The sequence below is a fragment of the Canis lupus genome, chromosome 7, assembly GCF_011100685.1.
Source record: "Canis lupus familiaris isolate Mischka breed German Shepherd chromosome 7, alternate assembly UU_Cfam_GSD_1.0, whole genome shotgun sequence".
Classification (NCBI taxonomy): Eukaryota; Metazoa; Chordata; class Mammalia; order Carnivora; family Canidae; genus Canis; species Canis lupus.
This window is the reverse complement of record NC_049228.1, coordinates 29,780,731-29,852,819: the sequence shown is the minus strand read 5'-3', so window position 1 is coordinate 29,852,819 and position 72,089 is coordinate 29,780,731. Positions and strand designations below refer to the sequence as shown.

The window sequence follows — 72,089 nt, the reverse complement described above, 5'->3', positions numbered from 1 at the left end:
CATGGGTGCTGGATGGCTTAATTGGTTAAGTGTCTGACTCTTGGTTTTAGCTCAGATCATGGTATCAGGGTCCTAGGATTGAGCCCCACATCAGGCTTGAGCTCAGCAGGGAGTCTGCTTCTCTTCTCTCTCCCTCTGTGCACTCCACCCTCAATGCTTGAGCTCTGTCACTCTAAAATAAATAAGTATATATATTTTTAATTTTAAAGTTGTCTTTTTTTTTTAAAGATTTTATTTATTCATGAGAGACACACACACACACACAAGAGAGAGAGAGAGAGAGAGAGAGAGAGGTAGAGACACAGGCAGAGGGAGAAGCAGGCTCCATGCAGGGAGCCCGACGTGGGACTTGATCCCGGGACTCCAGAATCACACCCTGGGCCGAAGGCAGGCACTCAACTGCTGAGCCACCCAGGGATCCCCTAAATAAATATTTTTTTAAAAAGCATTATCTGGAAGCATCATAAAACTTGGTTCTTAGGCATTTTCTAGATGATACCTATAGCAAGGATTTTTGATCTCAAGAATGACACTCATTTATTATTTTGCTATTATATGTGATGCCCCCATATTTCTTTCTCACAAATACTGTGTGGAAAAACTCTATTATTTAATGTGGGTGAATTAAAATGAAACTTACCATTGCCCTTTAGGGATTTTCATAAATGCACTGAGAATTTGCAAAACCAGTGATCTGTTGATTTTAGATCTATAATCTGTAACACTGTTTGCTGACAGCTTTCCAAGGTAGATAGGTGATCAATATAAAGTTGGTGGAAGTTTGGTTAATAAAACTGAGAGCAACATTTAACTTATGTTCAATAAGGATCTGTCTTGATATCTTTAGTGCAAACTTGATATGAAATGCAGACAAATAATTTAGATATGTTATTATTAAACATAAATCTCTTTGGGGGTTTTGCTTGCTTTCATCATCATGTAAGGGCAATCAGCTGAGTTTCATGGGCTGTAACAAATTCTAAACTTCTCAGCATGCTGGGAATAGGATGCCAGGCTGTGGTAGTGAGAGCTAGATGGCACTAGTGTAACTCTGCCAGCTACCCAATTATTAACAGTCATCTGACTGTGAGGAAAGAGGTTTCTAGAATAAGAAAGTCAGTGCAGGCTGCTTGTATTTTCTCTAAGTGCAACATAATGCGAGACAAAACAGAGAACATTCTCTTCTCTCTTCCTCTCTAATGTTTGTCCTTGCTTTCTTTCCTATACACCCATACGTAGGAGGCTGTGCACACATGTACACAACCTTGTTGAAATTTTCCTTAGGATAAACATTTGGGAATCACTAGTCTTGGGCTTTCCTATGTTCTAGATTCTGCAGTTGCTTTTCTGTGGACAGAGGTGCTAAAGTTTTTACAGGTCATACGTGAGCTAAGGTCAGAGTCTGCTGCATGAACAGCTTGTAATCTGGCAGGAAGGACAATGGTATCCTAGAGTTGAAGGAGACACTGGATGTTTTTCAGTTCAACTTCTCATTTGGGAATGTTTTGAATTCATTTTTTATTTTTGAAAGCTATTTTACTGACAGAGACTATTAGCAAAGGCTAAGGAGCACCAGGAGAAAGTTTCTGGTGTAGGGAGGCTGGAGATGGTGTCCGTGACTGGGTGCTCTTATGATATTGCAGGAGGGACAGATGAACAAAATGGTACTCCCCAAGTGTGTGCTGACATGCCACATGGCATCCTGTAGGGGTAGCTTAGTCTTTCAACAGCTTCAGCAGCTACATTTAAGGTCCTTAGACTTTGTTTCCCATAAATCATTTTTCTTTACCCCTCTCCCTACAGCTTTCCAATTGTCATAAATGTCATACATCTGATATGATATATCACCCTCTCTTGATACAAGAAGAACACACTACACAGAGCACGAGAAGGAGAAAGACAGTGATGGAGAACATGATGTGTACATGCTTGCTGGCCTCTGGATGATACCTAGGAAGGAAATCTTTTCCTTCCCTGATTTTTCCTTTCAGCCTGCCTCAGAGTCACACACTCATCTCAGAGATGAGATTTATTTCTGAATTGAGGCCACTTTTACTCCACAGGAACTTGCAAAACTGTACTTCTTTGGGGAGGTAGTGTGTCCTGGATTCCTGAAAATAGCTTAAAAGGAGGTGGGAATAACAAAACAAAACAAAACAAAACAAAACAGTGATAAGATTGCTTAGAATAAACCCCTAAAAAATAGGTGGGTGTCTAGGTTACTTTTGACAGAAGGAGAAATAGTGGCTTTAAGATGTAGATGAGGCCTGGCTCTAGGCATAGAAGTCTGAAGGAGGTATTTTGGGGGATCCCCGCAACTGGCAATTAGCTCAGGGCAGAGCATCTGGAGCTGGAATGAGGGTCATCTGCGACAGCAGTGAAGGGGGAGCAAATAAAAAACTCAATTTACTTGGATTCACATTCTCCTGAGATTTTGTCTTGATACCTGAGATTCTCTAAATGGAAATTTAACTTTTCAGTACTTAGGAAGCATTCCATGTACCACACTGCTGGATTTAGCATCCTTTTTTTCTTCCCACCCTTACTTCCCAACAGACTTGATTTTGTTATATGAAAGCTTCTTGGGAGAGTCATGTGTCTAGGGAAGTCTGGTCCCAGGGCTTTTCCAGGGTGAAGGATGAGGGGGTTCATAAAAAAAAGCCAATCAAAGCAGTTCCCTCCTCTAGGAGTCTTTGGTTTGGACACAGACAAAAGACAAACCTGGCCACTGAAACATGAGGAAACATCTGTGGGGGGCCACTAAGAGGAGTTAACTTATTTTTTAAAAGATTACACAGGAGACAGGTTTTCTCTTCCTCTGAATGTTTTAATGTTTGGATGATGTCACATGAGCAACTACTGTAGAATTTTCTAACCACGAGAGGAATCACTTTGAGGACAAACTGCAAAACTCAAAATGGCAGAACAGAGAGAGAAAGAACTTGGATCCTTAATGCTGAGTAATTAAATCAACTGAACTTGCAATCTCTTACCTCTAGAGCTCTTGCTTTGTGGCATAACAAACTATCTTATTTTTTAAACCTCTTCAAGATTTTGTTCTTAATGTTTATTGAAGTAAATTTACATACATTAAAAAATATCCTTTTTTGCATAGAATTCTGAGTTTTTTTATAATAAATTTATTTTTTATAGGTGTTCAATTCGCCAACATACAGAACAACACCCAGTGCTCATCCCGTCAAGTGCTCCCCTCAGTGCCCGTCACCCATTCACCCCCACCCCACACCCTCCTCCCCTTCCACCACCCCCAGTTCATTTCCCGGAGTTAGGAGTCTTTATGTTCTGTCTCCCTTTCTGACACCCCCCACACACTTCCTCTCCCTTCACCTATATTCCCCCCCACCGAAGGCAAAAGAAACAATAGCAAAAATGAACTATTGGGACTTCATCAAGATAAGAAGTTTTTGCACAGCAAAGGATACAGTCAACAAAACTCAAAGACAACCTACAGAATGGGAGAAGATATTTGCAAATGACATATCAGATAAAGGGCTAGTTTCCAAGATCTATAAAGAACTTATTAAACTCAACACCAAAGAAACAAACAATCCAATCATGAAATGGGCAAAAGACATGAACAGAAATTTCACCAAAGAAGACACAGACATGGCCAACAAGCACATGAGAAAATGCTCCGCATCACTTGCCATCAGGGAAATACAAATCAAAACCACAATGAGATACCACCTCACCCCATTGAGAATGGGGAAAATTAACAAGGCAGGAAACCACAAATGTTGGAGAGGATGCAGAGAAAAGGGAACCCTCTTACACTGTTGGTGGGAATGTGAACTGGTGCAGCCACTCTGGAAAACTGTGTGGAGGTTCCTCAAAGAGTTAAAAATAGACCTGCCCTATGACCCAGCAATTGCACTGTTGGGGATTTACCCCAAAGATACAGATGCAGTGAAACGCTGGGACACCTGCACTCCGATGTTTCTAGCAGCAATGTCCACAATAGCCAAACTGTGGAAGGAGCCTCAGTGTCCATTGAAAGATGAATGGATAAAGAAGATGTGGCTTATGTATACAATGGAATATGGATAATGGTGGGGGAGAATTCTATGAGTTTTGATAAATGTATTAGAGTTATTTATCTACTGTGCATTGTTAAAGTATGCTTTCTGATTAACTCATTTTATTCAGAAAATTCTATTATGCATTAACTGTACCACCCAGATTCTGTGAAGAGTATAAAATGAACCATGGTATGTATGGCCTTTTGCCTCAAGGAAGTATTCATTTATTTCATATGAAATATACAAATAAAGGATGATTCTAGAATAGCATTACTTGAAGAGGAAACGTGCCAGAATCCTTGGTTTCGCTCATTCCTTCATTTCATCCCTTCAGTAAATATTTGTTGAACACTTATTACATGCCTGATCTTGTAGATCTGTAAATGGATAAAACCCACCATTCCCTCAAGGGAAATCCAAAATATAAATGAGAACCTAAAATACAATGAAATGTTTCCTACTCAGAGTTCTAATAACTTTTTATTGGCACATTAGTTATGACATATATAAATTTCTACTTTGAAATAGTCTACTTGCACAGACTTTTTCTGTTCTTCTAGTTTATGAGACTCTGAAGGAGTTAATAATCCCATATCAGACCCATCCTCAGAATAATTAACACATTGTCTAATCTATCGGAGGGGCTCAAAATAAGTATTTGCTTAATGAATTAAATGTTTTTGGGTAAATGAGCCAAATAACCTTTGAAAACCATACCACATTTGCTTCAAATGCCTAGATCCGGGATCCCTGGGTGGTCCAGCGGTTTAGCACCTGCCTTCAGCCCAGGGCGTGATCTTGGAGTCCCGGGATCGAGTCTCGCATAGAGCTCCCTGCATGGAGCCTGCTTCTCCCTCTGCCTGTGTCTCTGCCTTTCTCTCTCTCTCTGTGTCTCTCATGAATAAATAAATAAAATCTTAAAAAAAAAAGCCTAGATCTTCTGACTAAAGAAATGTAACTGAGAAAAGAATCAAAGGCAAAAATATTTATGATAAAAAGCCTTTTAAAATAAAAGTTATAATTAATAACTATCTTTATATTGACCTTTCTAACCAACACTTTAAATAAATTAAGTGTTCCATCTCTAACTTTTGATAAAGACAAATTAAGTGTTCTATCACATTGACAGTTGGCTAAATAATAGTTTAGTGAAATTCCTTTGACTTCCATCAAAGCATGATTTCTCATATCAATGGAAGTGAGTCTTGACAAAGAGTGATATATAATTTTTCTTAATTCACCATATTTTTAGAACTCCTTTCTTTTACATTCTTTATGATCTCCAAATATGCCCTTTGGATCTATCTGTTTTTTTTTTTTAAGTTTTTATTTTAACTCCAGTTAGGTAACATACAGTATTATATTAGTTTCAGGTGTAGGATATAGTGATTCAGCACTTCCATACATCACCCAGTGCTCATCACAAGTGCCCTCCCGAATCCCCATCATCTATTTCACCCATCACCCTATCACCTCCCCTCTCAGATCTCTTTCATATTATCTCCATCTCTCTCTGTTTATTGGTCTGCTCAAATTTTCTATTTATTCCTCTTTCATTTTTGGTAGTGTATATAAATATATATGTTTCTGGAATTTATTTCTTCTAGATTGTCTAATTTGTTGGCATATAGGTTTCACAGTATTTTCTTATAATTTCTTTTTGTATTTTTGTGGTGTTGGTTGTTATTTCTCTTTCATTAGTGATTTTATTTGTGTCCCTTCTCCTTTTTTCTTGGTAAGTCTGGCTAGAGGTTTATCAATTTTATTGATTTTTTTTTTTTTCAAAGAACTAGCTCCTGGTTTCATCTCTTTTATTGGGTTTCGGTGTTTTTTGTTTTGCTGTTGTTTCTTTGTTTTAGTTTCTGTATCATTTATTTTTGCTCTAATCTTTATTATTTCCTTTCTTCTGCTGGTTTCAGGTTTTGTTATTTGTTCTTTTTCTAGCTCCTTAAGGTATAAAGTTAAGTTATTTCTTTGAGATTTTTCTTGCATCCTGAGGTAGGCCTGTATTGTTATAGATTTCCCTCTTAGAATTGCTTTTGTTGCAACCCAAAAGCTTTGGACCATAGTGTTTTCATTTTCATTTGTTTCCATGTACTTTTTATTTCTTCTTTTATTTCCCGGTCGACCTATTCATTATTTAGTAGCATGTTATTTAACCTTCATGTATTTATTGTCTGTCCATATTTTTTTTTTCTTTTGGTTGACTTCTAATTTCATAGTTTTGTGGTGAGAGAAGATGCACAGTGTGATTTCAATCTTCTTGAATCTCTTGAGGCTTGTTTTGTGAGGTAATATGTGATCTTTTCTGGAGAATGTTTCATGTGCACTTAAAAAGAATGTGTGTTCTGCTGTTTTAGGAAGGCATGTTCTTTTTTTTTTTTTATTTGGAAGGCATGTTCTGATTATATATGTTAAGTCCATCTGGTCCAGCATGTCACCCAAAGCCATTGTTTACTTATTGATTTTCTATTAGATGATCTGTCCTTTCATGTACGTGGGGTGTTAAAGTCTCCTACTGTTATTTTGTTATTATCGATTACTTCCTTTATATTTGTCATTAATGGTTTTATGTATTTAGGCACTCCCATATTGAGTACATACATATTTACAATTGTTATATCTTCTTGTTGGATTGTCCCTTTTATTATTATAACTATATAATAATGTTATGTGTTACAGTCTTTGTTTTAAAGTCTAGCTTGTCTGACATAAGTATTACTAGTCCAGCTTTATTTTGACGTCCATTTGCATGACAGATGTTTCTCTATCTCCTCACTTTTAATCTGCAGGTGGCTTCAGGTTTAAATGATCTCTTGTAGGCAGTTGGGTCTTGCTTTTTAATCCATTATTTCACCATATGTTTTTTGATTGGAACATTTAGCCCATTATTTTAAAGTAATTATTGATAGATATATATTTATTACCATTTTATTACCTGTTTTGTGGTTGTTTCTGAAAATTTTTCTGATCCTTTTTTGTCTTTCTCTTTTTCATGGTTTGCTGGTTTCCTTTACTTGGGTTTATTTCACTCTTGTCTTTACATATTAGTGGTTTTTGATTTGTGGTTACCATTAGGTTTCATATAACCTCTTCTGCATATAGTAGTCTATATTAAGTTGATGATCATTTATGTTTGAACCCATTCTTTACTCCTTTCCCTGCTCCTCCCAACATTTTGGCATATAGTGTCATATTTTGCATCCTTTTATGTTGTGAGTTCCTTTCTTTCCACCTCCATATTTCATGCAGGGCTGGTTTAGTGTTCATGAACTCCTTTAGTTTTTGTTTGTCTGGGAAACTATCTCTCCTTATATTCTGAATGATAGTCTTGCTGGATAGAATATTCTTGACTGCAGATTTTTCTCCTTCAGCATTTTGAATATATCATGCCACATTCTTCTGGTTTAAAAGTTTCTGCTGAGAAATCCCCTGTTGTCCTTATGGGTTTCCTCTTGTATGTAACTGTCTTCTTTTATATTGCTGCTTTTAAAATTTTTTCTCTATCACCCTTTCTGCCATTTTACTTACAAATTGTCTTGGTGTGGATCTGCTTTTGTTGATTTTGTTGATGGTTCTCTTTGTCTCCTGGATCTGGATATCTGTTTCCTTCCCCAGATTAGGGAAGTTTTCAGTTATTATCTCTTCAAATAAATTTTATGTCCCCTTTACCCTCTCTTCTTCTTCTGGATTCCTATAATGCAAATGTTATTACATTTGATAGAGTCACTGAGTTCCTTTTTTTTTTTTATGTGGCCTCTTTTTTTACCTTTAGTTGTGAAGTTTGTTCTGCCAATCTTCAGCCTAATCTCTGGGGTATATAGGATGATTTGATAGTTTTCATGGGAGGTGGTGAGCCTATGGTCCTCCAACTCTACCACCATCTTCCCTTCTTTAGATCTACCTGGTTTTAACATCTGGTTTTTGAGGACTAGTACATGCTAGAACATATATAATCTAATTTAGTTCTCACAACAACCTTGTGAAATGTTTAATATCTCCAAAACACTGACTTTAAATGCTAATAATGTAAGTACTTCTTTCTAAATGGTAGGTGTACTCTTGTCCAAGGCTGCATTTTTACATAGACATTTGGAGTGAAACAAGGGGATCTGGTTCATTCAATTTGGGTGTTAATTTAAATCCTCTTGTTCTTATAGTGCTTAATCATCTGTTTGAATTCATCTGCTTTAGCTTTTGTATAGTTATGTTTCATGTACTTCTGAAGAATGGGGCATCTCCAGAGGCTGGAAGACCTCTTATATACACTTACAAAGGGAGAAGAGGAGGTGAAGTGAAATTGAAAGGGTATTGGCCCTGGCGCTGTGCTACCAGCAATATCTAGGGGATGATTTCTCAAAGTGTATACATTAGGAAGCTTTGTGGATAGAAATAGTCTTATGTTTGAAAACATTTGGGAGGTGTCTTTTATTGTATCATAATTACATAAGTAAAGGCTCTAAGCTGTCCTGCAACAAAAATTTTATTTAATCAATTTTTTTTCAAACTTTTTACCAAAAAATACTGGTAGGTATATGTGTGTGCATGTAACATTCATTCGTTTATTTATGTGACAGTTTTGATTGAGTACTTGAGCCAGGCATTGTTCTAGGCACTGGGCATTACAGCAGTCCTTATGAAGCTTGCTAAATATGGGTATTTCATGGAACATTTCGGGAAACACTGGCTAAAGAGTTCTTGTGTCTACTTTTCTTAAGGAGGGAAAATTCACAGATAAATAGTTCTTAGATTTGTAAGTATGCAGAATGATGACTAGTCACAAGAGTAATGGGATCCCATCATGTTTTGACTTCTAGAATATTCTCCAGAAATAGAGGAGTTATGAGAACCATAGAATTTGAGGGCTTGGAAGGATGCTTTTCTTCTCATTCTGCAATCCAATCTGACCCACCTGCACACTCATATTTGTTGGCCTAAGTATGGGTCTGTCACCAGCTGGTCATGCAGCCACCTCCCTAGACCTGTCCTTGTTTCTTCCTGACCTGCTTTTGTTATAATTCTCATTTCCACTTAGCTAGGAGTTTTTTAAAAAATATCCTAAACTTCAGCCTCATCCTTGACCCATTTAGCCTTTATATTTATATCCATTTTTCTCGCTTTTTTTCTACAGACTGAAGGGGGAAAAAAGGAATTTCATAGTTAGGTCACTGGACCTTCAAGGTGGGTTTTTGAATAGCAGCAGAATCTGAAGTGAAACTGAAAAGGATTGAGTGTTGAGTGGAATCAGAAAAGAAGGAAGTTAGTGATAAATGTGAGAATTTGGGGGTGAAATGAAGAGAGATATAGGAAGGTCACTAATTACTTTAGCAGGAAGATTTTCATGAAAGTTTACTGATGTAGGGAATATATAGGTGTAGCTGTAGGATGAAGTCAAGGATCCTGAGAAAAGAGATTTATTTTCTAACTGAAGGAGGAGTCAGATTGGCAAGAGAGATTAGCCATGGAAAGAGGAAATCTATCTTTAGCTTAAGTGGGAATGCAGAAAGGATGGACATAGGGACACAGAAACATGAAAATGGACAAATGCACTGACTACCTGATTCACTCAAGTCCACATGCTTTATATGTGAGCAGACACTGAGTGAACTTTTCTGTAGTGTGAATTGGTACTAAAGCCCAAAAGTGAAGAAAAAGATTCTAAGTGCCCGATACTCTAAATTTAAGGATCTCTCAGATCATTTTCTAGGGACCAGTTCAGATCCCAGCTCTCCTACCAAACTCTTTTCCCTCCTTTGCCAGTATAATAGGGTCAGAGAAAGTGAAGAAGAGTCGCCTTAGGGTGCACAATTCATGGAGAGAGACTTTGCCCTTCCCGCCCATGGGAGGTGCATCCCCCCCGAAGTGAAGGTAAATGAAGACTATACAAGAATTGTAAAGATTGGTAGTTTCTGCAATGAAAGGAAGTTATTGATATTTCATTCTTCAGCTGGTTTCTGCATATCCAGCTGACTCTTAACATGCCCTGTAGCACCTGAATAGCAAAGACAGAATTGCAAAAGAAATGGTATGTGGGATGGTTTTCCCAAGGAGCCAACATGCTCCCTTCAAGTGCCCAGTTTCCAGAAAATATGGAGACACATCCTGTACATGCCCTCAAGCCCTAGAATTGACTCTGACAGAAAGATTATATTGGGGTATCTAAACCTGCCAATAGGTTTTAGGTGCTAGAGTTAGGCAAAGGAGTACATACATTAGTGGGCAGTGGTATAAAGCTGGGGATCGAACTGATAAAGAAGTCAGGTTTAGTAGGGGATCACTACTGCATGTAGAAGGTCTATACAGGAGCAAGCCTTGCCAGTGGGGCCCACTGTAGCTCTCACAAACCGTAATGTGTCCTGTCAATAACGAGTTAGAGCAACTAACCCATGAGTGGGGAGCAGCTTCAACTTCTTAAGGCAGTGTTTGGTGAAACAAAGACAGTTCTAGAAAGCACTGAAGTTTATGGGAGGAGGAGATGAGTTTTTAATTTGACATAAAAGATTCATAAATAAAATGACTTAAACCTTAAATGCTAAACTGAAGCTGTCCTAATAATCACAGAATTCAAGAAGTTAGGGGATTAAGCCATGATGCTGTCCAGGGATCCACTATTCAATCAGATAGGAAGACTTAATAGAAGTTTCAGGTTTGTATTCCCAATGGATTGATACTCTGCAAACAATCAGTTACAAATTAACCAAACTTGGGCTTTTTTTTTAATAAATTAATTTTCTATTGGTGTTCAATTTACCAACATACAGAATAACACCCAGTGCTCATCCCGTCAAGTGTCCCCCTCAGTGCCTGTCACCCATTCACCCCCACCCCCCGCCCTCCTCCCCTTCCTCCACCCCTAGTTCGTTTCCCAGAGCTAGGAGTCTTTATGTTCTGTCTCCCTTTGTGATATTTCCCACACATTTCTTCTCCCTTCCTTTATATTCCCTTTCACTATTATTTATATTCCCCAAATGAATGAGAACATACACTGTTTGTCCTTCTCCGATTGACTTACTTCACTCAGCATAATACCCTCCAGTTTCATCCACATTGAAGCAAATGGTGGGTATTTGTCATTTCTAATGGCTGAGTAATATTCCATTGTATACATAAACCACATCTTCTTTATCCATTCATCTTTCGATGGACACCGAGGCTCCTTCCACAGTTTGGCTATTGTGGCCATTGCTGCTATAAACATCGGGGTGCAGGTGTCCCGGCGTTTCATTGCATCTGTATCTTTGGGGTAAATCCCCAACAGTGCAATTGCTGGGTCATAGGGCAGGTCTATTTTTAACTCTTTGAGGAACCTCCACACAGTTTTCCAGAGTGGCTGCACCAGTTCACATTCCCACCAACAGTGTGAGAGGGTTCCCTTTTCTCCGCATCCTCTCCAACATTTGTGGTTTCCTGCCTTGTTAATTTTCCCCATTCTCACTGGGGTGAGGTGGTATCTCATTGTGGTTTTGATTTGTATTTCCCTGATGGCAAGTGATGCAGAGCATTTTCTCATGTGCATGTTGGCCATGTCTATGTCTTCCTCTGTGAGATTTCTGTTCATGTCTTTTGCCCATTTCATGATTGGATTGTTTGTTTCTTTGGTGTTGAGTTTAATAAGTTCTTTATAGATCTTGGATACTAGCCCTTTATCTGATAGGTCATTTGCAAATATCTTCTCCCATTCTGTAGGTTGTCTTTTAGTTTTGTTGACTGTATCCTTTGCTGTGCAAAACTTTATGGTCACTAATATTCGATAAAGGAGGAAAGACTATCCATTGGAAGAAAGACTGTCTCTTCAATAAATGGTGCTGGGAAAATTGGACATCCACATGCAGAAGAATGAAACTAGACCACTCTCTTTCACAATACACAAAGATAAACTCAAAATGGATGAAAGATCTAAATGTGAGACAAGATTCCATCAAAATCCTAGAGGAGAACACAGGCAACACCCTTTTTGAACTTGGCCACGGTAACTTCTTGCAAGATACATCCACGAAGGCAAAAGAAACAAAAGCAAAAAAAAAAAAAAAAAATGAACTATTGGGATTTCATCAAGACAAACTTGGGCTTAAAGCTCATACACTGTAACCTGAGCTCCTTGAGAACAGGGCCATGTTTATATTAACACTTTCTCTATAATCCCTTACAGGACTTAGATTGCTATTGAATACCTAATCAGTGCTAAACACCTATTGATGCATGAATTAATTGTTCAAATCATTTTCTTCCTAGAGGTTTGCAGAATAAGTTTTACCTCTGCTGGCTTATAGAAGTGGAACAGTGGAGAGCCGGATCCCCATTAACTGAGTGGATACCACAAGGGAACACCATGGGAATGTGTCACCATGGGAATGAAAGTTTGACCAGGTTCAAGGCCAACCCTTACTCTTTGTCCTCAGACTCTCAGACAGACCTCCATTTGTCCCTGACCTACAGAGTTCTGTCCATTTCCTATGACCAATTAAAACCTCTTTCTTTGGAAAATAAACTCTCATTTGGCAATCTGGTTTCATTCATTTATTCAACAAATATTTTTGAACTTCTCCTATCATCAAGCACTGTGCTAAGGGCAAAACCCTACTGCTTTCATGGTCTGGTAAAGGGAGGACACTGAATTAATGACAGGATCTCATATAGGTGCATAAACACAAGGAGGGTCATGTGTTATGGAAGAAAGGAATCTGATACCATGAGAGTGAAGATCAGAAAAGCACTCCACACATGGGCTCCAGAAAGTCTGGGGCTGAGAGCTGATGGATGAATGGGAGAGAACTGGTAAGGGGATGGGAACTTGAATGAGATTTGGGGACAGTTGTGTTCCTAAGGTGTGTTCAACCATCCTGTGGTAGGAGCGGCATCTTTGGGGAAGTTTATAAGGCAGTTTAGGTATAAATTAGAATGAACTCTTTCCTGATTTGACTATAATGGGAAAAATGCCTGTTCTTTTATCCCTCCTCTCCATTTCCTCAAATACAAACCAGGAAATATTTTTTACTCACCTGATTTTGAAAACCTCTCACAGGTACCCCATGACATAGTTAAAGGGCCTGAACAAAGTCAGGGAATCCACACCAATTCAGTTGGCCAGAAGAGGAGGGGAAGAAGGGACCAGAAGAATGGAGGGGAAAGGGATCCCTGGGTGGCGCAGCGGTTTAGCGCCTGCCTTTGGCCCAGGGCGCGATCCTGGAGACCCGGGATCGAATCCCACGTCGGGCTCCCGGTGCATGGAGCCTGCTTCTCCCTCTGCCTGTGTCTCTGCCCCTCTCTCTCTCTCTGTGTGACTATCATAAATAAATGAAAAAAAAAAATTTAAAAAAAAAAAAAAAAAAAAAAAAGAATGGAGGGGAAATATCTTCCAGGCCAGATTGTGCCTGTTAATGGACTAAACAGTCATCTGATTCCAACATTCATTGCCACTGTCTTCACTAGGAATTTGAGGGAAGTGTCCCAAAACACATTCTTCCAGAAACCAAAGTTAAGATGTCTTTTTGATCCTAGTTCCTTAGAGGTACTGATTACTAAGAAGCTCAGGAGTATGATGTAGGGAGAGCAAACAGGGGATCTGGTTCCTGAGTTTTTAAAAAAATTTTTATTTAAATTCAATTAATTAACATATAATGTATTACCGGTTTCAGAGGTAGAGGTCAGTGATTCATCAGTTTTATATAACACCCAATGCTCATTACATTACATGCATTCCTTAATGTCCATCACCCAGTTACCCCATTGCCCTACCCCCTTCTCCTCCAGTGACCCTCAGTTTGTTCCCTATGATTAAGAGTCTCTAATGGTTTGTCTCCCTCTCTGATTTCATCTTGTTTTATTTTTTCCTCTTTCCCTATAATCCTCTGTTTTGTTTCTAAAATTCCACATATGAGTGAGATCATATGATAATTCTTTCTCTGATTGACTTATTTCACTTAGCATAATATCCTCTAGTTCCATCCATGTCGTTGCAAATGGTAAGATTCCATTTTTTTGATGGCTGAGTAGTATTCCATTGTATATATATATACCATATATTTATCCATTCATGTGTCGATGGATATTTGGGCTGTTTTCATAGTTTGGCTATTGTGGATTTTGCTGGTATAAACATTGGGGTGCAGATGCCCCTTAGAATTACTACATTTGTATCTTTGGGGTAAATGCCTAGTAACATCCAATGGAAAAAAGACAGTCTCTTCAACAAATGGTGTTGTGAAAATTGGACAGCCATGTGCAGAAGAATGAAACTAGACCATTATTTTGCACCATACACAAAAATAAACTCAAAATGGATGAAACATGTAAATGTGAGACTAGTTCTGATTTTAAAGCAAAACAAAGTTTCCTTCAATAAAGACTTAGTGAAGAGAAGGAGAACAGGAGGAAAGGGAAATTGATGGGCAGATGTGGACGCTAACTCCCTATTGGCCACCCAACTGATCCATCACAATGCCATGCCCTGTGGAACCAGCCCAGTGAGTATGCTGACTCTCCTGAGGACACAGGTAATTTCTGTGTCTAGCAGAGGACGGATTTTACTGATGGAAAGAAATACTTTAAGGGCAATGATGGTTTTGTTGCAAAGCAAATCAAAAGATCATGGGAAGCTTTTTATTTGAAAGATTATTTATTTATTTATTTGAGAGAGAGGGAGAGAGAGAGAAAGAGAGAACATGAGGGGGGACGGGCATAGGGAGAGGGAGAAGAAGACTCCCCGCTGAGCAAGGAGCCTGATTTGGGGCTTAATCTCAGGACCCCAGAATCATGACCTGAGCTGAAGGCAGCTGCTTAATTAACTGAGCCACTCGGGTGCCCCCAAAACTTTTTTTTAGAAGGATTTTATTTATTTATTTATTTATTTTAGAGAGAGAACAAGTCGGGGGAGGAGCTGAGGGAGAGGGATGAGCAAACTCTGAACTGAGCACAGAGCCAGATGCAGGGCTTGATCATACAACCTTGGGATCAGAATCCTGAGGTTGCAACCTGATCCAAAACCAAGAGTTTAAGGCTTAACCTACTGAACCACCCAGGCATCCCAATCATGGGAAACTTTAAAATCACCTTTTGCAAGACTGAAATTAAAGCGTGTAGATTCAGTGTTTATGGGACTCTGAGTTGCTCCCACTGCCATGATCCCTTTAGGTGCCATGCTTTCCTCCCTTTATGCTTTCCTCCCTGTGTTCTTGTCTTTCACTTGCATTTATCCCATAGCTCTGGAAGCAGGTAGACCTGCAGACAAATCTTGGGCAGTCTTTGATCACCCTGCACCTGTGTCTTTGTGAAATTAGATAATCTGATAGTACATATCATAGGGCTGGGGTGAGGCTCAACTAGTTAATACCTGTAAAGTACTTAGTATCTGGCATTCAAATTTCAAGTGTAAGTTCCATGGCTACGGGCATTTTTTTTTTTTTTTGCGTGTGCATTTTTGTTCACTGCTGCCTACTCAGTGCCTAGAATAGTGCCAGACACCAAAGTAGGTAATCAGTAAATATCTGCCAATGAATGTATGGCATGAGGTTCACATTAAGTACTACTTATTGTTATATCCTTCCTTTAGAGTTCAAGTTCCTGAGAAAAAAGCCTCTTTTCTATAACTTTGTACAATATCTAAGGCAGACCATAGCTCCCTGAGTCCACTCTTGCCCTTCCTCCAAGCATATATTTGCTCTTTCCCTAAACCCTTTATATACTTCCTTATGTCTGTAGCATAAAGTCCGGTATCCTTTTTTATTTTTTTAAAGATTTTATTTATTCATGAGAGATACAGAGAGAGAGAGGCAGAGACACAGGCAGAGGGAGAAACAGGCTCACTGCAAGGAGCCTGATGTGGGACTCGATCCGGGATCCAGGGATCATGCCCTGAGCTGAAGGCAGACGCTCAACTGCTAAGTCACTCAGGCATCCCAAAGTCCTGTATCCTTATGGTGGTTGACATGTACATCATGATTTGGCCCTTGTCTACTTACTCTTCATCCTTGGCTCCCTGATAGCAATTTGTCCCCAGCCAGTGTCTGTAATAGAGCAGTTCTGTGCTCCAGTTTTACTGGACCTCATGGTTCCTCCAATGAGCTATCATTTTGCTTCCAGGCCTTCAAACATGCTTATTACTTTTGCCCCAATATTCTTTCATTCTCCTTTCTCTGGCTGTCTCATACTCATTTTTCAAGCTTCAAACTAAATGTTTCTTTCACAGTTTTATTTTTTCTTTCTAAATATTTTATTTATTTATTTATTTATTTATTTATTTATTTATTTATTTATTAGAGAGAGAGAGAGAGAGAGAGAGAGAGGCACAGACATAGGCAGAGGGAGAAGCAGGCTCCATGCAGGAAGCCCCACGTGGGACTCAATCCCGGGTATCCAGGATCATGCCCTGGGGTGAAGGTGGCGCTAAACCGCTGAGCCACTTGGGCTGCCCCACAGTACATTTTTCATAGACTCTCTAAAGTAGTTTAGGTATTTCTTTCCATATGCCTCTTTTGCATCATTTCGCATACATTAATATTTGTCATATTGGTTTTGTACCTGATTGAAGAAATGATGAAGGCTGACATCTAATTGGTATTGTTCAGTATAGTATCTCTGTAGCCTGTCCTAATGTGTGACACTCAGTAGGTGCTCACAGAGATATGTACAAATAAATATCAAGTGAAGAACATATAAAGAGCAAAGGCTTTGGACTCAGGCACATCTGGGTTCTGATTCTACCTTCACTATCTGCTTCTCCTGTGATTTTGGCCAAGATACTTACCTGTATAGAGTCCTATGTTTACTTATGTAAAATAGGGATAATACAACTGATCTCATAGGGTTTTTCTTAAAGGTTAAATAGGATACAGTATGCAAAACATTTCAAACTGAAACTAGCACATACATGTATGCTTAATAAAGTTAATTATTATAATTATTATCACTAGTAATCTGACTAAGCCTGGACATTAAGATAAGCTACTTATTTACTCATTGAGAACAAGTAAAACTTAACAAATAATTAGGAACACCTGTTTATTGTATTCCTTAATTAGTCTCTGACATCAAGCTAAGCTAAATATATTCTTGACTTAAGGATGGAAAAAAACAACATATGAGTGTCCCTTCCCTAAACTAAGTGACTACTTTATTTATCTTCATATAGCATTTGGGGCTTCATGTTTCTCTTCTTACATCTGGCTCGCATATATTATCATTATTGTAAGACTGAAAGGGAATCCAAGTATTTATGGTGAGCAGGTGAGCAGAAAATAGAAGTATTCATGAGCTTTGTATTGTGCAAGGCCCTTCATTTACAATCTCTCATGTATTGTTAGTAAATAAATAGAGAAAGTATATGGTGGTTCAAAGCATGGCCTTTTTAGAGTCAGAGATTGAGGTTCAAACCTCAGCTCAACATTTTACAAAGTGGAACAACTTGGGCAAGCTTGTAAGGCAGGGCCTGGAACACAAGTATCCAATGAGTGATTATTATGATTATGTTGTGAAATGGTAATGGGTAGACATTTATCAGGCTAATGATTTATTTATTTATTTTAAGAAAAATTGCCTTAGTCTAGACATATTGTTTCGCAGAGACAACACACTATTCCAGGGAAGTTCTCATCACTTTGTCACTGGAGAATGTTGATCCTCACTGTGAGCTGTTAAATAGGTGTGTTTCTTGGAGCAGAAACAGAAGCTGAATGGGAGAGCCTAACAGGTAACTGATGTTTGAAACTAGGACAGGTTTCATTTAAGATAGTTTGATGGCCCTTGTAAGTAAAATTGTTCAAGTATATTACTGCCTGGTTGAAGGAAAACAAATGGATTCTAGTGGTCACAAGGGCAACAAGCAGGGAATAGAAAATAAATCAGGAGAGTTCTTGAAATGTGGTTGTGGTTGTTGTATTGCTGGAATACGGCAAGTCAGCAACTTCTTTACTACTTATTAAAGGAACCTGTACTTCAGCAACTTGCCTGTATTGATTCCATTTACTTTGGTTGTATCCTCTAGTGATTTAGCAAAGAAATGCCTACCTGGCTCAATGTGCCAAGAAAAAGAACAACAGGAAAGAGGAGGATCAAATGCAATGACTATGATGAGAAGCAGGGGTAGGGGCAGTGGTCCTAAGAGGCAAGTATAATCTCCTCAGGTGGATAAAGGGGTCTTCCAGGCTCTTGGGTACAGAATTCTTTTCAGTTAATCTCTTGTGTATTGTCGAAAAAAAGAATTGGTTTTTGTTCTCTATTTAAGAGAAAAGAGGGAAGGGGGGGAAGGGAGAAAATTATGTACAGAAACCATGTTAATATAGACAGAGGAGGAAAAAAATGTCCCATCATTGTCATTATTCATACACAGATTTGCAGAAAGAAAGCCTTTGAAAGACCAAAGCTTCATCTTACTTGCTCCCCTCTTCTTCAAGTATAGATGGTTCTAAAATGTCCTTGGCCTTTTCTTTTGTAAGGACTTGATCTTTGCCTACTGCTATTTTCAGGCTAGGCATTCAGTACAATGTAGGTTAGTGAAAGCCAGAGAGTGCCTGGAATACCTATGATCAATGCATGTCCCAATATCTCCTGATTGATCACACATGAAAACCCAAATCTACTTTTATTGATCAGCTTTTAGAAAGGAAAGAATGTGAACAAACACTCTAAATTGGATTACAGGCATTCAATATTTATTTTTTTTAAGATTTTAAAAATTTATTTATTCATGAGAGACACAGAGAGAGAGAGAGAGGCAGAGACATAGACAGAGGGAGAAGCAGGCTCTATGCAGGGAGCCTGGCATCACGTTCTGAGCCAAAGGCAGAAGCTCAACCTCTGAACCACCCATCTTCCCAGCATTTAATATTTAATGAGCTTTTCATTATTGCTAGCCACCTGACATTTATATGAACCATTCTTTTCTTAAAGAGAGTATTCATATGGATTTTCCTTTCATGAATGAGGATGAGTAAATGAGTCTGTTGTTGAAAGTTTTCAACACTGAGTGGCCACTGAGGTCACTATCTATGCTGGCGGTCACTATGGTTTTGAGTTGCTAGGATTTTTAAGTTACTTTTTTACGAATGTGCAATTAAGACAGTGCTGTTACATGCTTTGATGATTTAACACCTTACACTGATGGTGGTCATTTCTTTACTGGACCTTCTTTTTTGCACATTTTCCCCCACAGGATCCTTTATAATGTGTATATTTTAACCATTTTACAGCTGAAGAACATGGACTTTCAGCAGGACTCAGGAGTATTAATTTTTCTTTGCTATGGTACCTCTGAATTTGATAGGTATAATACACAATAGATTGGTGTAGCTCGGCATCAACAGACAACGACTTTGCTGGAGACATGTATGTTTTCAACCTATGCCAAAGGAGAAAAAAGTTGAATACAATTTAAAAGCAAGAAATAACCTAAGTGGTTTCCATTGGGAGAAAATACAGAAGAAATATAATGAATATCGTAGTATACACCCAAATTAACCCCTCCTCATCCCCTTTAGGACTGAAGCCCTTGTCTTTCAGCTCCTGGGAGGGTTCGTAGCTAACCACCCTCAGATGGAGCTATCTCCGATGGTTTTCTTCAAAAAGCTGAAGGGAGCTTCCTTGTCCAACTGTCCCTTTTCCAGGCACTCAATGACTGGTGGATATGGGAGATGAAATTTTGACCTCTGGCCCTAGTTTGAGGGAGCTCTGAAAGGCCACCCAACTCCAGAGCTCCTGTAGGACTGGCGGGGACTTTTGTTGTTACCATGTCATGGTTCTCTGTCTCCTGTTTCTGACAGCCCTCAAGGATACTGATGCAGAGAACACTCCCCAGTAAATTGCTGTTCATCAAACTTGAGATGAAGGGAATAATGATAGCAAACCTTAGTGAGTTCTTAACACATGCCAGATCCTGTTCTGAGTACTTTACATGAAACACTCACTCACTATACCAGCTGAGCTAGAGCTCAGGAAAAGGAGACATAATAAGATTAAGAAATTTGTCTGTAGTTACACAATGAGGGGTGGAAGTGTCAGGATTCAAATCCAGGCAGCCTGGAAGGGCAGCAAAGGAATAAGCAATATCAGCAGAGAGGGGGGAGAAAGGAGAGAACAGTTAGAGAAGTAGGGGGGACACATGGTACAACATTGGGGGGGGGAGCGGAAAAAAAACGCAGTAGGAAGGGGTAATGGAGGGAGGGTCTGAGAAGGATTAAGCGGAGGCCTTTAGGTTTCCTCATATGTGGAGCTAGTGAAGTCAAATTATTAAACTTTCTTTTTTTACAAAAGGTATACCTTACTTTTATCAAAATCTTGAAGAAGGGGCAGCCCCAGGGGCCCAGTGGTTTAGCACCACTTTCAGCCCAGGGCATGATCCTGGAGACCTGGGATCGAGTCTCACATCAGGCTCCCTGCATGGAGCCTGTTTGTCCCTCTGCTGGTGTCTCTGTCTCTCTCATGAATAAATAAATAAAATCCTAAAAAAAAAATATTGAACCAGAGTGTTTCTCTAAGCTTCAAAAATGAATGCATTAAAATTCTAGAGTCTGATAAAACCAATAGTGGTGCAGATGTGAAACAACAGAAGTCTATGGCCGGGCCCTGGTACCACTGCTGTGACTCCACCTTGTAAAATTGAACACCCTCATCACCTATGACCCAGCAACTGCACCACTAGACACACACCCCAGAGAAGAGTCTGCATGCCTCCTAGATGATGTGTAGAAGGATGTTCATAGTAGTATTGTAAAAGTAAAGAACTGGAGACAGTGACAATAATCCATTAAGGAGAGAATGGGTAAGTAAGTTGTGGTCTAGTTACTAGCACAGTGACACTTAGAGCAACTCTACATGAATGAATCACAGTGCTAGGCAAAGCATGTGAATCCTACATGCATAAGGCCAGCTGAAATAAGCAAATTTCAAAATAAAAATAGTCAGATGGACAGAGCACTTACTCTGTGTAGGACACTATTCTAAGTACTTTACATATATTAATTCATTTACTTCTACCAAGACCCTAAAAGGTTAGGTATTATTGTCACTCTTTTTTATAGAAGGGGAAACCAAATCATGCAGACATTAAGTAAATTACCGAAGGTCCCACAGATACTAAATGACAGAGCTAGAATTTGAACACAGGCTGCTTAACACCAGAGATCATCCTCTTATCACTCTAACCTTTGCCAGGTACTATGGTTCAATTCTTAAATGAAGTTTAAAAATAGGCAAAACTAAATATATATTGTGTATCAATGTGTTTGTCTGTAAATATATTACATAATTTATCTCACACATACTATATATAGTATGTGAATATTATATATTATTATATGAATATTATATATAAATATGATACACACAGGGAATCATGAACTCCCAATTCAGTGTTGTCTTTTTAGTGGAGAGACAGTGGAAGGGGACAGGGAGGGAGAGTATAGATAGATAAGGTATTGGTAATTTCTAGTTCTTAAGATGATAGTGGGTGTTTTGTGGCCTCTTCTGCTTCACAACCATATAATACATAAATGTAGCATGTAAGTCATGCATCCAATATTATTACATTAAAAAGGAACCATCTGGGGAACCTGCTGAAATGTAAATTCATAGGCCCAACTTGAGAATTTTAATTCAGGGCCAGGAATATGCATTTTTAAAAAATATATTTTTTTAGTTATTTGAAACAGAGAGAGAGAGCACAAGTGGGGAGGAGGATCAGAGGGAGAGGGAGAAGTGACTTCCCACTGAGCAGGGAGTCTGATGTGGGGCTGTATCCCAGGGCCCTGGGATCATGACCTGAGATGAAGGCAGATGCTTAACTAACTGAGCCACCCAGGTGCCCCGTGGGAATGTGCATTTTAAAAGACAAGTCCAGGTGGTTGTAAAAAGGAGTCCAGAGCCTACAATATGAACAACCCTGAGATAGAAGGTGGGGCAGATTCTTACCCACTAGTATCCATGGTCTATTGCTACTTAACAACCTTAACTTAGTGGCTCAACTAGCAATCATTTTCACAGTTGGGAGTTGAAGCTGCCACTGGATGGCCCTCAAGTGGCCTCTCACCTTCAGCAGACATCACTGGGCTTTCCCCATGGTGTCAGAGAACAAGAGAAGCCGGGGCAGCTGCAAGGTGTCAGCAGTATGAGTCCTGGCATCAAGCGTTTTGATTATAGTGTCTTGGCCTGACTTTAAATTCTGCATTGCAGAGACACCCATTTCAAAGATGACCATATCCAAAATAGGGCCAGCTATGGGACACAGCTACTAGCAAAACCACTAGATAAGGAGGCAGGACCTCCCATGCCCCTGCATAAAGTTCCACTTTTAGAAAGCCCTGGGGAACTTAGCTAACTCAGGAGTGACCCAGCTTCTCTCTCCCCTTGCCCTAATTCCTGCTCTTATGTTTTAAATTCATAAAGAAGAGACAGCCTGTGAAACTCTACCCTACCCTTGGCCCCTAATAGAGGCAGAGACCCAGGTCCACCCTTCTCCCACCTCCACCCCTGCTCTTTACCTGAAACCTTATTTGTGTGACCCTTGGGCATGCCATGTATTGTCTGGGAATACAAATCTTGTTCCATGTATTGTCTAGGAGTACAAATCCTGTTCTTCAAAGGCCTCAGATGGCTTTGCTGAGGTGCACACTGCAATCATAACAAGTACCACAAGGGCAGGTGCAGCCAAAGTATCAGCCCCAGTGGTGGTTGGGAGAAATGTGTGTGGGGCCCAATAGGAGTCAATATGGCTCAAGTGATGGCCTCAGGCATTCTTAGCCCAGAATAACACTGGCAATAGACTGGGATGTGGAACCTTCCCAACATCAGGTTTGCTACATTCTATTGCAGAAAACAATCACAAGACAAGGTCAGATAGAAGAGAGAGAAATGGACGGTCCCTCAGGATGGGAGGAATGGTGAAAGTCATTGCAAAGAAGTGTGCATACAGGGATGGGTAGAATTATTACAGCTGTTCTTATAAGCACTTTATTATCCTAGTGATGGAGCATATGCATTTGGTCAGAGTGTCTTTAGCACTTCCTTTTTAAAACCATTTGTTGAAGTAGGATTGACGTGTAAAGAATTTTGCATATTGAAAGACGAGTTTGGAGATAAGTATACACCCATGAAACCATCACCACTGTCATGCCCATCAGGTGCCAAAGTTTCCTTTCAATTCCTTTATTATTATTATTATTATTATTATTATTATTATTAATTAGTGTGTGTGTGTGTGTGTGTGTGTGTGTGTAGGGAGTGGGTAAGAACAGCTTAGTCTTTTATGCTTCTGATGCTCTTTCTGGCACACACTGTGGAGACAGGCAACTGACCAATGATTTAAGGGCTGAGATCCTGAACAAATTAATCCTTACTCAAAATTACACCTGCTTCAACATACAAGTGGCAACACTGTTTATAATAACAAAATACTAGAAACAACTTAAATGTTCATCAATACTGGACAGGTTAAATTACGGTACATCCTTAAAACAGATGTGCTTAATATAACAATCCATCATCAAAAAGAATAAGTAGATCTCCTATTGACATAAAATTATCTTCAAGACAGATTAGCAAATGAAAAAAATGTGCAAAATGCAGGACAGTGTATATATTACACTACCATTTGCATTTTTAAAAATTTATTTATTTATTTGACAGAAATAGAGAGAGACCCTAGGGAGGGAGGGCAGAGGGAGAGGAAAGGATCCTAAGCAAACTCCTTGCCAAGCAAGGAGTCAGATGCAGGGCTCTCAGGCCCCTGTGATCATGACCTGAGCTGAAATCAAGAGTCTGACACTTATCTGACTGATCCACCCAGATGCCCCAGCCTACTTGCATTTTAAAAGGACGTTTTTGTATGTATAAGCTCTCTCTTAAAGGAGGCACAAAAAGAAGGAACTGGCAATATTGGATTTCTCAGAGGAAAAATATGGACAATTGGGAGGTTGGAGTGTGAGGGAAACTTATTTTTGCATTGTTTGAATTTTATCATCATGAGTAGGAATCATTATCCAATTGAAGTACATGAATAGAATAAATAAATTTATTGTTCTTTCTTGCCTATGTACTTTCACCTTTGAAGAATATCAGAAACAGTGGTTTAAAGATTTAAGAGAAAATAAGATTTAGATATCTGTGAATGGCTAAGAGGTCAATGCCTTTAAGATAAGTAGTAGAATGCTTTAGCCAACTCTGATCTTCACAGAGGAAAGGACAGGGTCATAACATTGAGGCTGCCAGCCTAGAGCTCAGAGGTCTTTGAAGGATACCAGTTCTGTTTTATAGACACCCCCCAAAGCAGGTTTGTGCCTCCCAAATTTAGGGTGTTACTCCAGCATGAAAATAGGGATTGTCTCTGGTGAAGGAAAAATAGTGAGTTTTCTCTGATGAAGGAAAGACCATTTTTTCCCTAGGCAATTCTTTTCTCATTTCCTCATCAAAGCAGTTATAAAACCAGATATTTAAGAAACCTTACTCTGGTCCCTCTTCCCAAGTAGCTAGTTGGGATGCTTCATCCAACAAGCTTTTTTTCTTAGCTCTTTGCAGACGTAATGAGAGGAGAAAACCTGGTGGAGGTATTTTGGGGAGATATCTGTTACAAGAAACTTACTTTTGTTTGCTGACCCTAAATACCCAAGTGTCCTTTCAGGAGCAATTTTGCTCATGGCTTGAAACAACCTGTAACATACCTCTGAAATGGAAAACCCAAAGCCCTGAGTGCATTGTTCACTTGTCTCAGACCAGACATTCTTTACCTCTAGCCCACGATCTTTGTCCTTGGTTCTTAATGAGAAGCTGTTGCTTGACCATGCTAGGTTCCCTGGTAAGTCAGATTGAGCAAGGATGTCACCCTCAGTGTGGTGAGGGCCCCACTACCTGTCACCATGAATGACAACACTTTATGGACCTTTGAGGCCAGTCCAGATTTTACTTTTTTTGTCCTTACAGACTCAGATGATGTCTATGTAAGCAGCCATACTCTGCCTTTGAAAAGAAGAATATTATTTTAGGATGTAGCTCATTTGATGCCTCCTTATATGGTACATCTGCCTGTTTTTAATTCTACTGAGTATATATGGCTAGAAATCAATCAGAAGGATTGATTAGACCCTTTTTGGAAGAAAGAGCATAGAGAAATAAAGAGAACATTCTATCAACCAGAAATTAATTCTACTGGGGTGGGACAAGATGGCAGAGGAGTAGGGTCATTAACTCACCTGGCCCCAGCAACTTACCTAGATAACTTCCAAACCATCCTGAATGCTTACAAATTTGACCTGAGATTTAAAGAGAGAACAGCAGGAATGCTACAGAGAGAAAGGTTTTCACTTCTAACAAGGTAGGAAGGTGGAAAAAAATAAAATAAAAAAGAATCCAGTGGGGGAGGGACCCCACATGGAGCTAGGCTAAGGCCCCGTGGCAAAAGCCTAGCCCCAGAGAAGCAGGGAACTTTAAAAATCCGCATGGGGGGGGTGGGGGTCTGTGGTAGTTACTGTGGGAGCTGACTCCAGAGCTGGAGATCTGGCCACTTCCAGTGTTGTTGTTCCTCCTGGTGTCACCCTGTGCCTGGGACAGAGCAGGCTGCCAGGGAACAGGGGCCTCAGGGGGTAAACAGCTCCACTGAGCCCGGCACCTGGCACAGGGCGGACAGCTCCCCCAGGTGCACCACACCTGAGAATCAGCACAGCAGGCCCCTCCCCCAGAAGACCAGCTGGAAGGACAGGGGAAGAGCAAGTTTTTGACCAAACAGTTCTGGAAAGCTCCAGGGGAAGTTGAGGGATTTAGAACTAGAGGGTACCCCTCCTTCCCCCCGCCCCTTTTTCCAGTATAACGCGTTTTTATATCAGACTATAAATTTCCATTTTTTTCTCTTTTCCCACCTTAACTACAATATTTTACCACCTCTTCATTTTTAAGTTTCTTCCTTTTTGACTTTCATATTTCTACAATTTCCACTTCTAGATTCCCTTCAACATACTCAACTTAATTTTGGGAGATATACAAGATCTGTTTTTGTTGTTGTTGTTTTGTGTTTTTTGTTTTCTCTGCCTCATTTTGTTCTACAATGGTGGAAGTTAATACCTTCTAAAACATGACCAGCATGCACCCAGAACCAAGTGGTATATCATACTAGTTCATTCTGTGTGATTATGTTCTCTCTTTATTCCCATTCTGCCCCCCCCCCCCCCCTTTTAACTCATTTATGTTTTGGTGGTCAGTAGTGGGGCTCTCTACAAGTATTTCTGGTTTATATAAATTTAGGGACTGAGTACCTTCTAACATATAGAACTTAATATACTCAGAACCAAGAGGATCACCCTCTAGGGCCCCTCAGGTAGATTACATTCTCTCTCCACTACAACTTCATCACCACCACCATCTCCCAGTTCCCCCTTTTTTCTTCTCCTTTTTTTCTTTTTTCTTTTTTTCTTTACTTTTGCTTTTTTCTCTCCTTTTTTTTCTATTTTTTTTCTTCTTCTTTGGGATTCTTGGACTTTTATTTTTACTACTTTGTTTTAAAATTTGTTTTTCACTTTAGTGGTCCTTTTGTTTTATTTCATTCAGATCTTTGTTTTCAATTTCTTTTTTTTTTTTTTCAATTTCTGATCTCTGACCTTGTCAAAATCATCTAGGGTGTAATTTACTTAGGTCGTGGTTGATATTCTTGACTCAGCCCACTCATACAGCCACTCTGCACAGAGCAAAATGACTAGAAGGAAGAACTCACCATAAAAGAAAGAATCAGAAACAGTACTCTCTGCCACAGAGTTACAGAATTTGGATTACAATTCTATGTCAGAAAGCCAATTCAGAAGCACAATTATAAAGCTACTGGTGGCTCTGGAAAAAAACATAAAGGATTCAAGAGACTTCATGACTGCAGAATTTAGATCTAATCAGGCTGAAATGAAAAATCAATGAAATGAGATGCAATCCAAACTGGAGGTCCTAACAATGAAGGTTAATGAGGTGGAAGAAAGAGTGAGCGAAATAGAAGACAAGTTGATGGCAAGGAAGGAAACTGAGGAAAAAAGAGAAAAACAATTAAAAGACCGTGAGGAAAGGTTAAGGGAAATAAATGATAGCTTCAGGAGGAAAGATCTATGTTTAATTGGGGTACCAGAGGACTCCGAAAGGGACAGAGGACCAAAAGCATATTAGAACAAATCATAGCTGAGAACTTCCCTAATTTGGGGAGGGAACCAGGCATTCAGATCCAGGAGATAGAGAGATTCCCCTCTCCCCCAAATCAATAAAATCCATTCAACTCCTTGACATTTAGTAATGAAATTTGCAAATTCAAAAGATAAAGAGAAAATCCTTAAAGCAGCAAGAGACAAGAGATCCCTAATTTATATGAGGAGAAATATATACTGGGAGACTTCAACTGGGTGCTTTCTGCAAATGACAGATATTCTAAGCACATCTCTAAAGAAAAAAGAGCTTTAAATGATACACTGGGCCAGATGGATTTCACAGATATATACAGAATTTTGTACCCGAATGCAATTGAATACACATTTTTCTCAGGTGCACATGGAACTTTCTCCAGAATACACCACATACTGGGTCACAAATCAGGTTTTAAACTGATGCCAAAAGATTAGGATTGTCCCCTGAATATTTTTCATATCATAATGCTTTGAAACTAGAACTCAATCACAAGAAGAAATTTGGAAGAAACTCAAACACATGGAGGTTAAAGAGCATCCTGCTAAAAGATGAATGGGTCAACTGGGAAATTAGAGAAGAATTAAAAAGATTCATGGAAACTTATGAAAATGAAGATACAACTGTTCAAAATCTTTGGATACAGCAAAAGCAGTCCTGAGAGGGAAATACATCGCAATACAAGCATCCCTCAAAAAATTGGAAAAAACTCAAATACAGAAGCTAACCTCGCACCTAAAGTAACTGAAGAAAGAACAGCAAATAAAACCTACACCAAGCAGAAGAGAGTTAATAAAGATTCGAGCAGAACTCAATGAAATAGAGTCCAGAAGAACTGTAGAACAGATCAACAAAACCAAGGGTTGATTTTTGAAAGAACTAATAAGATAGATAAACCATTAGCCAGCCTTATTAAAAACAAAAGATAAAAGACTCAAATTAATAAAATCACAAATGAAAAAGGAGAGAGCACAACCAATATCAAGGAAATACAAACGATTTAAAAAACGTGTTATGAGCAGCTACACACCAAAATATTAGGCAATCTAGAAGAAATGGACACATTTCTGGAAAACCACAAACTACCAAAACTGGAACTGGAAGAAATAGAGAATCTGAACAGGCCAATAACCAGTGAGGAAATTGAAGCAGTCATCAAAAACCTTCCAAGACACAAAAGTCCAGGGCAGGTGGCTTCCTAGGGGAATTCTATCAAACGTTTAAAGAAGAAACAATACCTATTCTACAAAAGCTGTTCTGAAAGATAGAAAGGGACAGAATACTTCCAAACCCATTTTATGAGGCCAGCATCACCTTAATTCCAAAACCAGATGAAGACCCCACCAAAAAAAGGAGAATTATAGACCAATATCCCTGATGAACACAGATGCAAAAATTCCTAACAAGATACTAGTCAATAGGATCCAATAGTACATTAAGAAGAGTATTCACCATGACCAAGTGGGATTTATCCCCGGGATGCAAGGTTGGTTCAACACTGGTAAAGCAATCAATGGATAGATCATACCAACAAGAGAAAAAAGCAAGAACCATAGGATCCTCTCAATAGATGCAGAGAAAGCATTTGACAAAATACAGCATCCATTCCTGATCAAAACTCTTCAGAGTGTAAGGATAGAGGGAACATTCCTCAGCTCTTAAAAGCCGTTTATGAAAAGCCCACAGCAAATATCATTCTCAATGGGGAAACATTGGGAGCCTTTCCCTTAGGGGAATCTGTTCAAGTCCAATCTTTTTCATGTCCTTCATCTGCAGTAACAAATTATTCACACATTTCCTACTGATAACCATTGACATTGTTTCCATTTATTATTGCTGACCAGGATGCAAGAGTTCCACACTGAAATTGCTAGATTAGAGTGTATTTTAGATTTCAATTGGTTCTGACATATTCTGGAAATAGTTTCCCCTCATCCATTTCAACCACCAAGGTGTGGTCTCAATTTCTGCCAGTGTAAAAGGATACAAAATTATTTCACATTGTCCCTTTGATTGGCATTATCATGGCCACTAATACATCCTTTCTTTAGGTTTATTGGTCATTTGATTATGCCCTTCAGAGAATGCAGGCTTTATACTTTTGCTCATTTTTTTCATCAGGCAGTTTCTTTCTTGTACCATTGTGTTGGGTTGTATATATATATATGTATACACACACACACACACACACACATACATATACATATGAGAATGAACTACTTGTCGCCTGTATTTCAGACAGTTTTCTGATTTTGGTATTTTTTTACTAGATTTTGTTTATGCTGTATTTTCCATTTATAAGTATTATATAAAGTGAGATCTATATAAAGTCCCAAATATTAAATGTTAGAAACTTTTCTTTTAAAGCTTCTAGATTTCCATTCTTGGTTAAGAAGCTGAACCCAGTGCTTCCATTATTCATTCAGCAGCCTAGGTTTTCTTCTAAAAAATGTTGCTTCCTAAAAAATTTTTAGTCTCTAATTTTATGCACTTTTAGAAACCAAGTTTATATTCGCCCAGATGGCCAATTGTCCTAACACAATTTATTAAATAATCCATCCATTTCTCCCACTGAAGTATGTCCTATGTCCTCTGTTATTAAAAAAATTATTTATTTTATTTTATATTTTTTTATAAAAAATAAAATCTTAGGATCAGGAACATGACGGGGATGTCCACTCTCACCACTGCTATTCAACATAGTCCTAGAAGTCCTAGCCTCAGCAATCAGACAACAAAAAGAAATAAAAAGCATTCAAACAGGCAAAGAAGAAGTCAAACTCTCCCTCTTTGCCGATGACATGATACTGTAAATAGAAAACCCAAAAGACTCCACCCCAAGATTGCTAGAACTCATACAGCAATTCGGCAGCGTGGCAGGATACAAAATCAGTGCCCAGAAATCAGTGGAATTTCTATACACAAATAATGAGACTGAAGAGAGAGAAATTAAGGAGTCCATCCCATTTACAATTGCACCCAAAAGCATAAGATACCTAGGAATAAATATAACCAAAGAGATAAAGGATCTATACCCTAAAAACTACAGAGCACTTCTGAAAGCAATTGAGGAAGACACAAAGAGATGGAAAAATATTCCATGCTCATGGATTGGAAGAATTAATATTGTGAAAATGTCAATGCTACTCAGTGCAATTTACACGTTCAATGCAATCTCTATGAAAATACCATGGACTTTCTTCTGAGAGTTGGAACAAATAATCTTAAGATTTGGGTGGAATCAGAAAAGACCCTGAATAACCAGGGGAATACTGAAAAAGAAAACCACAGCTGGGGGCATCACAATGCCAGAGTTCAAGTTGTACTACAAAGTTGTGATCATCAAGACTGTGCAGTATTGGCCCAAAAACAAACACATAGATCAATGGAACAGAATAGAGAATCCAGAGATGGGCCCTCAACTCCATGGTCAACTAATATTCGACAAAGCAGGAAAGACTATCCACTGGAAAAAGGACAGTCTCTTCAATAAATGGTGCTTGGAAAATTGGACAGCCACGTGCAGAAGAAGAAATGAAACTAGATCATTCTCTTACACTATACACAGAGATAAACTCAAAATGTATGAAAGATCTAAATGTGAGACAAGAATCCACTGCAATCCTAGAGGAGAACATAGGTAACACCCTTTTTTAACTTGGCCACAGCAACTTCTTGCAAGATCCATCTATGAAGGCAAGGAAAACAAAAGCAAAAATGAATTACTGGGACTTCATCAAGACAAAAAGCTTCTGCACAGCAAAAGAAACAGTCAACAAAACTAAAAGACAACCTACAGAATGGGAGAAGATATTTGCAAATGACATATCAGATAAATGTAGTATCCAAGATCTATAAAGAACTTATTAAACTCAACAGCAAAGAAATGAACAATTCAGTCATGAAATGGGCAAATGACATGAACAGAAATTTCACCAAAGAGGACACAGACAACGGCCAACAAGCACATGAGAAAATGCTCTGCATCACTTGCCATCAGGGAAATACAAATCAAAACCACAATGAAATACCACCTCACACCAGTGAGAATGGGGAAAATTAACAAAACAGGAAACAACAAATGTTGGAGAGGATATGGAGAAAGGGATCCCTCTTGCACTGTTGGTGGGAATGTGAACTGGTGCAGCCACTCTGGAAAACTGTGTGCAGGTTCCTCAAAGAATTAAAAATAGAGCTACCCTAAGACCCAGCAACTGCACTGCTTGGGATTTACCCCAAAGATACAGGATGCAGTGAAATGCTGAGACAGCTGCACCCCGATGTTTATAGCAGCAATGTCCACAATAACCAAACTGTGGAAGGAGCCTCGGTGTCCTTTGAAGGATGACTGAATAAAGAAGTGTGGTCTATGTATACAATGGAATATTACTCAGCCATTAGAAATGACAAATACCCACCATTTGCTTTGATGTGGATAGAGCTGTAGGGTATTATGCTGAGTGAAGTAAGTCAATCGAAGGACAAATATTATATGGTCTCATTCATATGGGGAATATAAAAACTAGTGAAAGGGATTATAGGGGGAAGGAGAGAAAATGAGTGGGAAATATCAGAGAGGGTGACAGAACATGAGAGACTCTTAACTCTGGGAAACCAACAAGGGGTAGTGGAAGAGGAGGTAGGTAGGGGGTTAGGGTGACTGGGTGATGGGCACTGAGGGGAGCACTTGATGGTATGAGCATGGGGTGTTATATTAGATGTTGGCAAATCAAACTCCAATAAATAAATATACAAAAAAAAGAAATTAATTCTACTACTCATAAGCATATTCCAGTGTAACTAAAGCAATCCTGTGTGCAAATTTGGAACATCAAGTCTGGTATATCCCATAACTTACCTTGCAGCATCTATTGTCTTACTTGGCACTTTCCTGTCCCACACATTTGTGTAGAATTTGTGCCTGAATGAAAATGTCTCTGGTTCCACAGATAGGTGTGTCAGTAAATGTTGGATTGGTGGTGGTGGTGATGGAGGGCAGGAGCTCTCTCAACTTGCTCTGGTTTAGGTGGACACATTGGTTGTGAAACCACAATTGTGGGGACATCTGAGAAATAGACATGTGCATTTCCTCTCTTCCTTCAGACTGCACGTCCTCCTGGGGGATTCCCCTGAGGAAGCTGGATGCTCCCGTCATGGGCATCAGGCCCATAGCTCAAGTCCTCCCTCATTGCACTGGAACTCAAAGGTTCTTGAAGGATACTCTCTTTTGGGCTCCTTTTTCCTCCAGAATAGAAGTGGCAGTTGCTATCCTGCCCACTATAAATTACAGGAAAAACAACCAAATTTCTTTGTTACTCTTATGAGCTGGGTATGGGGCAGGTGTTTTTACATGTATTTTTTCATTTTATCTTTTTAACAAATCCCTAAAGTAGGAATTATTATCTTCTCTATATAGGTACGTTACCAAAAACTCAGAGTTAAGTAATTTCTCCAAGGTCATTCAACTAAGAAATGGCAGAAGCAGGATTTAGAGCCAGGCCTATCCTCAGAACTTGTGCTTTTTATAAAATCCTCCTCCCCTGCCTTTATTTGGTGGTAACTAAAATTCCCAGCATTTCATTTACTCTTTTTTAGCACCCCCCCCTCCCTGTTAATTGAAAGCTCATGTTAAAATGTGAATGTGTCCCAGATCAGTAACACCTTAAAAATCCACAAAGAGGGCAGCCCGGGTGGCTCAGCGGTTTAGTGCCGCCTTGAGCCCAGGGCCTGATCCTGGAGATCCGGGATGGAGCCCCATGTCAGGCTCCCTGCATGGAGCCTGCTTCTTCCTCTGCCTCTCTCTCTTTCTGTGTGTGTCTCATGAATAAATAAATAAAATCTTTAAAAAAATCCACAAAGATCTTGTGTTCTGAAGACAAAAGAAGTCATTGTGTGGGGTCTGCATGGCACAGACCATCTGAGCAAAGGTGACATACTTTTAAAAACAACTGAGATTTGATAGCAGTTTTGAGTTTATAAAGCCCTTTTGCAGACAGAACTGGACTAGCCCTTACAGTGCACCTATGGTGTCATCTTACCATTAGTCCAGGTTATCAATGATGAAAGGGAGTGTGAGACAGGTTTGGTACTTTGTCTATGGTCCCACATTCAGTAAGTGGCAGGCCAGGGCTTAGCTGAGGTCTCCTGACTCTGTCCTGGCATCAACAATCTCTGTTGATTTTGAATAACCCTCAAAGACCCATAGCTACCCTCTCACTCTCACCCCTGAAAAAAAACAAGCCCTTATTTACATTTGCCCCAATGTTTGACCTTGTCCAAGTTAGACTCACTTCCTTGACTGAGTTAGTATATGACAATGATGACACTGGGAAGGGAGGCATTCATTAGATAGCAAAGTTATTAGCATGGAATCATTTTCCTGATTAAGATTTCACAGTGTCTAGTGTAGCTCCACAAATTTTTAAAAGGTTTTCAAGTACTTGTTGGCAGTGAGAGAAAAGCAATGAGAGACTGGACAGAGGCCTTCAGCTTCGAATGTCATCCTCAAGCCATGGAACATTGATCATTCATGTTCTTCCTTTCATTCAACAAGTATTTTTTGAGGGCTTGCTATCTGCCAGGACTATTACAGAGATGGAGGAGACTTTGGTATGTAAATAAATAAGTAAACAAATGGAATGAGCTCAGATTGTTGAGCTAGAAGAGGCTAAGTAGGCTAAGGGGGCACAGAGTGGTTGGGCTCAGGTAGACAGGTGGGTCTGCCAGGTAGACCAGGAGAGACTCGTCTGAGGAGGTGATACTAGTATAAATGAGAAAGAAGAATCAGCCCAGAGAAGTGCATTTCTAGCAGAGGAAATGACGTGGGCTAAGACTTAAGTTCAGAAGAAGCTGGAGGATGTCAAAGGACAGACAGATGAACAGGGTAAGCAGAGCAGGGTAAGTGGAAGGGAGTGGGGGAGTAGGAGAGGAGATGGGGTTGGAAGGTACTCCGGATCATGGCATCCTCCTGAGGCCAGGAGCCTACTTTGTTCTAATTATAACAGGAAGCCTTTGCACAATTTTAAGCAAGATAATCTGATTTTTTTTTTATTTCAAAAGAGTCGCTCTTCCTACTATGAACCACGGGAGCAAAAGTCAAATCAGGGAGAAGACTGTAGAAGGCATATGAATGATAAAGATGAGATGTGCTCAAAGGTTTTTTTTTTTTTTCTTTTGTGCATTAGGTCAGTAATAGTAATGAAAAAACTGTCCTGCTATTGACACTATTATTCTCATTATATGGATGCCTAAACTTGCACATTCTGAACCCTGTCCACACTAAACTACTCTCTGGGAAAGAGTACGCATGTGACAATATGATTTATAGTATTATTGTCATTTTATTCCAAACACTCAGCAAAACCCCATTCCTGAAGCACCCAGATGACCCATATTCTATATTCATACATTTGGTTGCCAAGACTTTCTTTCTCTGCTCAGAATAAGTTAATAGTTTTATAGAATTGTGTCCTACAAATTCAGTTTTCAGCCTCTGCTGAGCCTTTGGTCTTACCTAGCCAGACTTTTATATGTCCCAGGTGAACTTTCTTGGGACAAATGAGCAAACTCATTTTTTAGTGTTGTTATAAGTTGTTCTCTTAACATTTTGAATGGTTATGACTCTCAAGCATCCAGCTTCCACTTCCTCCAGAGAACCATAATCTTCAGCTTTTGGCGTATATTGTGGCCATCAAGCAAGGGCACCCTCACCTTCACCATCTTCCTTCACCAAGCCAGCTTCTTTTTGTCTGCTGCATCTGCTTCCCTCTTGTCTCCATAGTTCAGTGGAAGAGGTGTCCCTTTTCCTACTAAACTTACTGTTTTCTATCCCTCCTGATCCCGGGGACCTTACTCCATCACTTATCATCAGAACAAAAACAAAATACCTGCCAAACAAGCAAACAACAACAACAACAAAGCATCAGCCACACCATCTACTTCCACACATCCCCTTATCCCCCTCTCTTCTCCTTTCCTCTTCCTTTTTTAGCCAAAATACTTGTAATTGTAACTTAAATACACTTTCCATTTATATTCATTACCCTTGCTGTCCTCAATCTTTGGCAAAATCAGCTACTGATCACCTCTGAGAACTTAGATATTCCTGACACTACAGAAAGTCTATTAAATTGATTATTTTCTTTGAATTCTAACAATACTGTGAGGAAATTATTATTATCCCCATTTTATAAAGACACCGAGTTTGAGAACATTAATTTCTCCACTGTCACTAGTGGGCACTTCCACTAGTACATGGAAGAGCTGGGGTTCAACTCAAGAATGTCCTCCATTGCCTCCAAATAGCTAGATAGTCTCCCCTTGCAAACTAAGTTTCATTTGTTGACTTATTAAAATGAATGTTTGGAATTTGGAGACAAGTTTTCGTTTGCCTATTAATCGCATCGGATTGTATTTTCTTGTTTATTATTTTTATTATACCAAACTGCATTTTGCTGAAAATTTCCTTTACTGTTTAGGGAGAGGAGTATAGAATTTAAAATTTTATCATTTTAGGAAAGCAAGGCATTCTTGATGGTAATACTTTATATCTGCATAAACCCTCAGGCGTTCACTTAATACTGATGTCTCTTCTGTCTTCCAGGAGAGCAGATAGATACTTCTAAAATGGATAGACATCTGAACAGATGCACACTGCAGCCAAGCTCTTCTGGGAAGTACCAAATATATATGCATTCATAAGATTCAGAAATAACTGCAAAGCAGAGAACACTGTGTCAGTATGCTCCAGTCACACACATGAGAGTCCCCAGTCCCTGTCTACCTCATGCCCATTGGGCCTGAAGGATGTAGTCAAGGGGCATGGCTGCGTGCATCTGTTCAGATGTTTTGGTTTAGGTTATATTAATTACCTTGATGTAGAACTCTAGTTGTAGAGCCAGGAAGAACTTTTTTTTTTCATTTCTTTCTTCTTCTTCTTTTTTTTTTTTTTAAATTCAGCTTTATTGAGGTAAAATTGACAAATAAAATAGTAAGATATTTAAAGTGTGCATCATGGTAATTTGATATACATATACATTGTGAAGGGACCCCCACCCACATGTGGTTTATTAATACATCTACCACCTCACATATGTATTTTATTTTTGGTGAGAATATTTAAGTTCTACTCCCTTAACAGATTTCAATGATCAGTGTTATCAACTATAGTTCCATGTTTTACCTAAAACCCTCAGTCCTTATTCATCTTTTAAAAAATTTAATATTGAAGTATTGTTGACATACAATATTTTATTAGTTTTGGGTGTACAGGCTTTATTCATCTTAGTTGAAAGTTTGTACTAACACCTCATTTTTCCTCTATCCCTGGTCTCTGGCAACCACTTTTCTACTCTGTTTCCGTGAGTTTGAACTTTGTTTTTTTGTTTTAGATTCCACGTGTAAGTGATGCACTGCAGTATTTGCCTTTCTGTGTCTGACTTATTTCACTTAGCATAATGTCCTCAGGGTCCAATCATGTTGTCCCAAATGGCAGGATTTCCTTCTTTCTCATGGTTGAATAATATTCCAGTGTGTGTGAGTGAGTGTGTGTGTGTGTGTGTGTGTATCTCACATCTTTTATGCATTTTTTCCACTGATGGGCACATAGGTTCTTTCCATATTTTGGCTATTGTGAATGATGCTGCATTAAACATGGGCATACAGAAATCTTTTCAATAACCTGCTTTCATTTCCTTTGGATATATACTTAGAAGTGGATCATAGGGTAGTACTATTTTTAATTTTTTGAAGAATATCTTTACTGTTCACCACAAAGGCTGAATCAATTTACATTCCTATCAATAGTGCATAAGGGTTCCCTAGGAAGAACTTTAAAGACCCTAATTTACCATTTCACAGGTAAGAAAGTTGGGGTTCAGATGTATCAAGTGAATTGACTAGCCAGGTTTTGGAGAGTTGGGACTAATCCCAGTTCCCCTGACTCTTTTTTTTTTTAAAGGTTTTATTTATTTATTCATGAGAGACAGAGACAGAGAGAGAGAGAGAAGCAGGCTCCATGCAGGGAGCCCAACTTGGGATTCGATCCTGGGTCTCCAGGATCACGCCCTGGGCTGAAGGCGGCACTAAACCGCTGAGCTACCTGGGCTGCACTCCTCTGACTCTCTTAACAGTAGTCTTTCACACTGAATCACTTGATGTAAATAAACCAAGTCCTGTGTGTACGAACACATGGGTTTGGGAGCTTGAAGATTCTAGTGGTTCTCTCATTGATATGCACCATGTTACTCCTGAGCCAGGCTGATGATTTCCCATTTCCTCAGACTCCCCTGGGGATAAGAAGCTTGGAATTCCAATCAGAGGCTCTTAGATTCTGAGCTTTTTAATGGAACGTGTCCTACTATCCTTGTGAATTTGGAAAGAGCAAAGGCAACATGCTTTCCACTGGCTAGAGTCAATGACTTGATGAAGATTATCTTGATGTGGGTGTGCCCAGTGAGCCCTGCAACAGCAAACCGCAGCTCTCTGCCACATTCATCATTTTAGTCAATTAATTAGGTTCCGGCCTAAAAGGGCCATTAATCTCTATAGATTTTGTGTGCCAAGCTCCAGAATCTCTTCTGTTGAAAAATATGCTGTTCCACTTGCAAACTTGGAGCAGAGAAAAAGAAAAGACAAACAGCTGGCTCATCAAGTCTTGGCCAGGGATGTTCACCATTGTGGGCTGACTCATGTTCTTGGCTAGAGAAGTGGATGCCAGTTTGGTGTCCTAGAAACCTGCTCTTCCACTGTGGAATTGGGGTGCTAAAAGCCACCAAATGTTATGCCAGAAAGCTGGGAAGTGCTGGAATGATCATTTCTAATATGTTCATCACTATTCCCTCTTGCCCCCACTTCCACCTCCAGCCCTTGAATTTCTAATAAAAATCCCCTCAGTCTAAATGCTGTAGTGGAAAGAGTACTACAAAGACCTAAGGCTTTTGATCGCTGTCTACTGTTCTTTAGCTGTGAGTCCTCAGCCAAGTCACTTAACCTCTTTGGGCTTTGTATCAGTTTCCTGGTACTGCTGTAACAAATGACCACATACCTAGTAGCTTGAAACAAACATGGAAATTTATTCTTTTGCAGTTCTTATGGCCAATCTGAAGCCTGAAATCTGTATTGCTATGCTGAAATAAAGATGTTGGTAAGGCCATGCTTCCTTCAGAGATACTAGGGAGAACCTTTTCTCCCCTCTTCCAGCTTCTAGTGGCGGAAGGCATGCCACTTAAGGTAAATGACACTTGGCAGGTGGCATTCATTTTATCTAATGAACATTTACTGAACACTCCTTCTGCTCTTACAGAGCCTGGGAATATAATAGTGAACAAAACAGATTAAGTCATTCTCCCCCATACACAAGCAAAGTACTTTCATGCCATCCCATGGGAGACAAACCAAAAATTCTATGTAGACACTTACTTAGTCACCAGCTGAAAATCTAGGGGCTGTGGGTGATGCAAGAATGTCTCTATATTGGACGATAATGCTCAGTGGTGTCCACATCAGATCTGGATGTGACTCATCTTGATGTACGGGTCTGTGAACTAAATTAAAAGACAAGTCTTATGTCATTTATTAGTTTCCTATAATTGTCATAACTAATTAACAATGACTGGTGGCTTAAAACAATAGAAATTTATTCTCTCACAATTCTGGAGACCAGAACTTCAAAATCAAGGTGTCAGGAGGGCTATGCTCCCTCTAAAGCCTCCTTACCTCTTCCAGTGTCTGGCATCTGTAGGTGTAGCATGTGGCTGCACTACTCCATTCTCTGCCTCTGTCTTCACATGGCTTCCCTTCTGCTGTCTGTGTGTGTATCCATGTGTGACACTCATCATTGGACTTGGGGCCTACTCAGATAATCCAGGATGATCTTATTTCAAGAGTCTTAATTTAATTATATCTACAGAGACTCTTTTTCTGGAATAAGGTCACATTCATAGGTTAAGGGGTTAGGATATGGATATATCCTTTTAGGATATATCATTGTGGCTCTCTCTAGTCCTTCCTCTGGCCAAAACTCACATCCATCCACAAGCAAAATGCACTCACTCATCCCAATACTCTCCAAATTTTTAGTCCATAATAACAACATCAACTCTAAGTCCCAATCTTATACAAATGTCATCAATTCAAAAACTCCCCACTGTCATTACCTGAACCATTTAAATCTGTTTATGGATAATACTCTGAGTATACTTGATCCTGGGGAAAAATTCCTTTCTGTTTAAGAACTCATGAAACTAGAAATCAAGATACATGCTCCCCAAACACAATGGTGTAATAGGTCTAGGATACAAATTCCGATTCTAAAAGGGAGGAATTAGAGAAAATTAAAGGGTCACTGGTCCCAAGCAAGGTCTAAGTCCAGCAGGGGAAATTCTTTTAGGTTCCAAAGCGAGAGAGTAATCATTTGTGGCAAGATTCCACCCCTTGGTCACATGATGACTTGACTGGTCTCCAAGCCCCTGGCAGCCATCTTTCTTGCTTTAACCTGTGTTTGCAGCTGAGTAGCTCTATCAACCAATTTCCTTACTGTGGAATTTTGGAAAACCCATGGCCTTCTTTCATTTTTTTCCTATCTCTGTCCCTTTCAGTACAAGCTGTCAACTTGTGATACAACTACAAAGACCTCTTTTTCACAAATAAGATCATGTTCACAGTTTCTAGTGATTAGAATGTGGACCTATCTTTTTTGGGGCCACCATTCAACCCACTACATGCTCCCATCCCCATGCTCAATATATAGTAGTGGAATACAACAGGATAACTGAAAGAAACACTTTGGTTCCTGAGTGAAAAGAATGTGAGAATCTCCAGTCACTGGTCTGTAGCAATTCTGAACTCTTACCTGGCAGATGTTGTGATGTTCCTCTATTTTGGGAATGGGAAGTGCTTCTTGATTAACCTGTACTCTTGGAGTAGTTCTCCAGCCTGGTGTTCTCCATGTAACTTCCCCATGTCCACCTTCTGGGGAGATTCTTCTTTTTCCATAACCTTGAAATGGTATTTTAGAACATGCCCTTCTTGAGATCTGAATAGCTTTCATAGTCATAAACTGGTGGGATCCAAGTGCCATTTTGAATTTTGAATACCGTAAACGTTTTTAGTCCAGGCTCACAGTTTCTTTGGCAATATAACGCTTTAAAAACTCACTGAGATCCTTATCTGTTTGCTCCTACTCACTTCTCTGTGCCAATAGCCACACCTACAGTTCTTTCCCAGACATTTCTTATATTCACTATACTTTCATGCTTTCTTTATCTCATGCCTTTCTTTCAAATTATTTGTGAGTTTCTCAGTGTATCAGTCTTCAGTGGGAGAACCACGTGTCTATCTCTATACTGTGAACTGTTCGCTCAATTGCAGATATACACTGGGTACTATAAAATTAAATGGATCTCTGCTCCGAGACACCTTATTTCATTAGGAGGTTTGACAAATGGGTGTTATGGACATGCACTTGATTCTATCCTTTACTCAAGGCTGAATTTTAATGGTTTAAACGTCCTCACAGTTTTATCTTTTACTGCTTAGCACAATAAAATGTAGCCTTTTCTACCCCTACACATACTCAAATTCCTGGATATTCTCTATTTCTTTCTCTGAGCTTATCTTTTTCTTGTGTCTTATCAAATTCAGCCAGCTAAAGAAAACAAGCTACTAACTTTCTTTCTTTTTCTTTTCTTTCTTTCTTTTTTTTTTTTTTTTTTTTAGAGAGAGAGAGAGAGGGTGAGAGAGAGCATGGAAGGGGAGAGAGGAGGGGCAGAAGGAGAGAGAGAGAGAGAGTTGCAAACAAGCTCTATATCCAGTCCAGGGCCCAATGTGGGTCCCACGATCCTGAGATCATGACCCTGGCAGAAGGTAAGAGTAGGATGGTTAATAGATTGAGCCACCCAGGTGCCCCTAATAACATCCTTTTTATAGAATTTTCTCTGATATATGAATGTTCATTAGGGACTTCATTTGCCTTCCAAATTATTATTGGCAGCATTTTTATTAAATATTTTGTCATTGTTAGCATTCTTCCAGCCTCTAATAATAGTTCCAGTTTCTGATTCAGCTAGAAGGTATAGATTTTGTTGAAGTAAGAAAAGACTTCAAAAGGCTTTTAACTACAAAGTTTTATTTTTTGTTCACACTGTATGTCTAATGTAGATTGGCTGGGTGGGTGGAGGGTTGCTTCTTGTTTTCTGCAATCCAAAATAATGGTTATTGTGTGTCTTGTAAATTTCAACCATAATATCAGTTTTGTGGTCTACATGTTAAGCACTTTGGCATCAAAACACAAAAATTAAACAATTCTTTTCACTTTTAGCTTTATCATTAGCTTCATTCAAATAAATAGAAAACTCATAGCTGAAACTATTTTTTTTTGAATTTTATTTATTTTAACAGACTTTGATTCACTTTATTTTTCTTGTATAAAACTATATGGTGGCCACAGCTGGAGTCTGGTGTGGGCATTTACAAGACAGTCAGTGAATTCCTGATAAGGAGACTTGATGAACACAGTCTCTTTCTAGAGGTCAGGGGTGAGATACCTGTAGGTCGTGGAAATAGCATCAGAAGTGGCTATAGCCAAGTTGCCCAGGGTGGCAGTGAAGCCCCTGGCCCAGTGAGGTGTAGAAGTTATCAATCTTGGCCATCATCAGTAGCTTCTTGGGTACAGGGGCTGAGATCACATCTCTGGGGGCATCAATGAGGTGCACAGAGCCACAGTGGCTGGTCACCTTGTGAGGGACAGTGTGGGGCTTGCTGATCTTGCCACATGGGGATTACGGAGAGCTTGTTCAGGATCATAGCTCCATGGATGGCAGTGGCTACCTCCTTAGAACACTTAACAGCCAAACCAACATGTTCACTGCAATTTCCAATGGCAACAAATGCCTAGAACCTCGTCTGTTGGGCAGCATGGGTCTACTTTTGCATACGCAGTATCTTCAAAACCTCATCCTTGAAGAATGCCCCCAGGAAACAGTCAATGATCTTAGATTCCCTAATGTGTGAGGAAAAGTGATAGATCTCCTTCAGGGATTTGATCTTCATATCCTTGACCAGATGGTCCAGCTTGGTGACAGGGATCCATCCCTTGTCCTCAATCTTATCTCCATGATTTCCCAGCCTTTGCCTCACCCAGACTCACCATGATCCTTCCCAGACTCCAGCCCAGATGCTTTAGGGTAGTCTCTGTGGAAGCCACTTGGCCTTCCATTCCAGGGGCCTCCCTTTCCAGGGGCCTGCTTCATCACTTATGTTATCCACCATTTGGTATTTTCTTGGAGAAGTTGAAACTATCTTATTTTTTTAAATTAGCAAACCTTAGTTCTGAGTTATTGAACAAAATTGATCTGATGGCTGAGAAGCTGAACATTTGTGGCCCACAATATAATGAGTACCACAAGCGATTTCTCCTTGCTTCAATACTTAATATATTTGATGCAAATTATCTCAGCATCCATTCTGATAACATTGAGTTGTGGGTGTGATGGTGGTTAGAGTTATTTCTCAAATATTTTCAGTTTTCCCTCTGCACTTCCAGACCCCTTGGTGGTTGGATAGGTCTGGGACTCTTTCTAACCCATAAGTGCTAAACAAAGTGACACCTTCAAAAACTTTCTTTTTTTTTTCTTGCAATCATGACCAGCAATATTTGAGATGATGTCTGTTCAACCAACCTGGGTTCTGCAGTAGAGATGAGAAAAAAATTGAACTTTGTATTTCAAAGCCATTTGAAGTTTCTCTGTTAGTTCAACAAGATTTGTACTTATTGATACAGAAATTGAAACTATTATTGGAGGCTGGAAAAACCAACTTGCAAATGTGTTAAATTAAAAGGAGAGAGTATTGCAAACATGTTTCATTATCTAACAGGTCACAACAGCAGAAAACTATTAAAGGACTTGAAGGCATCAGACTTTAGGAGCAATTGAATTTGAAAACTGAATATGCTCAGTGCTCTTTCTTTCAGTTCTGCTTTTTTTTCACATGCCAGCTTTTTTCTCCTCTTTCACCATAGGTCAATCTTTCCACAGATGAGAAAATATGGCTATGGACAGTTTTTTAGTTTTATGCATTATAGTGTTGTTCACCTGAAAGAGACTGGGTTAATTTTTCCCGAATACATGAGGAAATCCAAGAAATCACTGGTATGTGGCATTTATTTACCCTTGAATCAATTAGCTGTGGGTGCAATGTAGTAGGACTTGCAACCACAACTTATTGGTGAAAATATGAGGACTGGGTGATTGTGAGGAGTGTGATGACCTTGTGTTCATGTGTAACAGTGTGACAACCCTGTGCTCATGTGGGGAGGATGAGGACCCTGTGCTCACGTGGGGAGTGTGAGGACCCTGTGCTCCTAAGGGGAGGGTGAGGACCATGTGCTCATGTGTAACAGTGTGAGGACCCTGTGCTTATGTGGGAGTGTGATTTCTTGTTCTTGTATGGTGACTTCCTTCATACTCATGTGAATGGGGAGGGGCTTGGAATGAGTAATTCTTGCATAGGTATCTTCACTACTTGTTAAATTTTTTTTTAATGTTTCCTCACTAAGTTTGCTAGTTAAACAGATGAAATCAATCATTCATTTTGGACTCATTTAGGAAAAGCAAACATTTCCTTTAAAACATGAGGATAACAGGACAAGCAATTCATGAAGACAAGGCCAAATGTTTCCTAGCTGAACTAAAATAGTTTCAGAAAGTCTTTCATACATTTGACCTGTCAGTGGAAAGAGAGTTGGAGAGGCCTTATTTATTTTGTAGGGTACTGTGGGTCTCAAACGGCATCAGTTACCATATTGAATCCTGCTGTCTCTAAGTATTTTATGTTTCAGCCAAAAAACAATTTTCTGCTCTTCTTTCTGGGTTTATAAGATATTATAGCAGCCTGCAACATCAAAATTATTACTTAGGTGTGAGATGAGTGACTCACAACTTAATAGTGATTCCAGAAGCTTTGGTTAGCTTCTCTCTTGAGAGTGTGCATTTATTCCAAATAGTAGATGCCAATACCATGAAAAAGCATTGCCAAACTTCATTAGTAAAGTTAACCCTGCTGACTCCCTAGCTATAGTGCATACATTGTGCATCACGGAGAAAGGTATGCCTACTGCGTTTCCTTTCCTAAAATGGAGGTGGTAATGCTGACCTCATGTGAAAAGGATATATGCCTTGAATTTTATTATTTGTTTCTGAGTGGTTTCTCTGATCAGAGCTATTTACTATTGCTTATTTTCTTTTGGCATATACAGTTGAGAAAGATGTATAACAACCCTGCAGAATCTGACTTGTTCAACTCTTTGAGGCATAACAACTGCTTTAGAGGAACAGACTAAAGTAAATAAAATTCTTGGAGGACTTGGGCCTTTGGAGCAATCTGAGAGTGCCCAATGGCCTGGATGGAGAATTTTTGGTGTCTCCTCATATCTATCAATGTTCCTAATTTATTTGTTGTTCCCAATTCTCAACAAGAAGGACCTGAAGCGGAATTGTTAAAAATTATCTATCTTCAAGGTAGCAATTTTAATGAGATTAAAATATAATAAAGATTATTTAAAAATATAAGTGAGGTTAGCACTTACTCAGAGTAAGGCTTTAGTATTGGGTTCCTTGAAGTGAACAGAATTCTGGTTAAAAAAAAAAAAATCAACCAACAAAAGAACAATAGAGAATTAAAGGTCATGCAGAATTATTTGTCACCTAACAACTTTTTGTGTCTGTCTCACTTGGATTGAGGCCAGACATTGAGTTTATAATGATGAACAAGAATGATATCGCGTAAGCAAATGAAGTTAGTGGAAAGAAAATACACAAGCATATGAATTACAAAAATCAATTATATATGTTTCAGGTAGGTCTCTTTTTACCCATTGTCAAGTTTTCATCTTAAGATTTTGTGCAAATTTTATTTTCCATTTGGCTTCTCATCTAGACTTTGATATGATGCATTAATTTGGTTTTCTCTCCCTTTTTGATGGTGGGGCTTTCTCTGGCTTTTTATATAAACTCTCTTCTTTCTATACTATTAAAATCATCTCTTAAAACAAAAGCCTCATTATATTACTTTCAACTTCAAAGTCTTTAATAGTTACCTGTTAGGAGCAATATAAATTAAGGGTTATAATCGTGAAATTAAGAAAGTGCCAGAGTTGGCTTTGAGTAATATGAGCTTTCAGATAAATTCTTCAGCCCTTCTAATCCTCAAGGCCTTAATTTGTAAAAAGAAGGCACTAAAATTATTTTTCTCATAGGATTTTTGTGAGGACACATCCCCTAGTTTATAATAACACACTAAATGATAGCTATTATAGTTATTAACTATTCCTTATAAGGCACAATTCCTTTAACACATTACTTTATCAAGGATATTGTGGAGGAGATTTCTCACTGGCTGAAACTAGTCTGGATGACTTAAAAATATATTTTATTTATTTTAGAGAGAGCCCATGTACCCACACATGCAAGTGGCAGGGAGATGTAGGGGTAAAACGGGAAGGGAGGAAGAAAAAAATCTCAAGCAGATTCCTCACTGAGAGTAGAGCCTAAATAGGGCTCATCTCATGACCTCAAGATCGTGACCTCAGCCAAAACCAAGAGTCTAAAGCTTAACCAACTGAGCCACCCACACACCCTATCTGGATGATTTTTAATTTCCCTTATAATTCAAGATTTTCTGGATCTTTGGCCCTCTCTATCCTTAAATTTGTATTATAGTCATGAAAGAATAGTATTTAGTCTATAAATCCATAGGAATTGACTAAAATAACCCTTGACTCATCTCTTAAAGGCCACAGCATAGTAATGAGACAAGGGATGAGCCTTTGCATGCTGCCAATGTCAGCAGGATGCTGACCAGAGACACAGATGAAGGACTTGGTGACTTGGTGGCAATGTTCCCAAGGCCTTACGTCCAGCAGTCCTCTCTTCTGCAGTGATTATTATTTATAGCCTTAATTTCTGGAGCACGTAAGTAAGTCACCTCAGAGGAACTTATCAAGGAAAAGTAAGAAGCTACAAGGAGATGCTAATTTCCCTTATATAATTATGACTTCAAATACAATCACAGTAAAAATTACCCACTGAAATATATCTTGATTACATTTCTGACTTATAAATTTACAGTCCCTAAAAATAATAATGTTTCTATAGTATTCACAGGTCTTAAGTGCTTTATCCAAAATGTCTTCATATCCTTTTTTTTTTTTTTTTTTTTTGTCTATCCAGAGAGCTAAAGTTTTCTTGAGAAAAAAATGGTCAGAGCAATATCTTGATTTAACTCTAGCAAATTAGAGTCTCTGATCTGGAAGATCCTACTTCCAAAGTGTCTTCCCCATTTTTTTTTTTCTTTCACAAATAGAAGAAGATGGTAGTGCTGAGCTGCTATCAGGGGAAGGAGAAGGGAGAGGGATTCTCAAGTGTCCTTTCTTAATTATCTTCATGCACAGAGTTTTCATTGGAGAATAAATCTTGATATGATCAGGATTTGAGACACCGTTCCTAGTGTTTGAGGATCAAAGTTGATGGTCAAGTCTAGTGGCTGGAGGATAAGGGAACTATGTCACATATAAGATAGGAGCAACTAATCTACTTTGTCTAACCAAAAGCCAGAAAAATAAAATACTAATTGGGCATAGTCCCAGACCTTTACCTCTTTCAATAGAAGAACATGGTAATGAAGCTTGATTTGAAAATTTCAGATCATTTAACAATCATGATTGGGTGAAAATATTTGACATAATGGGTCTTCTGTGGCAGTTCAGGGTATACATGCAGAACTGTGATTGGATAGGTAAGTATTCTGCTTCATAAACACTAAGTACATGGAACTCATTTATTTATGATGTCATAGGTGATTCACGGAGATAAACAGGTGTTTACCAAAAATTATGAAAAGGGAAAATGAAATTGTCATCAGAGATAACTTACTATCACAGATAAAACATGCAATGTCAGTTTACTGGTTAGAATAGGCCAGATTTCACTATTGTGAAAAATAGCTCAAAGATCTCCACAGTGAAACATCAAGGTTGGTTTCCTGTTCATGATATGTGTTCTTCATAAGTTATCTGAAAGCCTGTGTTCCATATTTTTTTCTTCTTGGGACCTAGAGAAGACCTTATCTGGAACATTGTCTATTGTTGGATAATCTGAGGAGATACAGGAAACTCAGGAGAGTTTTACACTGGCATTTAAATGTTCCAGTCTACAAGTCACACATGACTCATATTTGATACTTACTGGTCAGAACTGGTCACATGATCTCCCCCACATTCAAGGAGGCTATTCAAGGTGCTTGTGCTCAGAAGGAATCATTATTATTATTTTAAAGAGATTTTATTTACTTATTCATGAGAGACACAGAGAGAGATGTAGAGACACAGGCAGAGGGAGAAGCAGGCTCCATGCAGTTAGCACGATGTGGGACTCGATTTGGGACTCTGGGATCACGCCCTGAGCTGAAGGCAGACCCTCAACCGCTGAGCCATCCAGGCATCCCAGAAAGAGTCATTATAATGACTACTAGCCCATCTTCAAGAAAATGATTGGCTCACAGGCCAACATGACTATTGACTGTAACCACATTGAAAAAGTTAATATCTGAACATGTCATTTAGATTGTATGTGAAAGTCAGCTGCCTTAGTAACATAGAAGCAGAGTCCTGGATTTCAATACTGGCAATGGGCTATCCAAGCTCTTTCTGGAAAAGAGGGGTTTACATAGACAGACACAAGCATTTGGTTCTTTTGACAGGTAAATCCCTGCTGTAGAAATGGAAGCATTAGTTTAGTAAAGCCTTAAGGCCATTCAGTATTTGATTCTTTCACTTTCCTTTGATCTCATGAGATTCGTGAAGTTTTTCTACAAAGAAAGGAGTAGCCAGGTGGATGCACACATCTAGTTTGGTGCAGTTTTATTTTAAATTAACACTTTAATATTATGGCTTTATAAATTGTTTTCTTGTGGGCTTCATTGGCTTGAATCAACTTCTTTTTTTTGTTTAAGACTTTATTTATTTATTCATGAGACACAGAGAGAGAGAGAGAGAGAGAGAGAGAGAGAGAGGCAGTGACACAGGCAGCAGGAGAAGGAGGCTTTCTGCAGGGAACCCCATGTGGGACTTGATCCAGTACTCCAGGATCACGCCCTGAGCCTAAGGCAGATGGTCAACTGCTGAGCCACCCAGGCGTCCCTTGAATCAACCTCTTAAGTTAAATTAACTCCAGGACACTGAAGAGACAGAGTCCCTGAGCCCATGCAGCTGAACCATAGACAATTCACCAAAGGAAGAGGTTTTTTGTTTTGTTTTGTTTTGTTTTTTTAATTTTGTTGTGTTTTTGTGGTTCGGTGTTTTGTCAGGGAAGTTGGCTGGCTTACCCTGTATGACAAGTGGCCTCCCCTAACATTGTCAAAATCTCTTTCTGTTGTCTTTGACAATAATTATTTAAGTATATCAGGAACACAAACGTAGCCCATATTTTAAATTGATGATAACCAAGCGAAAATCAGAGAGTTTGTAAGAAAACTTAGGCAAAACTTAATAGAATAGATTTAATAGAATACATTTCTTTGTCTTCTCTCAGGGCAGCACGGGAAATGTCCTAAGATAATGTCCTAGTAACTACAAGTACTGTTATTATTTAATACTTCCAACCATAATTTGAGACATATGGAAAAAGGAAATGCTCTCTAGTGATATGTTTGAATTTAAAGGAATGCTTCAGTAGCAGTATTCTGGGCAGTAATGAACAGGATGTTACATTTTGACTTGGGCATCATTTCAAGTAACTTAGGGACAGAATGGCAGCTCACCCCTCATTTCACCCTGTGAGTCTTGCTTCTTTAATTTACCAGTCAGGGGAAGCAGTGCAAAGTGATAACAATAAGTATAAGTGATGATTCTGTGGGGTTCTCTCTATTTTTTTCTGAAGGAAATCATAAAGGATGCATTTTAATATGTGGCTCTCTTAGTATGTATCAAGTTTGCAGTCTAACGTATTCATTTTGTGAGTCAATATCTTTAGGTTGCCATATAAATGACAACACAAACCAGAGAGAACTAAATCCTTCATGCAACTTCCTACCTCACTAATGACATACTTGTTTTATGTGTCAGCTTTGCTTGGCTCTAGTTTCAAGTTTTTAAATTTAACACTAATTTAGGTGTTGTTGTGAAGGTATTTTGTAGATGTGGTTAGCATCTACAATTAGTTGACTGGTAATTTGTGGTAATTTGTTAATATAACCTTAAAAAACGAATACATAGCCTTATATCACTTACTTATAAACCCAAATTAGCATTTATTATGTGACTACTCTTTGTGAAAGGCACTGACTTACATACTGGGGATATAACAGTGAGAAAAATACATTTGTAAAATACACCAAACAAAATAAAGTCATTATTATATGTTATGATAAGTTTTATGATAAAGGATAAGCCCAAGAAGCTACAGGAATATAGAGTGGGGGTACCCAACCCAGTGTAGGGTATTTAGGGAAAACCTTTGAGAATGTTAGGAGTTAATTGAGAAAGAGGTTGTGGTGAAAAAAAAAGGAGCATGTACAAAATCCCAGAAGCAAGAGAATATAGAAAGTTTATTCAAGATTGTGAATGGTTATATCAGCCTGGAGTCCTGGGTATGATGGAGGTGGATGGGGCTTGGTGATCGTTAGGATGGACATAGGATCGTTAGGATGGACAAAGGATAGCAAAGAGTGAGGGAGAGAGAAAGAATGACAACAAGGCTTTAGATATTGTAAATGTTGAGATCATTCCTGAAATAGAAACAAGAGGAATACCAGGTTTGTGAAGGAAGATGATTTCAGTTTTGAGCATACCAAGTCTGAGGTAAATGTAGAACATTCATTGGAAGATGCATAATAAGCCCCCAGAGTTAAGTTTATGGAGTTCAAGAATGAGATCTGAACTAAAATCTCTCTAATGGAGGTGGTGTGATGTTTGTAAATTGAACCTGAAGCAATGATGAGAATTGTTTTAAGAAGGTCAATTCTAAAGGAAGAGAAACAGGCTAGAGAAGTCATTAGAGGGATCCCTGGGTGGCGCAGCAGTTTGGCGCCTGCCTTTGGCCCAGGGCGCGATCCTGGAGACCCGGGATCGAATCCCACATCGGGCTTCCGGTGCATGGAGCCTGCTTCTCCCTCTGCCTATGTCTCTGCCTCTCTCTCTTTCTCTCTCTGTGACTATCATAAATAAATAAATAAAAATTAAAAAAAAAAAAAAAAAGAGAAGTCATTAGAGGGAAATGCCAGTCAAGGATAGGTTTATTATGGGAAAGTTTTGAACACTGAAATATTGTGACCATAGAAGTGGAGAGGGAGATGCTACAGAGTCAGGAAAGAGGCAAAGATTAATGGGTAGGGACTAATGGTTTGAGGTCCTGAGGAGGCAGAAGGAGACGGGCTCAGAGCACGGGCGGGTGGTTTGAACTGACCAGTGGAATATCTCTCTCTGTCTGTGACAAGAGGAAAGAGGGAAAGGATGAGCTACAGGGCTTGAATGGTAGGAAGACAACCACATTGTATTAGTTGTTTATTGCCATGTAATAAACTGCAAACTTGGCAACTTAAAAGGATGAATATTTTTGTCTTACAGATTTTGTGGGTCAGCACAGCCTAGCTCAGTGCCTCTGGCTCATGGTCTTTCATGGGATTGTCATCAAGCTCAGTCAGAACATCAATCATCTTAGAGCTCAACTTGGGGGAGAAATAGTGATGTAAGAGGCCCCCAACCTCTTCATCCCTACAAAGATCAATAATTAGAGAGCAGTCTAAACAAAAACAACTCTGGGAGAGCTTTAAAGTCCACCTAAGAAACTTTAACAATACAGTGGAACAAAAAAACAAAAACAAAAACAAAAACAAAACCTGAAATAACCATCCAAAAAGAGAGAAGAGTTCACTTCATTTGGCCTGCATTATCTCCTCCCCAAGCCAGCCCTGCTCAGCACCAAAAGGGAACCTCTGAACTACGAAGACATCCCTTCCACCAGGCAAGGAAGACTGAGGTGAGCAGCTAGCTTTCCCAGCCTTTCTGGGCATCAGAGAAAAGTCCTCATTTGATTTCACTCTACTCGGGCTGGCAAAGCTGAGACTTAAACAAATAGCTAGGAAAAAGGAAGAAATCCAGGGATTGCCAATAGCAGCTACCACAGTCCCCAGTGACCTGCTTCATAGACAAACTCAATAGATTCATTTCTAAAAAAACCAAGGACTAGTATGGCTGCAGCAAATCCCTCCAGATTTCACCAGCTTTCATCTCATAAGCACTTGGGGATAGCCAGGGCACCCATAGCTGCTAGTGGGGTTTGTCTTCTGTCACTGACCTGCATGACTTCACTCATCTGTAATTAGCCTTTCTAGCCATGCATCCCCATGCTCCTAGCTTGACCTATGTCTATAGCCTCAACTGCTGTGTACCCATGACAAAAACCTAGCAGTCATGGCAGTACACACTAGATCCAGGGCTCTGAGCTACCAGTGTGCTTGCAGTTGGCCCTGGCCCTTGCTGCCTTCCCTGGCCCCATTACTATATGTGTCTGTATATGACCTCTGCTACTATAGAGGCACCAGTTGGCACTTGCAGCCACATTTACTCACACCACCAGCTCTGGCCATCACTATTTCCTGCTGTGGTCTCTGGCCACTGGACCTGGAAGCATACCGAGTACCCCAACAGCCTTTTTACTACTGCAGATTCACCACTGTGCTTGCCAGGGATCACATGCTTGTTGATATACAAATTAAAAATGGTTGGGATTGTCCCAAATCTGGGGAGAGATTTGAATATTCAGGTTCATAAGGCTCATAGGTCACCAAAGAAAATAAACTTAAAGAGAGCCTCTCTAAGACATAGTACTAAAAGAAAAAAATTGCCAACCTAGAATACTTTACCTGGCAAAGCCATCTTTCAAGGGACGGCAATGAACCTCCACTTCTTAAAGGGAAGTATATAAAAAATTTTCTGGGCATGTTTTTTAAACTCCCACCTCTACATCATCTATTGAAAGAGATCATACAAAAGGTGCTAAATATTGGGCTGCCATGAAGTATTTTTTGAGGACTTGTAACAATGATAGTCACCTCTTAGACACATGTGTGAGGAGGCTACCTCTTTTCATTTCTGTAAAATACCTCATTAAGAGCTTCTGCACATTTTGAGGAAAATGGAAAATTCCTCAGAGGAGAAACTTGCATTATGGGAGCTTCAATTTCACAGATTAGTAAATCACATCTGCTCTTAGCAGCATTGTGTACCAGGTGTGCAGGCCATTAGCAACTAAATCTTTCATTTTCTTCTGTAAAAAGTGTATAGATGGAATGGAATTTATCAAGATTTACATTTGCAGTGTCTGACAAATATGCAGATTTACTAAGTCTAGTTTGTGTTTAGATATCAGGAATCTTGTTTTATGTTTTCTGTGGTTTCTTTAAAATCTTCACAGAATTTAAGACAATGATTGGAAAATACATTTTTCAAACCAAAGTTTTAAAAAATGAGAACATTTTTCGTTACCTCAACTCAACTCAATACGTCATTAACTGTGGAAAGCATAGTCATTGGTACCATCTGATAGAATCAACTCTAAACTATAAGAGGCCAGCACATCTATTATCAAAATTTTCTCTTTTAGACGACAACAGGCAGACACTTCAGTTATAACATGAGTTAGAACACCTAACTACTCAGTTTCATAGAGACACCAAGAGAAATATATGACAATGTCTATTCATTTGTGTGGTGCCCTTAAACTAATTCACTAATTGCTCTATCAACTAAGCATTGGTGTCTTTTTAGGGGCCAAAAAAATAAAAGGCCCTTCATTGAAAGAAATGCATGCCTGTCTCATCTTGAACTTATGAGATTAGGTCTCCAAGTCAGCCTTTTAGCATAAATGTCACTTTGCTGTGTCCAACTCCAAATTCTTTCTGCAGATTGTGTACTGTGCTCTGTACTTAGCCCCCCAATTCCATTGTACCTTTCCTTCCATCTGTCATTAAAATAGTAGAGACATTTAGCCTTCTTTTACAGCAATGTCCATGTCTTGCTGCAGTAAGTATTGTAATCACTTCATTTTCATCATCTGAGCTCTTAGAAACTATAGTCACAAGGGTCACAATGTGAAAAAATTAAACTAGGTTTATTTTGATACAAAACAATAGTTGATCTAGGGGCAAAGTAAAAAGTGGACTGTTAAGGCTCATGATTACCAGGCACTTAAATTGCACACTAATCAATCAGAGTAATGCAACAGTGAATGATCCATTATAGTGAACTCCAAATAATGGTTGCCAACATCAGCAGTAGTCTGAATGTTTGTGTTTCTCTGAAATTTATATATTGAAACCTAATTCCCAAGGTAATGGTGTTAGGAGGTGAGGTCATTGGGAGGGTGTTAGGATATGAGTGTGGAACCCCTTCTTGAAAGGGGTTCACAATTTCATAAAAGAGGCCCAAGAGAGCTCCCTTGCCTCTTCTGCCATGTGAGGACAGAAAAGACACCATCTATGAACTGGGAAGTGGGCTTTCACCAAACACAGAATCTACTAAATGCCATGATCTTGGACTCCTAGCCTCTAGATGTGTAAGAAATAACTTTCTGTTGTTTATAAGCTATTTAGTCTGTGGCATTCTGTTACAATAGCCCAGACTAAGACAGAAAAAAAGTAGCAATAGCCTCCCTGGAAGGTGGGTAATCTGCTTTGCAGTCATTTGACATCAGAAACAGTGTTGTTTCAACCTTTTTATTGTACTGCTGTATAGGTTTTGGTTTTTTGTTTATTTTTTTGCTTTTGTTTTTAAGATTTTATTTATTTATTCATGAAAGACAGAGAAAGAGGCAGAGACCTATGCCTATGCAGAGGGAGAAGCAGGCTCCCTGTAGGGAGCCTGATGGAGGACTCGATCCCAGGGTCCTGGGATCACAACCTGAGCCAGAGGCAGACTCAATCCCTGAGTCACCCAGGTGCCCCTACTGTATGGGTTTTGTGCTTTTCCCTCTAATTTTCCATATCCCTGGCCATTGGGACAACCTGCATACCAGGGAGAGATAAGAGACTTTCAGTACTAAAACTAGGGTAAACCTGGGCAAACTGGGATGGTTGGCCCCCTACATTATAAATTGGTCCCTATGCTTTAAAGAATCAATCAATGCCCTTAGCCAGTAGATAATACAGGTTGTGAGGCCCCTCTTCTAAATTTGCTGTAACTGTCTCTGCTCACCAAGATTCTGCAGTGGCTTAATACACTTCCCTCTCCATTCTGTTCTCTCTCCTCAGCACACTTTTGGTTGGCCATTTATTTTCAAGGCAAAAGTAAAGTGTGACAATGAGCTTCACCATGGAAATGGAGAATTGAGGTGATTATCTGCACAATCCAGACAAAGAGACTTACTATTGTTGGTAATTTGAAACTAGGGAATGATGGGCATGGGAAATGGGTAATCTGATTATTGCTCCTTTCCATACATTTGGATATATGCAAAGGAAGGAGCCTGTGCTTCTGAGCCACAGCTGCCTCTGAAAAGCTCCAACTGAGGCCAACAAAGAACAGGAAGTCTCTGAAACATCAGCTTTCTCCCTCAGAGGTGTTGTTGAGTGTAAGGAGCTCTGGCTAGATCTCTAGGAATAATTTTTGTTCTTCGCTTCCTGAATCTTTTAAGGAATCCATTATTTCTGAAGAACCTGCCTACAACAGTGGTCCTCTGGACTAATCTCCAGAAATGAACTTCCCCTTATTTCATCACTGATGAGTTCCAAATCCTCTCCTCCACTCCTAGAATCAAAATGGAGTGTGGTATGTAACCACCTGGTGGGTTATTTGAATTTGAAGTGCATTTGCTACTTATGCTACTTATGCTACTGTTGTATGAAGTTCACTGTCTCTTCTAAATCATTTTCCTACTCTACTTTTTGCTTATTTTTACTTGTGGTGATGACTCACTCTTCACTGCTCAGCCTCCTCCCTTTCTGCAGGTGTGCAATCTAAGCAGACATTTAGAGCCCTAGAATTTTTTAAGCCAGTTGAGTAAGGGGCTAAATTTTTCCTAATAGGTCCTAGAGCCTATATTTGCCTAATATTTCCTAGAGCTGTCTATGACTGAGAGGCTTACACCGCAGAAAACAAAAAGCCTGAATGAGGACTTCTGGGAATGATAGGTAAACTTTATTTCAGGATTTTAAAAATTTAGTATCTCCACTGGTCTTGTGTTGGAGGAAGTAGACTTTGCCATAATGACCTGCTGTCTGAATTTCCTCATTTTTCAATGTAGTTCATTTTTAAGGTGCTCCCTAGTAAAATCAAAAAATTTCTGCAAAACTCTCAACATTTCTACAAAAACAAAACTAAGCAATCAAAACAACAACAAAAAAAGCTCATCTATTTCCTGAATAATATTTCACCCATAGTGAATTGCACCATGACCTATGAACACATTTCTGGAACCCAAAACTACCTCCAGGGATGAGAAACAGAGTCTGGGTCAAATGGAAAGAGAAGATGTTGTCTGGCAAGCCTCAGAGGCTGTGACCTCTCTCATCTCCATTATATGGGCTGTCCAGGCTCATGCAGCCTGTACACATCTTTCAGGCAGAGGAAGGGTTGCTGGGGGAGGGTCTAATGGTTTACCTTTGACATTGGAAGATTTTCAATTTGGTGGTGAAAACAGAGGCAGAAATATTCAGAGCTGCCAGCTGGAACTCAGGGCAATGTTTAAAAAAAATAAATAAAGTTGGGGTTGCTACAACCATATTTTATCCAACCATCTTTCATGGTGACTGAATCTCCCAAAGAGCCTAACAGCTGTTTTCTTGGTGTTGGTTGGGATCCCAACCCTGAGCATTGCAAAATTGCTAGAGAAAGCCAATTAATTCGCTGCCAGGATTGTTCTTGGTGCCAAACAAGGATCCCTGCTCTTGCCTTTCTCATAGTTTTTAACTTGCTTAGCAGTGGTTTTCAAACCAAGATCCTACGGCAAACATTCCACATTCCATGATTAACATGTTCAGTGCTAAGTGTCCTGTCAGTAAAATAGAACAATGATGATTACATTCCAATTCATAGAGGAAACAAAATTACAGAATAGGTCTCCAATTTTAGCCATTTTTGCCATAAAAGTTTTGCAATCCATCAACACTTGAATGAACAAGTAGCTCATGAAAAGAAAAAAGAAAAAAATGATTAAATGTATCTCTCTTGGAATCCCAACTGCCACTTATGTGAATCTGTTGCTCTAATTCTCTAATTTTATCATCTATAAAATGGAGATATAAAATGTTAGCTCACTGGGGAGGTGTATCAAATTAGGAGATCTTTGTAAAGATTTTATATCTTTGCAAATATACTTATTTTGTACATGTTACAGACTCAAAGTTTTATCATTTTAAAAAAGATATGGATACTTGGAAACATGAAATGTGATAGAATTACATGCATGAGTATTTCACTGTGTTTGGTTCCATTTCGAAGGCTCCTCCTTTTGACCAATGTTGTCAACCAAAATGCTTATAATTTTCTTTCTTTTCTTTTTTTAAAAAATTTTATTTATTCATGAGAGACACAGAGAAAGAGGTAGACATAGGCAGAGGGAGAAGCGGGCTCCCCACTAGGAGCCTGATGTGAGACTTGATCCCAGGACCCTGGGATCATGACCTGAGCCAAAGGCAAATGCTCAACCACAATCACTGAGCCACCCAGGTGCCCCAATGCTTAGAATTTTCTATTCTGTCTTGTAGTAAACTTCACTCTGTTTCCTTATACATTTGCTAACATTTCCACCTTTGTCTAAGAGGATAGGAATTCTTGTGCTAAGATCTGAATTTTGGATTCTGTCATCTTGTGTCCCTTCAATTACTCTGTTATTCTTTTTGGTATTAAAAACAAGACAACAGGTCCAAAATGGAGTTCTGTATGCTAAACCAGGTATTACCAAACCAAAACTTAACTTGATTACAGTTTCAGCTCTCCCAGAATTGGAATTTTAAACTAGTCAATCAGGAGTCACTTGATCAGAATTAGTTTGGTAATCTGTCTGATATATCCCTGCCATCTCCTAAAGGAAAGTATCCTTGTCATAACCAACCCACCTTTTTTTGCCTAGCATTACTTCCTTGCTCCCGCTCCCTTGTGCCTATGAAAGTCTTTCCTTTTGTACAATGCCTTGGAGCTTCTTTCCATCTGTTAGATAATTGGCAATTCAAATCAATTTTTGCCAAAATTGTTAAAAAATTTTAATATGCCTCAGTTTCTTTTAACACCAATCTCAATTTAACAGTGACTGAATTAAGGGATAAGCTTTTCCTTAGTTTAATTTCTCCAGATGCCCACATCTTTACTCAGTTTGTGAATCTTTTTCCACAAAACCTTGCCTCAGCATCGCCTACCCTTCACCTCTGTTATGTATGAATCCATCCCTTAGGTCACATTTTAGTGGCTGTGAATCTATGTCATCTTGATTTTTTTTCAGTGTTTATTTCTTTTGTATCCATATCTTCTCCGTGACTAGATTATGAAGTCCTTACGGTTAGGATTACCGTATATATTTTTTTCTTTGTTGATTGCTAACTCTTTAGCTCCTGATGGAGTCAGGGACCCATACTTGGTGTTCAATGAATACTTGGTTTACAAACTCTTTCCTATTTCAAAACTGAAGGCATTTAGGGAATCTGAAAAGGATTTACTCATGTAATCCCAAAGGGCAGGTATGAAAGTGAAATTAATGCTAATAATGAATCAGCATATGGTATTTATAGTATGTTTTGCCGTACTATAAATTGATCCTCACAATGACACAGTAAGGAAAGGAGGAATTATGATAGCTATCTTTATTTTATAGAGAAGGGCTCTGACTTATGAGAATTGAGTTACTTGCTCAAAATTGTACAGACTGAACATTTTAGAGACGTACTGAGAACCAGGTTTCCTGACTCTGTATCCATACTCTCCCAATGGTGTTGCACTGCTGCCTTCCCAACCCAGCTGATGAAAAATTTCCCTACCAAACTTCCTCTGTAGGAGACAATCACACTTTACCTTTGAAGAACTCTCATTGAAAAGAAATTCCTTTCCTGGTTTCTTATCTGAACTAAATATACATAAGACTTGTGGTCCTGGTTAGGGGCAGATTCTTTGCATTTTAAGATAAAATGTGGTCCTTCAGAGAGGATATTTGTCCTGGAATTTAGCAATTATCCCAGGTGCCCAGGCTTGGGAGAAAACAGCTGGCAGATCAACAACATAGTTATTGAAGGCAAAGAGGCTATTGCCCCTGGGCTACACTTAGGAGCTCTCTCTCGTTTGATACTTCAGAACTGTTCTCATTAATGTTGGCATTTTGAGGAAGTAAGCCACAGTCCCTGGCTTTTTAGAGATTTACCCTGGGGACAAAGGCTTACCATACAAGAGTTGGATGAAAGCTGAAAATTTGCCTCAAATATTCGACTGTCCTCTAGTCAAGGAAAAAAAAAAGTAAAATTAGAAGTTCCATAAGATTCTCTTTTTAGTGATTCAGATTCATAGTTTAAGACATACCTGAATGTGGGGATGCCTGGGTGGCTCAGTTGTTGAGGTAATGATCCTGGAGTCCTGGGATGGAGTCCTGCATCAGGCTCCCTGCAGGGAGCCTACTTCTCCCTCTGTCTATGTCTCTGCCTCTCTCCTTTTCTCATGAATAAATAAATAAATAAATCTTAAAAAAAAAAAAGATATACCTGAGTGTCATATAAAAGTAGAGGTCTGTGAACATTTAATAAGTATGTAATGCTCAATCATAGCAATAATACATTCAGCAGTTTTATATTAAAAATAAACAATTTGGTATTGTAGAAGAGTATAGAATATGAAGGAAGGCAGAGAGGACTACTATGAATATTTCTGGATGGCCAAAATGAATTTTAATAGACTCTAATGCCTAAAATGCAATTTAATGTAGATATAGTACTGTTTATAAACAGGCATCCAGCATATTATATGTTATAACACAGGAGGAATGAAGTAATATTAATCTTGGCCAAGACTATGGCTTTGTTTCATTCTTAAGCAGTTTAACCATTGTGCTTAAATCACTTGGTTAAATAAATCAGAGGTATTGTTTGTTTATTCATTGCCCTGATTGGAACAATTCAATTGTAATGGCTGAATTATGGCAGCATTGATGGTGTCTATAAATATGTCCAGAGGGAATTGTGTCCTTTTTGGAAGAGAAGATACATTATAGATTTCTTAGTCTAGCATATATAACCAAATCTGCTCTAACAGATCTTCTGTATAAAATCTCATGCTAGAAGGAATTTGGAAGTACTAATGATACTTTTTGGTGATATTTGATATTTGCCTCTTTTTTTTTTTAAAAAAGATTTTATTTATTTATTCATGAGAGAGGCAGAGACACAGGCCGAGGGAGAAGCAGACTCCTGGCAGGGAGCATGATGCAGGACTCGACCCCAGGACCCTGGGATCACGTCCTGAGCCGAAGGCAGATGTTCAACCACTGAGCCACTCAGGAGTCCATGACATTTGCCTCTTGAACCCTATTGGGAAGACCTTGGACTCTGGGGTCAGAAGGTGTGAGTTCAAGTTTTAGTCTTGTCACGTAGCTACGCAAACTTGAGCAAGTCACAGTCCCCGGGTTCTCACCTGCTAGATTGCAAGATAGGGTCAATAATACCCACCACACAGGTGTGTAGAAGAGCTATATGGTTATTTGTTATGTTTGTATTGTTGATGGAGAAAGAATTCCCTAAAAATTAAAGTTATCAGATATTTATTTGGGCAATTAGAATTGCAATTCAGGAGACACAGAATCAGGTAGAAACCTGAGTGATATTCTGAGGAAAACAAGGAAGGGGCAGAGTTATAAGGCAAAGGGTCATGAGTACAGTTCTCATTTAGGTCTTCTATGAAACTGGGTTAACTGGGATTGGTTGGCTTAATGTGCAAACAAGGGTTGAAACTTGTCAAATTATCTTGGTTCTTTTCCAAGTGAAGAATTCGAAAGATTTCCATGTTAGGGTAAGGAGGAAGGTAAGGCCAGGCTGAGGGCTTGCAGCTGGCAAAAAGCTCATACTACCCCTGATGAGGACCTGCATGCATTCCTCCTTTCTTATGGCCTCATGATCTTATTTTATTTGATTATTTTACTTTATTTTTCTGAGAAAGAGATCATGTGCAAGCAGGAGGTGGGGCCTCAGGGGGGAAGAGCAAAGGGAGAAGGAGAGAAAAACAATCTCTAGCAAGCTCCCCACTTAGGCAGAGCCTGAAACAGGACACAGGGCTCAATCCCATGACCTTGAGATCATGAAATGAGCCAAAATCAAGAGTTAGATGCTTAACTGACTGACCCACCCAGGTGCCCATGACCCTGTTCTTTTAAAAGAGACTTTCCTAGCTGGGCTTGCTTGCTCCATCTTGAAGTCTCCTTTAAGAGTACAGAACATGTATGACTAGGACTAAACCTGTGCTCAAAGATGGAGATGACTTGGCACTGGAACTTCAGTTTTAATGCATGTCTAGTAAATGAGTGGAGACAAATAAATAAAACAGATGTTGACTCTCTAATCTTGCTAGAGCCTTCTTTCTATTGCAGCTGTCTAAAGACTTTGCACTTCCTACATTCAGCCATCAGCCAGTGTCACCTCATCAAATCAGCAGTGGTCAGCTTTTAGTTTTATGTTCATAGACAGCCTTGTTGGTTTTTTTTTTTTTTTTTAAGATTTTATTTATTCATTCATGAGAGACAAAGAGAAGCAGAGACATAGGCTGAGGGAGAAGCAGGCTCCTTGTGGGTTACCTAATGTGGGACTCTATCCCAGGATCCCAGGATCATGAGCCAAAGGCAGATATTCAACCATTGAACCACCCAGGTGTCCCTCATAGATTGTCTTGTATCCCTCATAGATTGTCTTGTATTGCTCTTGTGTGTCCCCGTTTTTGAGTTTTGTGTTTACAGATTATCTTGTATTGCTCTTGGGTAAGCAATACAAGCCCACCCAAATACATTGTGGGCTGCTTAAGTGTTAGAAATCTGCTATTCCATTATGCCCCCCCTGCAACCACTGTGGTGCTATCCTCACAAAAAGTCCTTAATAAATACTTGTTGACCAACTGATTGTTGATGGGGGAGATTATCAGGCATTGGCAAACAGTGAGACAGAACATATTAGAATGCAATCAGCTGCTCTGTATGCTACCTATAAGTGCAATGCTGTGAATGCTATGTATCATTAGTATGAAAATGTGTATTAAAAACTTCCTTGCTTTATGAAATTCACTGCATTTTACATAGATTATCTGCGTTTTTATTTTCTACTTATCTTTTATGATATACTTGACTTTTGACTTGTACCAAAGAGTATTTATGAAATATTGATCTCAGTTGAAAATGTTTGATGAAAAATGTAAGTTCCTTAACATTCTAGGATACATTAAACTTAAAGTTTTCTGAAAGGCCTGTTCTTTGTCCCAAAGTTTGCTTTTCTTTGCAACACTTTTTTTGCCCACTCAAATACTATTTATTCCATACCCATTATTGAGCACCAGCTATTGGCCAATAACTGTGCTAGCTGCCAGGGATTCAAACATAAATATGACACAGTCCCTGTCTTCAAGGAATACTGTCTGGGGATGGGAACATCATTTAAATAGTTACCATAAAGCATTGTGGCCAAGGCAGTGATGGTGCTCTGCACACAGTATTGTGGGCTCCCCCATGAAAGCTTCCTAACCCAGCCTGGGGGTGGGAATCAAGGAAGGTCGGGAATGGGACAAGGAGAAGCAGAAGACACTCCCATGGAGGGCATTGATGCTTTATGAAGAAGTGGAACTATATAAATCCACCCCCTATGGGGATTATGGAGAATGCAAGATTAGAGGGAAAGATCACTGTCAGCTCTTTCTGGTGGCCATGACTGTGTGGGATTTGAAGGAGACAAGGAGGAATGGAGATAAGGAGTTGAGGTAAGAAACTGGTGCACTAGTTTGGGAAAAAGATGGTGAGTTCTTAGTATAGTTATTTTTCATGGAACTGTAGACTCTCAGATATTGGAAGGCACTTCTATCATTCTTTGAATATTTCTATATAAATAGGTAATATGCACTGGTGTTGGTCACTGGGTACAAAGGGACAAAGAGAACACTTAGTCTCTGTCAAAACAGGAAAATGCACAAGTATGACGTGTGCTATGAAGTAGGTATAATTAGGTGTCAGGACAGTACCAGCCAGGAACTTCTAACTCACCCTGGGAATCAGGAAATATAGTACTGCAAGTTAGCTTGGGAAAGAAGGCTCAGGTACAGAGCCATCTGGGTGCAGGAAATAATAAATGTCTGACATTGTTTCTTTAGGTGAATGTGAGTAATTATGTATGGCTGGAGTATAGGGGCTTGGGTAGCGAGTGTGAAGGATACTATGTCATAGAAATAAATGCATGTTTTGCTTAGTATGTGTTTAGGAATTATGAATTTGTTTTCAGTTTTTATTTAAATTCCAGTTAGTTAACAGTGTAATATTGGTTTCAGGTGTACAGTATAGTGATTCAAAAATTCCATACAACACTGGGTGCTCACCACAAGTACACTCCTTGGGGTGCCTGGGTAGCTTAGTCCATTAAATGTCTGCCTTTGGGTCAGGTCATAATCTTAGGGTCCTAGAATCGAGCCCCGCATGGAGATCCCTGCTCAGTGGGGAGCCTGCTACTCTCTCTCCCTCTGCTGCTCCCCTTGCTTATACTCTCTCACTCTCTGTCTCTGTCAAATATGCAAATAAAATATTTAAAAAACAAATGCGTTCCTTAATCTCCATCACTTATTTAACCCATCCCTCCTCTTACCTTCCCTCTGGTAACCATCAGTTTGTTCTCTATAGTTAAGAGTCTATTTCTTGGTTTGTCTCTCTCTCTTTTTTCCCCTTTGTTCATTTGTTTGGATTTTTAAATTCTACATAAGAGTAAAATTATATGGTATTTATCTTTTTCTGGTTGACTCATTTTGCTTAGCAAAATAGTCTGATTCCATCCATGTCCTTGCAACTGGTAATATTTCATTCTTTTTCATGGATTAGTAGTATTCCATTATATATACACATATACACAACTTCTTCTTTACTCATTCATTAGTCAATGGACACTTGTGCTATTTCTGTAATTTGAGTATTATAGATAATGCTGCTATATATATCAGACTGCATGTATCTTTTTGATTTAGTAAATTAGAATATTTTTGGTTGTTGTTCTTTGGCTAAATACCTAGTAGTACAATTGTTGGATTGTAGAGTAGTTCTATTTTTAGCTTTTTGAAGAATCTCCATACCGTGTTCTATAGTAGCTGCACCAGTTTGGATCCCTACCAACAGTGCAAGAGGGTTCCTCTTCCTTTGCATCCTTGCCAAAACCTGTTGTTTCTTGCATTACTGATTTTACCCATTCTGAGAGGTGTGAAATAATAAATATCTCATTGTAGTTTTGATTTGTATTTCTCTGATGATGAGTGACATTGAGCATCTTTTCATGTCTGTTAGCCATCTGGATGTCTTCTTTGAAAAAATGTCTATTCATGTCTTCTGCCGATATTTTATTTGGATTATTTGTTTTTGGGGTATTGAGTTGTATAAATTTCTTATATATTTTGAATAATAACCCTTTATCAGATATGTATTTGCAAATATCTTTTCCCATAGGTTGCCTTTTAGTTTTGTTAGTTGTTTCCTTCAATGTGTAGAAGACTTTTATTCTGATGAAGTCCTAAGAGTTCATTTTTGCTTTCATTTCCCTTGCCTCAGGAGACATATCTTAAGAAGAAGTTGCAATGGTTGAAGTCAAAGAAGTTACTGCCTGTGTTGTCCTCTAGGATTTTCATGGTTTCCTGTCTCACATTAGATCTTTAATCCACTTTGAATTTATTTTTGTGTATGAGGAAATAAAGTGGTCCAGTTTCTTTCTTTTGTATGTTGCTGTCCAGTTTTCCCAACACCATTTGTTGAAAAGATCTTTTCCCATTATGTATTCTTTCATGCTTTGTCCAAGACTAATTGACCATATTGTTGTGGATTACAAAAGAGTTTTAAGTAGGGAGGCAACGTATTGCATTTATGTTCAGAAAAATGGGTGGAGTTCCTAAAGAAAAGAATATAGCTAATGAGATAGAGAGGCAGTGATAAGGATCTGAAAAAAGGTGGTAGTTGGAGAATAAATAAAAGAAGTCAAATTCAAGAATTGCTTAGGAGGTAAAAATTATATTGAGTCCACAGTACTCAGAGCATATGTGAGCACATGGCCTCATCTGAGAGGGCTGTGGGCAAGAACAAGATTCACATGAAACCAGGAGGTGAGTGATGCCTGGGTGGCTCAGTGGTTGGACATCTGCCTTTGGCTCAGGGCGTGATCTTGGAGTTCTGGGATGGAGTCCTGCATCGGGCTCCCCCAGGAGCGTGCTTTTCCCTCTACCTATGTCTCTGCCTCTCTCTGTGTGTCTCTCATGAATGAATAAATAAAACCTTTAAAAAAAAAAAAAAAAACAAGAGGTGAGGCATGAGTCTGAAAAGGAGGAAGATGGGTGGTTAGATTTAGGATGATTCTGAGCCATGGGATAAAGATTCTAGGAGCCTGGATGGTATGAATGTTTGGAGATGTATGGATGAAAATAACAGTGAAGGGATATGATTGGAAGAATATGAATAAAGAGTATGGGAGACAATAGATGAGTAAAGTGGCTGCCACTTAGAGCATTAGCCATGGTAACCAAATCAGACATTCATTCACTTGAGAAATATAATCTCCAACAATGTACTAGGTACTCTGCTAGGTGAAAGGAATACATAATGAATCATTTGTACTGAGAGGGACTGACTGATCTGGTGGTTTCAGATGAGCTTGATGTTAAGTTGATCTGGTGCCCGTCCTGGCTTCAGAGAGAAAGAGATAGGATGCCATTAGTGTCCATGGCATTGCCTATGAAAGGCAGCATAGCAATGTCTAATTGGAATATTCATTTCTGGATTCAGCCAAGCCTGAGTCTGCTCTGATGTGTGGGGTGTGTAGCTTTGAGAAAATAATTCAACCTGAGTCTCAGTTTTTTCATTTGTAAAATTAGGATGATGACACCCACCTTGCAAAATTAAATACACCTCTGAGTATTTAAATGAGGTGCATTTAAGGGCTGAGCAAGGTACCCAGCTCAGAGTATGCATAAAAATATTTAAATTTTATTATCTGCATCATTATCTAGTTCATATATTTATAGCCACAGGTAAATCAAAGACCTTGCTACCTCAGGAAATGGAGACCTGCTCTGAATTTTCTGAGGCTAGTGTGGGCCAAAGCTGCATATAATGTAAGAAGCAGCTTCCTTAAAGGCGAGGGAGATGGGTTTCATGTGGAAGAACCTCAAAGTTGTCGCTACTGGAAATTTGCTTACTTTTCCACTTTCAGCAAGTGAGATCTTTACAATGTCTAATAAAACTGGAACACAATATTCTCCTTTCTTAGATTAGGCATCCATATTTCCTCACTGGGAATCACAGCTAGTGAAAAATAATGTATGTGTTTTTTGAATTGTTGTAGCTACCAAATACCAGTGATCAGTTTGGTTTATGAGGCAGGTAACCTGGACCCTCTAAAATAACACTGGAAGAAAGCCTCATGGGATGAGGTTAAGGCTTTGAGGTCAGCCAAACATTTCTGCTAACAAACAGGGTATTTGGGGATTTAATCAACTGGGGAGGACAGTGGTGCTTATTGAGCTTGCAGATTCTCTAGGCAAAAAGCTTCCCAGAGCACACACAGCTAGAGCAACAAGGCTGTGACTCTGTGTGGAGAACCAAAACCCTAGTGGAGGCTGGGGGGCCAAGCAAATGCATTATTGTCTCAGTTGTCAGAGCAGTTCTGTCTTCTTGGGTTAGAAGGAGTTTATGGAATTGAGGGTTTGTTATGTAGGAATCATTTTTCAAAGATAGACAACAAGTGTTATTGTAACTGTGGGAGATATTGAATCTGTTCCTGATTTTATTATGATGGGTAAGGACTACAATAATAAGAAAAAGTAGAGTTGCAATGTTAAGATTTTCAGACCACTTGTCTGATTTTGGACCTTCAACAATGTTGCCCATTGTTACCTCTCCCCTCAAGGACATGTGTAAACTATTGAAGTATGTGAATCATTTCTTCATATGTAGAATATTCAACTATGGAGCTATAAAAAGTTGAGTGTAAAAGCTTTATCTCTCTTTGCTCTCAGTGGAAACCCTTGACTCCAGTTTGACATAGCAGAGACAAACAGGGCTTTGAAAATAGCCAGACTTGGGTTCATAATCCACTTCTACCAACTGGGTGAGCTTGGGCAAGTTACCTTCTATTTCAGAAACCTCTGAAGCCATCTATAAAATGTCAGTAAACAAGCCTGTCTAGAATAGCTGCAGGCAGTAAATAGGAAAGCCTGTTCAAGCACAGTGCAAGGCTTAAATCTCCCTCCCTCTTGCCTGACTAATGCACTGTGAAGAGACCTGGAAGAAATTTCACCAAGAGCCTGTAATTCTAGACTTGGCTCTGCCAATAACACATGGCGTGTCCTTGACAGGTCATGTACCTCAGTGGGCTCCAACCCTCTATTGGTAAGATGTAAGAATTGGTCTCACAATCCCCAAGGTTCCCCTCAGGTCCTGGGTAAACATCCTCCCTGCATAGGTTTGCTCACTAGTGGCTTGAACCTTGGTATTCTTATACCTGTCCTATAGTCTTCTGTTTCATCGGCCCATGGTGATCTCCTATCTCTGTAATAATATAAGATTTCCTGTGTCACTCATTGTGCACTTGATTATAAGCAGCTTTATTTTATTTAGTAAACTTTCCAGATTTTAGTTCTATCTAGAACACAAATCTCCCCGAGTAAAGGAGTGCTTTATACCCTTGGCCCCTTTCAGTGTGTGCCGGAACAACATAGGTGATTAATGACACCTCGTTGAAGTAACAGTTAGCATTATGTATACAAAACAGTGGACGTGTGAGGTTTTGAATTTAGAACAAGGAGTGGTACCATTCTGGGAAGAGCTGAGTCTGGTCCCTCTGCACCAATAATCTACTTGTTCACCTCTTTCCTCCACCCCCCGACACCCCCCTCCCCCCCCCACTGACCCTGCAGAGACCTGCAAATTTTAGCAAGGCTAACCTACACATGTAGCAAACTAAAAATTCCTTCACTCTGAATTTCTGTAAAGTCCTTCTCCAATGGGAGCTGTGCTATTTTATGCTATGACAGACTTTCAGTTCCTTACCCCTGGAAGCCTGTGGGCAGAGCCAATCTGCATGATGTTGTACAGTCTCTGTAGGGGACAGGCAGATGTGACTCAGAGTGAGTTTGATTTCCAAGAACTTCTTTCCTGGGGGTATGGCTAATGAGCTCACCTTTGAGTCTGCCAACAAAAGAGGCCTACAGAGACATCCAGATCAGTGGAAATCCACCAGTCATGGACAGGGAAGATACAGGACGCCAGCATGGTCTAGGAATGTCTGCCAGGCAACCATATAAACAGGAAACCACCCAGCTCTGAGAAACCAGTTTTACTGCTTGAGTACAGCTAATCAACAGCTAATTCCACAACTCTTAGTAGGAGAAATAACAAAAAGCAAGGGGCATAAAGCCTACATTCGTGAAGTCATAGTCTATGTTAGGGTTTGTCTTAGGGCTCTATTTTTATTTATTCATTAAATATTTGTTGTGCAGGGGGTGCATCAAACAAAAATCATCACTCTACCTCCCCTGGATTCATAGGCTGTTATTAGACTTAAAAATAGCATCTACATTCGTACAGGGCTCATCTATTTTACCAGCCTGAACCCCTTTGCCCTTCAGTCCCCCAGTCACCTCATGGGTATGAGCAAAGCTCTGTGTCATACTCACCAAATGCCGAGTCAGGGGCTGACTGCTCAGATGTTGATTTCAGTACAGTTCAGAGGTTATAACAACAACAAAATTGGCATTCAGGTACCTAGTTTGATGTCATATACTTTCTCAATATGTCAGTGACAATTGTGACCGATTGGTGTGTTTTCCAACTCACTCATCATTAGCATGTAGCTCTTTAAAGGATAAAATTAATGGTCACCTAATGATGCTGGAGAAAGAAAGCAGGAGATGGCATTAACCTTCATCAAAACCACAGCATCATTATCATTTTTTGCTTCTTAACAGAAATTCATAATTTTTGAAGTTCTTTTATACATATTTTCAGTTATTGATTACTTAGAGCTTTGATAGAGGTCTTCCCAGTAAAAACTGAAAATGAATCAGAAATCCAGATTAATTTTAAAATATAGGTCTTAGATGTCCACTATATATAAAACACCTAGCATTAGAAACCTACCAGTGAACAAGAGAGACAGGAGAGAGAAGGAAGACAGTATTGAAAGAGCAAGGAAAGGATCCTGAGCAGATCATAGAAGGTGCAGTAAATTTTCTGAGGAAGTTGTTTGCTTGGCCCTGAAGGACACTGAAGACTTTGGTGAGTAGAAGACTTTTAAATGATAGTTTCCCTTTGGCCATCTGACATAGTGAACATCTGTTCCATTGTCTCTGGGGATGGTGAGCAGCATTGGAAAGAGCAGGTACTTCTGAATATTAAATTATAAGTCACCAGGCGGCTGGTTAGATGAAAGGGTTTGATTTTTATAATCTCTTTCTATGAAGTCACCATATGCTCACCTTTCGGCTGGAACGAGATCCTAGGGCTGAGCTGTTTGGCAGTTGGTGACTGTTTTTATTCTATGAGATTAAAATTACTTTTCTTTTCTGATTATGAACATAGTCAAAGGCAATGTTTTTTAAAGTTGAGAAAGGCAGAAAAGGAAAGAAGAGCAAAGAAATAAAGAATGATGCCACATGGGGATCCCTGGGTGGCTCAGCGGTTCAGCACCTGCCTTCGGCCCAGGGCATGATCCTGGAGACCTGGGATCGAGTCCCACGTCGGGCTCCCTGAACGGAGCCTGCTTCTCCGTCTGCCTGTGTCTCTGCCTCTCTCTCTATGTCTATCATGAATAAATAAATAAAATCTTTAAAAAAAAAAAAAGAGTGATGCCACAGTGCAGACAATGTAATAATTTGCATTTTCAACTATTTCTAGTCTAGTTTTTTCACTGATACAGACATGTAGTCATTTACGCTGATAACTGACTCATGGATGCATCAGCGAGGGAAGAAGAAGGTCACACAATTGTAGATTTCCAGCATCAGCAAGGCACAGCAGAATCTAATACAACGGTTTAAAGCACATGGGGAGTTTTGGTTGGTTTTTAGTTTTAAGAAGACAATGGACATTCCATTCTGTTGAAAAGTTGTAAGTTCCCTGAAATCTGAGCTATGTGTGACTGTATCATTATTAGCCATTAAAAGACTTTTGAAGTAAGTGTGTTTCTTATTCTTGCTTTACCAAAAGGAATAAACTGATAAAAGAAATTCAGCAGTAGTAAAGGGTAATTCAATAAGTAAAGGGTAATACATCCATGTAGACTTAGGCACCGCTTTGTAAAGGTTTCACTTACCTCATTGACTCTGGATCCCAAAATGGTAACCAGGTTCAGCTATCACTTCTTAACAGAGTGTTTTAATGTAACAAGAATAAACAGAAGTGGTTTAATTGAAATTGATTAGGTTTTGTAAGGAGAGTAGATGCTATTGGCTACAATATGACCTTGGTTATGTTGGCATACCTGTTTGGGCGTGGGCTGAATGAAGCAACATATTCCCTTATTAATAGGGGGGAAAAGATTGGAAGGTTTAGGAGAGAGCCTAGCAGGCAGGAGGCTAGATGGAAGACCAGCTAAAGATAGGAAAACCCCTGCATAGCAAGGGTTTGCATTATGTAAGAAAAAAACATGGAAGATGGGAATGCTTAGGTTATCTTTCTGAGTTTGTGCAAAAACTAATGTTTTTGTAAGAATACATTCTTCTGAAGCAACTAAAAAAATGTCGAATTTCATGGCTGTGTCAAAACAGTTGATCATAAAGATGGTATGTGTTGATGAAGACCCCACTTAGAGAAAGGACTTCCCTAGGCCATGGCACACTGTATGAGGAAGGAATGAGGGGCAAGGAGGGAACACTTGATGAATTCCCACTCCCTAGATTTCTGGGAGGCCCCAACTGAAATCTGAGTTCCAGATAGAGACAATAAATTGCAATTCATATGCCTAAATAATGGAATGCCTTACGGTGCTCATGTGAGCTACCAATCTCTCCTTTGGTCATTATGACTGCATGGTGGGCCTCCTAGACTCCATTGGTGATGCCAGTGTGTTCTGGGGAAGATTTCCCAAGTCCATCCAACTTTTTGTGCCTACTTTCATATTGTTTCCATGGCCTGAAATGACACAATCCCCTCTCTACTTCAAACCATCACCACTGTCTACTGAAATGCTGCCTATCCTTAACTTCTCAAACTGGACTGGAATGGTCTGTTTGTTTATCTGGCTTCCTTAGTGTATAATCCCCTGGAATGCAGGAACAGTGCCTGGAACAGTGGTTGGTATATGATAATCCCTTAATAATTTATAGATTCAGTGACTAAACAAATGAAGAAATGAATGAGAGCAAAACAGAAGCTCTACCTCTTTGGTAAACCATTTCTATTGTTGATCTTTACTAATGTCCACTTGCCTGAGGAATGTTATTTCTAATATATACAATAATATTTCTATTCCTCTTAATATATTTACTGGGTACTTATTACGTGCAAGACACTATGAAATCTTATGTAATCCTTACAACATGCTGCAGGTCCAATGATTATCTCTACTGGTAAGAAAATCAATTGGGAAAGGGAGGTCACTGGGCCAAGGTCATGAAGCTAGTAAGTGACAGAGCCAGGATTTCCACTAGGACAGTCTGAACGAGATCCCACATGCTCGTCTACTTACTTCAGCAGTTATCCTTGTCCCTCAGGGCCAGGTAGAGACTTGGCTTCCTCAGAAAATTTTCTTACACCTGTGTCTTCATTTTCCATTTTCTCATCTCTTCCCATTAGGACTATAGGCCCTGGGAGGCAGGAATCCTGTCTCTCTTCTTTCCATTTTGTGTGGCCACCATCTTGTGAAGTTGTCAAGAGAGGGGTTCCTGTCCATACCAAGCAGATGAGGAAATAGTGGTCTGGGAATTTGTCTAATCTGACAAAGCCATCCTCTGTCAATTCTAATCCCAGGCTTTGGATCTGGAAGAAAATGCCTTAGCCAGTCTTCTGCTAAACAATTTTGAGTTCACAGAATAGAGTTCTGTTCACCAATAGAGTTCACAGAATTCTAGAATTGCAAGAAACCACAACAGTTACCTGAATGAATGTCCTCATGGAATGGGGAGGTGGCTTACCCAAGGCTATGGAGTAAGTGAGTAGAAAGATCGGAGTCATGAGAACACACTTAGTCCCAGGCTTATAGTTCTTCCTCATTGACATATGATATAAATGATTCAGATTTGAACCAAGACGATAATGTCTTTACAATCATTGTCCTTGACCTATATGCAAAGGATAGTTTTTTTTTTTTAACTATTTATTCTACTTGGTGCACTTACTGAATTGCTTTATCCGTTTTTTTTTGTTTGTTTGTTTGTTTGTTTTTTGTTTTGTTTTGTTTTGTTTTGGCATTGCTCTCTTGCCATCCCTGGACTGCCCCGCCCAGCTGCAGCCCTCCATCCAGCATCCTCCCTCCCTGTAGCCCCTCTCACCAGCCTTTTGTTTTCCTCATGGCTGCCTTCCAACTGTGCTCCACACACCCAGCTAAGGCCATTTCCTGGCTGCCATCCTGCACCAGTGCTGTAGCTGCTAAAATATTAACGGCTCCTTTTGTGAAAAATAACACAGTAAGGCTTGCTGTAAATTAAAATTACCAAGGAAGTGGAAAACGATGAAATGGAGGAAGTAAAGCAAAGCCATA

At 39.3% G+C, this 72,089-nt stretch overlaps 2 long non-coding RNA genes and 1 pseudogene across 3 annotated transcripts; 1 reads left to right on the top strand and 2 right to left on the bottom strand.

The window, feature by feature from the left end:
- Nucleotides 1-36,087: 36,087 nt before the first annotated feature.
- Nucleotides 36,088-43,954, bottom strand: LOC102152496 (annotated as a pseudogene).
- A 3,075-nt stretch (nt 43,955-47,029) lies between these two features.
- On the top strand, nt 47,030-55,935 carry LOC102152546. Its single transcript, XR_005362135.1, has 3 exons — nt 47,030-47,192; nt 50,782-51,193; nt 54,465-55,935. It is a non-coding gene; the product is annotated as an uncharacterized LOC102152546 (long non-coding RNA).
- On the bottom strand, nt 55,288-71,737 carry LOC111096671. Of its 2 annotated transcripts, none has more exons than XR_005362137.1 (3): nt 71,079-71,737; nt 68,068-68,281; nt 55,288-55,475 (listed from the first exon to the last, which is right to left on the bottom strand). It is a non-coding gene; the product is annotated as an uncharacterized LOC111096671 (long non-coding RNA). The 2 variants fall into 2 exon arrangements; XR_005362136.1 differs by lacking the exon at nt 55,288-55,475 and adding an exon at nt 56,865-58,870 and having other exon boundaries at nt 71,079-71,736.
- Nucleotides 71,738-72,089: the final 352 nt, after the last annotated feature.